General features: G+C 45.5%; 2 protein-coding genes and 1 pseudogene across 3 annotated transcripts; 2 read left to right on the top strand and 1 right to left on the bottom strand.

Annotated features, from left to right (window-relative positions):
• Positions 1-17,427: 17,427 nt before the first annotated feature.
• Positions 17,428-21,162, top strand: LOC123189397 (sugar transport protein MST1). Its single transcript, XM_044601809.1, has 3 exons — positions 17,428-17,735; positions 19,456-20,408; positions 20,504-21,162. Exons 1-3 carry the CDS (start codon positions 17,600-17,602, stop codon positions 20,936-20,938), a joined length of 1,524 nt encoding a protein of 507 aa, XP_044457744.1. The 5' UTR covers positions 17,428-17,599; the 3' UTR covers positions 20,939-21,162.
• A 17,351-nt stretch (positions 21,163-38,513) lies between these two features.
• LOC123185552 (sugar transport protein MST1) lies at positions 38,514-42,998 on the bottom strand. Of its 2 annotated transcripts, XM_044597416.1 has the most exons (4): positions 42,797-42,998; positions 40,078-40,397; positions 39,331-39,963; positions 38,514-39,205 (listed from the first exon to the last, which is right to left on the bottom strand). In XM_044597416.1, the coding sequence occupies exons 1-4, from the start codon at positions 42,930-42,932 to the stop codon at positions 38,747-38,749; spliced, it is 1,548 nt and encodes a 515-aa protein (XP_044453351.1). In that variant the 5' UTR covers positions 42,933-42,998; the 3' UTR covers positions 38,514-38,746. The 2 variants fall into 2 exon arrangements, with proteins under 2 accessions (XP_044453351.1, XP_044453350.1); XM_044597415.1 differs by having other exon boundaries at positions 39,331-40,397.
• Positions 42,999-44,910: 1,912 nt separating this feature from the next.
• Positions 44,911-47,521, top strand: LOC123191745 (uncharacterized; annotated as a pseudogene).
• Positions 47,522-72,089: the final 24,568 nt, after the last annotated feature.

Here is a 72,089-nt window from a genome sequence, read left to right as displayed (position 1 = left end):
GCATCTCATATCATGTCATCATGTGCATTGCATTTGCATACGCGTTCATCTCATGCATCCGAGCATTTTCCCCGTTGTCCGTTTTGCATTCTGGCGCTCCTATGTCACCCGGTGGTCCTATCTACCTCTTTTCGTGTGTGGGGGTTAAACATTTCCGGATTGGACCGAGACTTGCCAAGCGGCCTTGATTTACTACCGGTAGACCGCCTGTCAAGTTTCGTGCCATTTGGACTTCATTTGATACTCCAACGGTTAACCGAGGGACCGAGAAGGCCTCATTTCTGTTGCAGCCCAACACCCTTCCACTTTGGCCCAAAACCCACCTAAATCCTCTCCATCATCTAGAGCATTCGATCACGATCGCGTGGCCGCAAACCGCACCTCATTTGGAGCTTCCTAGCTCCCTCTACCTCTATAAATAGATCCCGTCCCGAAATTCCCGGATCTCCTCTCCTCTAACCCTAGAAATTCAGCTCCGCCGCCATCGGACACGTCCGGTCGCAACCAGACGCGTCCACCCGTCGTGCCCAGCCAGCCACAGCGTGCCACATGGCACCCCGGTGCCGGCCGCCGCCGCGGCCCGTGGAAGCCCGCAACCGGCCCTTCCCGTCGCCCTACCGGGCCCCGCGCCCCGCCGCCTACCGCCGCCCGTCTTCCTCCTGTCCGGCCGTCCAAGACGCCCGGCGCTGCTGCCCGCCATTCCCGGCCGCCGAGCTCCACCAAGCTCCGGCGAGCTTCGCCAGCGCCGCGCCCGGCGAGAAGCTGCACCACCTCGCCGCGCCCTCCTCCGCCTCGCCGCCCCGGCCTCTCCGCCGTGCTGCTCCGCCATCGTCCACCTCCTCCGGCCGGCGTGCCCGCCAAGTTCGGCGACGAACTCCGGCGATCCCGAGCTGCTACAGTGTTGAGTCCAGATCCAGATACAAAAAACCCTAGGGTTGACTTTCCCCTCTCCCCTTATTTTTTTGCAAACTTTGGCAGGCTATAACTCCGCATCTGTAGCTCCGATTTGTGTGTGTAGCATATCAAATTGTTCGCCTCGATGAGTACATCATTTCATCTCATTGCATCATTTTCATTTGAGCTCATCTTGATGCCCGAAATGCTGTTGGAAGAGGGCTATGTGGTTAATTTGGCAGATCTGTTTCAGCAAATAGATATTTGTCATTTTTGCCATGTTTAATGTGTGCACGATATGATCCTGAGCTCTACACGTGTTTTGTTATATGACATGCCATCTTTACGGAGGTGCTTACCATGTATTTTTGTGATATTTGTGGTGACTAGTACAAGCTTGCAAAGTAGTGTAATCGGTAATGCTGATTTCAGGGACTTAGATTTTCACTAAGTCCTTGTTCTGATTTTGTTGTTATGCCATATGTTCATGTTGTTTCCTAGTGATCCGTGCCTCTTTTGAGGATAATCAGTAAGGATGTTTTGTTAACATTGTGGTGCTCTATCCATGCATGTCTTTGTTTGCATTTATGGAGCAACCTAGCTTGAGTCAATCGAGCTCTACTTTTGCTATATCGTGAATCCTGACAGATTGTTGACATGATTAGTGATTTTGCCGAGGATGTTGCTATTGATCCGTGCATGCTATGTTGTTGTTCTTGCCATTTCTAGCTCCTATGCCATGTCGTCTTGATGGGTGTATGCTTAGTTTGTCATGCCATGCTCTGTAGTGAGTGCATCGAGCTCGTAAACATGCCTACTCGTTAACTGTTTTGCATGCTCCAGTTTTTCACTAAGTCTGAGATCTGTTTATATTTTTGCCATGTTCACATGCTTGCAATTGTATTTTCTGATCCCTTTTGGCTCAAGGTCACTAAGGGACTTTTGTTAAGTGCTTTGAGTAGCTTCATGCCATGCCTTGCTTTGCCATGTTAAGTTCCTGTAGCATGTAGTTTTCATGCTCTAAAGTGTGCTTCCTGATGATAAATTCCAGACTTGTGTTAATTTCACTAAGTCTGAAACCTGTTATCATTTGCACTTTTGCCATGCTTGTTTGAACCTGTTAATGGATGAATTAGCCGTAGCTCAGTGTTCATCTTTTGTCAAGCATCATGAGTGGATCCCTGCCATGTATTTTGTTGTCATGTTTGAGTGCTGTAGCATATTTATCTTGATGCATTTAGTTGGCTACTTGCTGATTATCGCAGACCGGTGCCATATTTGTTTTGCTTGCCATTTCCAAACCGTGCATCCGATTCCGGTGATCTTTATATCGATTTCAACCGAAATCACCTCACCTTTCCAGTGGCACTCTTGGATTTCCAAGTTGAGGCCAGGTTCAATCATTCCTTGTCAAATCTTGCATATGCATCACATACCGCATCCCGCATATCATACCATGTTTGCATCATGTTGTTTGAGCATTGCACGTGGTTGATTGTGTTCCGTTTGCTTGTTGTTCTTGTTTGGGTAGAGCCGGGAGACGAGTTCGTGAACGAGGAGCCCGTTGAGTTCGCTTACGAGGATCAAGTCAACTCTGACAACTTTGCAGGCAAGATGATCATACCCTCGAAATCACTTCTATCTTTGCTTGCTAGATGCTCGCTCTTTTGCTATGCCTATGCTACGATACCTACCACTTGCTTATCATGCCTCCCAAATTGCCATGTCAAACCTCTAACCCACCATGTCCTAGCAAACCGTTGATTGGCTATGTTACCGCTTTGCTCAGCCCCTCTTATAGCGTTGCTAGTTGCAGGTGAAGATTGGAGATCGTTCCTTGTTGGAACATTGTTTATTGTTGGGATATCACCATATTATCTTGTTATCTTAATGCACCTATATACTTGGTAAAGGGTGGAAGGCTCGGCCTTTTGCCTAGTGTTTTGTTCCACTCTTGCCGCCCTAGTTTCCGTCATATCGGTGTTATGTTCCCGGATTTTGCGTTCCTTACGCGGTTGGGTTATAATGGGAACCCCTTGACAGTTCGCCTTGAATAAAACTCCTCCAGCAATGCCCAACCTTGGTTTTACCATTTGCCACCTAGCCTCTTTTTCCCTTGGGTTTCCGGAGCCCGAGGGTCATCTTTATTTAAACCCCCCTGGGCCAGTGCTCCTCTGAGTGTTGGTCCGACTGAGCTGCCTGCGGGGCCACCTCGGGGAAACTTGAGGGTTGGTTTTACTCGTAGCTAGTCTCATCTGAGTGTGCCCTGAGAACGAGATATGTGCAGCTCCTATCGGGATTTGTCGGCACATTCGGGCGGTGTTGCTGGACTTGTTTTACCATTGTCGAGGATGTCTTGTAAAACCGAGATGCCGAGTCTGATCGGAATGTCTCGGGAGAAGGAATATCCTTCGTTGACCGTGAGAGCTTGTGATGGGCTAAGTTGGGACTCCCCTGCAGGGATTTGAACTTTCGAAAGCCGTGCCCGCGGTTATGGGCAGATGGGAATTTGTTAATGTCCGGTTGTAGATAACATGAAACTTAACTTAATTAAAATGAATCAACCGCGTGTGTAACCGTGATGGTCTCTTCTCGGCGGAGTCCGGGAAGTGAACACGGTGTTGGAGTAATGCTTGACGTAGGTTGTTCTAGGATCACTTCTTGATCATAGTTGTTCGACCGTGCTTTTGCCTTCTCTTCTCGCTCTCTTTTGCGAATAGGTTAGCCACCATATATGCTAGTCGCTTGCTGCAGCTCCACATCATACCTTGCCTTACCTATAAGCTTAAATAGTCTTGATCGCGAGGGTGCAAGATTGCTGAGTCCCCGTGACTCACAGTTTACTTCCAAACCAGATGCAGGGACCGATGATACCGTTCCAGACGATGCGCTTGAGCTCAAGTGGGAGTTCGATGAAGACTCTCGCTGTTACTATGTGTCTTTCCCAGATGATCAGTAGTGGTGCCCAGTTGGGGCGATCGGGGACCGTGTCGCATGTGGGGTTGATCTTTATTTTGGTACCGTAGTCGGACCATGATTGTATTGGATGATTGTAATGTTATTCATGTATTTGTGTGATGTGGCGAGTGTAAGCCAACTATGTATCCTTTCCCCTTTTATCTATTTACATGGGTTGTTGTGAAGATTACCTTACTTGCAACATTGCTTTCAATGCGGTTATGCCTCTAAGTCGTGCTTCGACACGTAGGAGATATAGCCGCATCAAGGGCGTTACAAGTTGGTAATCAGAGCCTTCCCCGACCTTAGGAGCCCCCTGCTTGATCGAATCGTTGGTGTTGTTGTGTCTAAAAAAATGTTTTGAGTCATTTAGGATTATATATATCGGAGAGTTAGGAATTCTTTTTACTCCCCAGTCCCTTCATCGCTCTGGTAAGGCATCCTGACGTAGAGTTTTGACTTTTCTCTTCTCAAATTTCACTAAAAAATTTAGGATCACGCGGGTATCTTGGAATCGTTCCGATCGATTTGTGATGAGAACATTGTTCTTGGTGCCTCCTGTCATTTAGGGGTTGTGGCAGTGTCCCGGGGAGTTGAGCTCCGAGGTGTTGTCGTCACAATTTTATCGTTGAGATTATGGAATACCTGAGTTTCGCCGACATCGAAAATCTCTTTTATGCAGTTGTTGGTGAGATAACCTCGACGCCACCCAGTACTGGGGCGGGAGTTCGGGAGTATTGCCATAACTTGTATAACGGATGCTTTTCGAAGGTTGAGGTAGATGATTTCCGAAGTTTTCTCGGTTATGTGTTGAAGGATGGATACAGCTGGATGTAGGATTTGCTAGATTTGGGTGAGATATTATGCTTCCCCTGTATCCCCAACACCTGATTGCATAACCGGAAAGGTTCGGGAGTTTCATAGGTGGGAATTCTTGTAGCTCTAGTTCTTCTTCCGCGGATATTTGGTTTGGGATTGGGTAATCCTCACCAAGTATTCGTTCTTGTTCCGTACCTTGTTGTTTTTCTTCTACCTCAATTCTAAGTGGCTTCTCAATTTATGGATATGTGACCATTTCAATTGGAATGCATTCGTTCATTTTGTTCGGATGTGAAGACTATATGTTGCAATTTCAACCCGTTTGATTCAGCTTCAATATTTGTCTGTCAATGTGCTAACGGATGTCAACCTCTTCAGGATGGCTCCTCCAACGCGCACGACTCCGAATCCTGATCCGCCACCACCACCTCCACCTCCGGAGGCATGGCAAGCTGTGATGGCCGCTACCAATGCAAACACGCAGCTGATCATGCAACTTCTTCAAGAGCGCAACCAAGGGAACCAGGGTCATGGCAACAATCAGAATCAGTTTGCTACACTCAACCAGTTCCTTGCTAACCAGCCAAAGACCTTCAGCAATTGTGTTGAGGCAACAGACGCTGATGATTGGCTCGTGGACATATGCAAGCATTTCGAGTGCAGTAACGTCAGGCCTGAGGACTTTGTCAAGTTCGCTTCCTTCCAACTCAAAGACCAAGCTGCAGAATGGTTTCAGCAGTACAAAGATTCCAGAGGAGGCCGTGTGATTACCTGGGATGAATTCCGTCAAGACTTCAAAGCTCATCATATTCCTCAGAGCGTGGTTGAAAGCAAGCGTGAGGAATTCCGCAACCTGAAGCAAGGCACTATGTCTGTTTACGAGTACAACAAGATGTTTCAGAAGCTCGCCCGTTTTGCTAAGCAAGACGTCCCTGACGAGAAGAGCATGATATACCAGTTCAGGGGTGGTCTCAGAGAAGAAATCCAGCTAGCTCTCATCCTCTTTGAGCCCAAGAGGTACGATGAGTTTTACAACATGGCAATGAAGCAAGAGACTGCTCAACTGAAGTGCGATGCTTCCAAGAAGCGAGTCAGAGATGCTACTCCTTCTTCCTCAACTCAAGTGGCTAAGCAGCAGAAGTATTGGCTTCCTCCTCCTCCGTTCCGTCAGCCTTATCAGCAGAAGAGCAAAGGTGGCAGTGGATCTTCCCACCCACCCAACCCTGGCTTTCAGAACAAGACTTCGTCTCAAGCTCCAAGATCAAGTGCTCCGTATCACCGTCCGCTCTCGGAGGTCACGTGCAACAAGTGCCAACAGAAGGGTCACTATGCCAACAAATGCTTCAATCAGAGGCGTCTCCCTCCTCCTCCTCCTGTGAGATCGGCAAGTACAGCTGTGGTCAAGCATAACCCCAAGCACGCCAAGGTCAACTTGATGAATGCAGCTCAGGCAGAGGACTCGTCAGATGTCATCATGGGTAACCTTCCTGTTAACGATATTCCAGCTAAAGTACTTTTTGACTCCGGTGCATCGCATTCCTTCATGTCATTCCCATTTGCATCGGAGAACAATTTTGGTACTAAGGCATTACCTAGAGCATTGCAAGTTATCTCTTCGGCTAAGCGTCTGAGTTCTAGCATGATGGTTCCGGATATTTCTATCATGATGGGTGATTTCAAGTTTCTGGCTTCTCCAATGGTTCTTGGTAACTCGGATATTGATCTTATTCTTGGAATGGACTGGCTTTCTAAGCACAAGGCTCAGCTTGATTGTGCTGCCAGGCAGATTCAATTGACTCATTCGTCTGAGGATGTAATTGTCTTTGCCGCTCGGGATAATACCATCCGTCTGTTTTCTCTCAATGAGAAGGGTGAACTGGATGCCATGTCTCAAATTCCAGTCGTTTGCGAATATCAAGACGTCTTTCCAGAAGAGCTTCCAGGAATGCCTCCGCACCGGCCAGTTGAATTCGTCATCGATCTTGAGCCTGGCACGGAACCTGTTTGCAAACGTCCTTACAAGCTTGGACCTGAAGAGTTGAAGGAGCTGAAGAAGCAACTCGATATTCAAGAGCGAATGGGTCTCATCCGACCTAGTTCTTCTTCGTGGGGTTGTGGAGTTCTTTTTGCGAAGATGAAGGATGGAACGGACCGACTTTGTGTTGACTACCGTCCATTGAACAAGAAGACTATAAAGAACAAGTACCCACTTCCCAACATCAACGAGCTGTTTGAACAACTCAAAGGTGCTCAAGTATTCTCCAAGCTTGATCTCCGTATGGGCTATCACTAGATTCGAATTCGTGAGCAAGACATCCCCAAGACGGCTTTCAGAACAAGCTATGGTTCATATGAATACACTGTCATGTCTTTTGGCCTCGTCAACGCTCCTCCGACTTTCTCTCGCATGATGAACTTCATCTTCAACGCCTACACAAATGACTTCGTCTTGGTCTACCTCGATGACATTTTGGTCTTTTCCAAGAACAAGGAAGATCATGCCAAGCACTTGCGTTTGGTGCTGGATAAGCTCAGAGAACATCAGTTCTACGCCAAGTTCTCAAAGTGCGAGTTTTGGCTCGATGAGGTTCTCTATCTTGGGCATATCATCTCTGCCAAGGGCATAGCGGTGAATCCTGAGAAGGTGTCTGCAATTGTGAATTGGGAACCACCTCAGAACGTGAAGCAACTCCGCAGCTTCCTTGGGCTCGCAAGATATTGTCGAAGGTTCGTTGAGAACTTTTCAAAGATTGCGGAGCCGCTTTCCAACCTTCTCCAGAAGCACGTCAAGTACGTTTGGTCTCCCGAGTGTGACATCGCTTTCAACACCCTGAAAGAGAAATTAGTCATTGCTCCAGTTCTGACTCCTCCTGATGAATCCAAACCGTTCGAGGTCTTCTGTGATGCCTCTCTTCAAGGTCTTGGTGCAGTGTTGATGCAAGAGAAGAAAGTTGTGGCTTATACCTCTCGCCAGTTGAAGCCCAACAAGAAGAACTACCCCACTCATGACCTCGAGTTGGCGGCAGTTGTGCATGCTCTTTTGACTTGGAGACATCTCTTATTGGGAAGAAAAGTGGACATCTTCACTGACCACAAGAGTCTCAAGTACATCTTCACTCAGCCTAATCTCAACCTCAGGCAGACTCGTTGGGTCGAAATGATTCAAGAGTATAATCCGAGTATCGAATATACTCCAGGCAAGGCCAATGTAATTGCTGACGCATTGAGCAGGAAGGCTTACTGCAACAGTCTGATTCTCAAGCCTTACCAACCCGAGCTTTGTGAAGCTTTCTACAAACTCAACCTGCAAGTTGTTCCTCAAGGTTTCCTCGCCAACCTTCAAGTCTCTCCTACTTTGGAAGATCAGATTCGCGAGGCTCAACTTCTTGATGCTATGGTGAAGAAGGTGAAGATTGGGATTGCCAAGAGTCAACCCAAGTACAAGTGCTATCGCCTTGATGACAAGGATACTCTCTTCTTTGAGGATCACATTGTTGTGCCTAAAGGTGACCTTCGCAAAGTCATTATGAACGAGGCTCACAATTCACTCCTCTCTATCCACCCTGGGAGTACGAAGATGTACCAGGACCTCAAACAGGCGTATTGGTGGGCTCGAATGAAGCGCGAGATTGCTCAGCTCGTGAATGAATGTGATGTCTGCAGAAGAGTGAAGGCAGAACACCAACGACCAGATGGTCTCCTCCAACCTCTTGCCATTCCAGAATGGAAGTTTGACCACATTGAGATGGACTTCGTGATGGGATTTCTAAAGTCAAAGCGTGGCAATGATGCTATATTCGTTGTCATCGACAAACTCACTAAAGTGGCTCACGTTCTGCCTATTAAAGAGTCTATCACAGCAGCTCAATTGGCAGAGCTTTATACCTCTCGGATTGTCTCTCTGCACGGCATTCCACAGTTGATTTCTTCAGACCGTGGCAGCATCTTTACCTCCAAGTTTTGGGATTCTTTTCAGAAGGCCATGGGCACCAACATCCGTTTCAGCACAGCTTTTCATCCTCAAACTAGCGGCCAAGTCGAGCGTGTCAATCAGATTTTGGAAGATATGCTCAGGGCTTGCATTATCTCTTTCGGTATGAAGTGGGAAGATTGTCTTCCATATGCCGAGTTCTTCTACAACAACAGCTTTCAAGTGAGTTCGGGCAAGGCCCCATTTGAAATTCTCTATGGCAGGAAGTGCCGTACTCCTCTTAACTGGTCAGAGACCGGTGAACGTCAACTTCTTGGAAATGACTTGATCACAGAGGCAGAAGAGATGTGCAAAGTCATTCATGATAACCTCAAAGCATCACAATCGCGCCAGAAGAGCTACTATGATAGTAAGCATCATGATTTGGCTTTCAAGATCGGAGACCATGTTTACCTCCGCGTCTCTCCAATGAAAGGTACTCGTTGCTTCGGTATCAAAGGGAAGCTTGCCCCTAGATACGTGGGTCCTTTCAAGATCGTCAGCAAGAGAGGCGATCTCGCCTATCAACTTGAGCTTCCCTCCAACTTTGCAAATGTGCATGACGTGTTCCATGTCTCTCAGCTCCGCATTCAAGACCCCTGACCGCACCATCAACTTCGAAGACATTGATCTCCAAGAAGACCTTTCTTATCGTGAGCACCCAGTTGCTATTCTTGAAGAAACTGAGCGCAAGACTCGCAATAAGTCAATCAAATTCCTCAAAGTCAAGTGGTCACACCATTCCGACCGTGAAGCCACCTGGGAACGCGAGGATCACCTCCGTTCTGAGTACCCGGCGTTTTTCCAGTCCTAGATCTCGGGACGAGATCCTTTCGTAGTGGTGGAGTGTTGTAACACCCCGGATGTAATTTACCTTATATGTATCCCAACTCTTGCCGTTTCCGGCCTAAGTTATTTTATTTTCCTCGGGTTCGGGTTTTTGTCTCCGTGTGTTGTTGCCTTTGTCATGCATCTCATATCATGTCATCATGTGCATTGCATTTGCATACGTGTTCGTCTCATGCATCCGAGCATTTTCCCCGTTGTCCGTTTTGCATTCCGGCGCTCCTATCTCCTCCGGTGGTCCCTTTCTACCTCTTTTCGTGTGTGGGGGTTAAACATTTCCGGATTGGACCAATACTTGCCAAGCGGCCTTGGTTTACTACCGGTAGACCGCCTGTCAAGTTTCGTGCCATTTGGACTTCGTTTGACACTCCAACGGTTAACCGAGGGACCGAGAAGGCCTCGTTTGTGTTGCAGCCCAACACCCTTCCATTTTGGCCCAAAACTCACCTAAACCCTCTCCATCATCTAGAGCGTTCGATCACGATCGCGTGGCCGCAAACCGCACCTCATTTGGAGCTCCCTAGCTCCCTCTACCTCTATAAATAGATCCCTTCCCGAAATTCTCGGATCTCCTCTCCTCTAACCCTAAAAATTCAGCTCCGCCGCCATCGGACACGTCCGGTCGCAACCGGACGCGTCCGCCCATCGCGCCCAGCCAGCCACAGCGTGCCACGTGGCACCCCGGCACCGGCCGCCGCCGCGACACACGAAAGCCCGCGGCCGACCCTCCCCGCTGCCCGACCGGGCCCCTCGCCTCGCCGCCTACCAACGCCCGTCTTCCTCCCGTCCGGCCGTCCGAGACGCCCTGCACCGCTGCCCGCCACTCCCGGCCACCAAGCTCCGCCAAGCTCCGGCGAGCTTCGCCAGCGCCGCGCCCGGCGAGAAGCCGCACCACCTCGCCGCGCCCTCCTCCGCCTCGCCGCTCCGCCGTCGTCCACGTCCTCCGGCTGGCGTGCCCGCCAAGTTCGGCGACGAACTCCGGCGACCCCGAGCTGCTACAGTGTTGAGTCCAGATCCAGATCCAAAAAACCCTAGGGTTGACTTTCCCCTCTCCCCTTATTTGTTTGCAAACTTTGGCAGGCTATAACTCCGCATCCGTAGCTCCGATTTGTGTGTGTAGCATATCAAATTGTTCGCCTCGATGAGTACATCATTTCATCTCATTGCATCATTTTCATTTGAGCTCATCTTGATGCCCGAAATGCTGTTGGAAGAGGGCTATGTGGTTAATTTGGCAGATCTGTTTCAGCAAATAGATATTTGTCATTTTTGCCATGTTTAATGTGTGCACGATATGATCCTGAGCTCTACATGTGTTTTGTTATATGCCATGCCATCTTTACAGAGGTGCTTACCATGTATTTTTGTGATATTTGTGATGACTAGCACAAGCTTGCAAAGTAGTGTAATCGGTAATGCTGATTTCAGGAACTTAGATTTTCACCAAGTCCATGTCCTGATTTTGTCGTTATGCCATATGTTCATGTTGTTTCCTAGTGATCCGTGCCTCTTTTGAGGATGATCAGTAAGGATGTTTTGTTAACATTATGGTGCTCTATCCATCCATGTCTTTGTTTGCATTTATGGAGCAACCTAGCTTGAGTCAATCGAGCTCTACTTTTGCTATATCGTGAATCCTGGCAGATTGTTGACATGATTAGCGATTTTGCCGAGGATGTTGCTATTGATCCGTGCATGCTATGTTGTTGTGCTTGCCATTTCTAGCTCCTATGCCATGTCATCTTGATGGGTGTATGCTTAGTTTGTCATGCCATGCTCTGTAGTGAGTGCATCGAGCTCGTAAACATGCCTACTCATTAACTATTTTGCATGCTCCAGTTTTTCACTAAGTCTGAGATCTGTTTATGTTTTTGCCATGTTCACATGCTTGCAATTGTATTTTCTGATCCCTTTTGGCTCAAGGTCACTAAGGGACTTTTGTTAAGTGCTTTGAGTAGCTTCATGCCATGCCTTGATTTGCCTTGTTAAGTTCCTGTAGCATGTAGTGTTCATGCTCTAAAGTGTGCTTCCTGATGATAAATTCCACACGTGTTAATTTCACTAAGTCTGAAACCTGTTATCATTTGCATTTTTGCCATGCTTGTTTGAACCTATTATTGGATGAAATAGCCCTAGCTCAGTGTTCATCTTTTGTCAAGCATCATGAGTGAATCCCTGCCATGTATTTTGTTGTCATGTTTGAGTACCGTAGCAAATTTATCTTGATGCATTTAGTTGGCTACTTGCTGATTATCGCAGACCGGTGCCATATTTGATTTGCTTGCCATTTCCAAACCGTGCATCCGATTCCGGTGATCTTTATATCGATTTCAACCGAAATCACCTAACCTTTCCAGTGGCACTCTTGGATTTCCAAGTTGAGGCCAGGTTCAATCATTCCTTGTCAAATCTTGCATATGCATCACATACCGCATCCCGCATAGCATACCATGTTTGCATCATGTTGTTTGAGCATTGCACGTGGTTGATTGTGTTCTGTTTTCTTGTTGTTCTTGTTTTGGTAGAGCCGGGAGACGAGTTCACGAACGAGGAGACCGTTGAGTTCGCTTACGATGATCAAGGCAACTCTGACAACTTTGCAGGCAAGATGATCATACCCTCGAAATCACTTCTATCTTTGCTTGCTAGATGCTCGCTCTTTAGCTATGCCTATGCTACGATACCTACCACTTGCTTATCATGCCTCCCAAATTGCCATGTCAAACCTCTAACCCACCATGTCCTAACAAACCGTTGATTGGCTATGTTACCGCTTTGCTCAGCCCCTCTTTGGAAGATTGGAGATCGTTCCTTGTTGGAACATTGTTTATTGTTGGGATATCACCATATTATCTTGTTTATCTTAATGCACCTATATACTTGGTAAAGGGTGGAAGGCTCAGCCTTTTTCCTAGTGTTTTGTTCCACTCTTGCCGCCCTAGTTTTCGTCATATCGGTGTTATGTTCCCGGATTTTGCGTTCCTTACGCGGTTGGGTTATAATGGGAACCCCTTGACAGTTCGCCTTGAATAAAACTCCTCCAGCAATGCCCAACCTTGGTTTTACCATTTGCCACCTAGCCTCTTTTTCCCTTGGGTTTCTGGAGCCCGAGGGTCATCTTTATTTAAACCCCCCTGGGCCAGTGCTCCTCTGAGTGTTGGTCCGACTGAGCTGCCTGCGGGGCCACCTCGGGGAAACTTGAGCGTTGGTTTTACTCGTAGCTAGTCTCATCTGAGTGTGCCCTGAGAACGAGATATGTGCAGCTCCTATCGGGATTTGTCGGCACATTCGGGCGGTGTTGCTGGACTTGTTTTACCATTGTCGAGGATGTCTTGTAAACCGGGATGCCGAGTCTGATCGGAATATCTCGGGAGAAGGAATATCCTTCGTTGACCATGAGAGCTTGTGATGGGCTAAGTTGGGACTCCCCTGCAGGGATTTGAACTTTCGAAAGCCGTGCCTGTGGTTATGGGCAGATGGGAATTTGTTAATGCCCGGTTGTAGATAACATGAAACGAAACTTAATTAAAATGAATCAACCGCGTGTGTAACCGTGATGGTCTCTTCTCGGCGGAGTCCGGGAAGTGAACACGGTGTTGGAGTAATGCTTGACGTAGGTTGTTCTAGGATCACTTCTTGATCATAGTTGTTCGACCGTGCTTTTGCCTTCTCTTCTCGCTCTCTTTTGCGAATAGGTTAGCCACCATATATGCTAGTAGCTTGCTGCAGCTCCACATCATACCTTTGCCTTATCTATAAGCTTAAATAGTCTTGATCGCGAGGGTGCGAGATTGCTGAGTCCCCGTGACTCACAGTTTACTTCCAAACCAGATGCAGGGACCGATGATACCGTTCCAGACGATGCGCTTGAGCTCAAGTGGGAGTTCGATGAAGACTCTCGCCGTTACTATGTGTCTTTCCAGATGATCAGTAGTGGTGCCTAGTTGGGGCGATCATGGACCGTGTCGCATGTTGGGGTTGATCTTTATTTTGGTACCGTAGTCGGACCATGATTGTATTGGATGATTGTAATGTTATTCATGTACTTGTGTGACATGGCGAGTGTAAGCCAACTATGTATCCTTTTCCCCTTTTATCTATTTACATGGGTTGTTGTGAAGATTACCTTACTTGCGACATTGCTTTCAATGCGGTTATGCCTCTAAGTCGTGCTTCGACACGTAGGAGATATAGCCGCATCGAGGGTATTACACCAGCTACCAATGGAGTTTTCTGGGAGGTTGTGTAACTAGTGCCATGCTAGTCCTTTCAGCTTTAAAGGGGGTATTTGATTGCGCGGAGATCATCGCCGCGAGCCATATGAATATGGAGAAGAAAGTCCTCAATCCATACCGCGGGATCTGTCGTTCCATCGTACGATTCAATGTTTATGAGTTTAAACCCTTCTGGAAACTGGTGCTGCATTACCTCGTCAGTAAAGCATAAGGGGTGTGCGGCACCTCTGTATCGGGCAACGTCACGACAGAGTTCAGATGACATCCGTGTTCCGTTTTCGGCCCAGGTCAGGTTATGCCTATCGCGCCAGGCTTGATGGCCATCTTCTCGCGTCAGGGCACGCCCCCTTGATCCATAGATTGATCTAGCTTGACCGGCTCTATTGTCTAGGTACAGGTGTAAGTCGTAGGTGTATCCGGGAGCCGCCGCCTCTTCGCCTCTACGGTGAGGTGATGCGGGTTGGTATTCGGCGTAAGCAGCCGCTTTGTCTCACCCACGTGGTGGTCGGTCTGGTTCATCAGCGCGGTCATATCTTGAAGGTATTGGCTCAAGGGCCTCGTCATCGAATTGTGGCAGTAGCCGACGCTTCGGATAACTCTTTGTTGGGCACTCAAGGCCATTTTCTTTGGCGGCTAGGACTTGGGTCCATCTGTCATTGAGCGTATCCTGTTCGGCCTGAAGCTGTTGTTGTTTATTTTTTAGGCTCCGCGCAGTTGCGATGAGCTGTCGTTTGAAGCGTTCTTGCTCGAGGGGTTCCTCTGGCATGATGAAATCTTTGTTGCCGAGGCTGACATCCTTCTCGGAGATTGGTAGATAGTTACTATCTTCCGAATCCTCATTTCCCGACTGGCTCGTTGGGATTAACTTGTCCCTCCTCCCATTCATCCTGCTCGTATGCAGGCTCGACCGGGTCTTCTAGATCTTCGGCATCGTCCGTAGTGTTATTATCTCCAGTAACGGTATTGGTTTCCTTTTCGCAATGCGATTTTGAGCGGCGCCGCTGATGTCGACGTTTTGGTGGTGCCTCGGCGGGCTTGTCTTCGCTTGGATCCTTCCTGCCATCGTCGTCATCCTTTTTGGGTGTATCCACCATATACACATCATATGTGGAGGTGGTCGTCCAACGCCCGATAAAGGGTGGGTCTTGGCCTGGTTTGTCTCCGGCGTCGTCGTCCATGCCGTCGATGTCTTCGGAGGCGTAGTCGAGCATGTCGGTTAAGTCTTCGATAGTGGCTACAAAATGGGTGGTTGGTGGGATGCAAAATTCCCTGTGCCCAGCCCCTAGTTCGGACTGGGTGTGGTTCGAAAGTGATACTTCCGTAATGGCAAGGGATCGCATTAAGTCCAAGGCCTCGCTTAAGAGCGAATGCCGGACGGGGAACCGAGGACCTGCGGGGCTAGGCATGGCAGATTCTACCAGGCTGTGTTTACCAGACGCAGACCTTGAGAATTCGGAGTTGGCATCCAGAGGCGAGTTCGGCTCTCCGATGACAGAGAGAGTTCTGCTTGATTCCAGGCTCGTCGAAGACATAGTTGCCTTTGGGTCTTCGGAGAAGAGCTCCGTAGTAGGAGAGAGTTCGGTGGGTTTCAGACACCCATCGGATGAGGTGGTCTGCTCTGGATCTGAAGCCAGAGCTGGGATGATAGTTGGTCCTTGAGCGGTGCCCGATGATGGATCCGAGGCCGTGAACCCTTCGAAGATGAAGTCTCCTCGGATATCGGCGATGTAATTCGGGCTCTCGAATCTAATCTGATGACCAGGGGCATAGTTGTTGATCTGTTCGAGGTGACCAACCGAATTGGCATGCAGAGCAAGCCGCCGAACACAAAAAGTTGACTGGGGAGGGAGATTTCCCCGGAAACAACATCATTGTTGATGATCGAACGAGCCATCGAACCTTCTGTCGATGACACAGTGGAACTCTCAATGAAAGCACCAATGTCGGTATCAAAACCGGCCGATCTCGGGTAGGGGGTCCCAAACTGTGCGTCCGAGGATCGAAGGTAACAGGAGACAAAGGGGACAATATGTTTACCCAGGTTCGGGCCCTCTTAATGGAGGTAAAACCCTACTTCCTGCTTGATTGACTTTGATGAGTATAGGGGTTACAAGAGTTTACCTACCTCAAGATCGTAATGGCTAAACCCTAGATGTCTAGCCTATATGAAATCTGATAGCTTCTACGGACTAGCCCCTCCGGTTTATATAGACACCAGAGATGCCTAGGGTTGTACATAGTCAGTTTACAGAAGAATGAAACTATACATCCAGACGCCAATCTTGCAATCCACGCAAAGGAGAGTCTATCCGGACACGGGGGAAGGCCTTCTACCTTGTATCTTCACGGCCCATCAGTCCGGCCCATATCATACAGCCCGGACACCTGAGGACCCCTTAATCCAGGACTCCCTCACTTACCCCTCCACATTTTCCTCTGCCTGTCCACCGTCGCCGCCATTTTCCACTCCCCGTCTGCCTCTGCCACCACCAGTAGCCATGCACTCCCACGCCGCCGGATAAGGGGCTACCCATTTCTAATGCTGGAGCACCATATGCAACTCCTTGAGTAGATCCGGGCAAGGCGCGAAGCTCGGATCGCCGCAGGACTACCTCAGGATGTAGGGGCTGTTTGGTTCTATGCCTAACCATGCCACACTTTACCATACAATGTTCCCACACTTGCCTAAGGTTAGTTCTTCAAAATGAGAGCCGCAAGTTGGCAAGCCTAAGGGAATCTTGCCACATTTTTTGAGTGTGTGTGATGTGGGGCCCTAGTGTGGCTTGCCTAAGGTGTGGCTTGAACCAAACACCCGTCCAAGTTGGTCAAACTTGCCTAACCTTAGGTGTGGCAACCTTAGGCAAACTTAGTCTCAAACCAAACAGCCCCGTAGTGGATCTGGAGGAAGAGGAGGAGGATCATTTTGGGGACGCTGGGGACGTAGATCTGCAGGCGGAGCAGGAGGCCATCCTCGATTCCCTCCAATCGGGGTTGGATGCAGAGGCGAGACACCGTCGCCGACATGAGATGAAGGCGCAACACGCTGCAGAGGAGGAGGAGATGCTCGCCTACATGGATGAGGTCGAGCCGGAGGAGGATGAGCCGGAGCCCTCCTACGTGCCCGTCCACCTGGCGCCCGGCATGGACGTCATGGACATCTCCGACAATGAAGATTAGCTAGGGTAGTACGTATGATTTTTTTTCTCTCTCTCCATATTTTGTATGGATCTAGGGGTTCAAATATGAGAGACTCGAATGTAGAGTACCTAATTTGAGGCTTGACCGGTCACTGACGCGTCCGGTCACGTCCGCGGACGTTTGAGGGATCGGATTTGCCAAATCCGGCTATAGATGCTCTCAAGAGGCAGTATATGTGGGACATCATGATCCATCCATGAAAAACTTATTAAATATCCGGTTAATCTCGTTGAATTTGAACTATTGTTGTACTAGACTTATTTGCATGCCATGTATGAATGATTTATGCTATTTTTTCTATTCAAAATTTAATAAATTTCATTTTTTTGTGAAATCCATCCGATCAGTCGAAACCCGGTTTAAAATGTATACGGATAGCTTTAAATAGATAGCTCCCGCATTATGCCGTGGGGTGTCCTGGTAAGCGTGAAATGCGCAAGTGGAGCTTATGTGGATGAGGTCAGCAACGTTTTGGAAGAGCCTAGACATTATATAAGGACTCTCCCTGAAACCCTGTACATAAACATTTGGCAGCACGCGAGCAGCTCCGAAGACATCAGCACTGCGCGCTCTCGCGCAAGCTATAGCCAGCCTCGCGCTATCTCGTGCTCCTACCAGCGACACCACACCTCCGATTCACGTCGTGCCTTTGACCCGCGTGGGAGAGCGAGGACCGGGGATGGCCGGCGGCGTTTTCCTCCTCAACGGCGCCGACGCGCCGGACTACGGCGGCGCGCTGACCGTCCCCGTCGTGGTGACCTGTCTCATGGCGGCCTCCGGCGGCCTTATCTTCGGCTACGACATTGGCATCTCAGGTGCGTCATGGTCCCCATCGCCGTCCGTACATCTCTCTTGGTGGAACTGTGGACGGAATACCTGCCTACGACGCTCCTCGCACGTTTCTCCCTTTGGTTGGAGTTTGGATGGACGGAGGGAGTGAGTTTTATCGATCAGTTCGTGGTTCGCCTCTCGATGCTGTTCTTGATTTGGGTATTAAAGTATTAGATTTCCAGTAGCTATGCTGTGAGTTGGCCACCATCTGCGGCCAATCGAAATCGTGATCTGAAGCCATGAAGAGCATCCTGCTAAATAAAATTTAATTATACTAGTAGTTTCAGCTTAGTTTGTCTCCATGTCCGATCCCCAAATATCTCCAAATCGCACCGCAACTTCTAATCTAACCGAGTCAGGCAGGCATGTGCTTCGTTCGTCGATCACACACACGCCAAACAGGCAGGCAGTAATATATTGAGTTGGTACGACGACTAGATCCAATTGAAAGCCCGGCAGGCCCTGTCACCCGTCCTCCTCCCGTCAGATCAGTCCTTGCGCTGCACAAATCACACTCCCGGGAACAGTGGTGCCCAGCACTGTACACGGCCGGGAGCATCGCAGAAAGATATTTATACTCCTCCCACCAGTAAGGCTTGTGCGCCAAGCCGTACTACGTGAATCAAGCCAAATGGTCCCTTCATCACACCCTTTCTTCTCCCATGATCTTCATTCACATCGACGACAGGGACCGGAGGAGAGGGCACACCCGATTCGTGTCGAGTTGGACGGGGCCAGCGGCGTGCTGTCCGGCGATCCCACGGCTCGTGGAGCGCCCATTAGACACGACAGCTATGGCACGGCTCGTTAGCTTTCACGCTCGCCGATTCGTTCGTGTCGTTGATGGCTCATTCTGACTTCGGACCAAGCTGAGCACAGCTTTTCTGCTCGGTGTTAGTACGGCCTTCTGCCCTTAATCGTCCGTGTCACCACGCGCATCACCAGTTTTGGACGGCATATACGCGATAAGGTGCCGTGCTGGCGACGGCGAGACGTCCCGCCGGGTGACCCGTCGCGATTTTTTATCCCGGGGGTATCGAAGCCAAAGCCAGCCGGGATTTGTGATACATTTCTGAGTTCCTAGTAGCGGAAAGGGGTACTGGCAAAGTTGCTTTTCCACTCGAATTTGGTGGATAGGCTTCCTGGTCCTAGGTGGGGTTTATTCGAGCAGTGGAGTACTATAGGCTACTCTCCTAGTACTACTCAGTTGTTAGTCGATTGTGCTCTCGCGAAAGGAAGCTAGGATCGACCGGGATTAGGAGCGTGTCATTTCCGAGCGAGTGATGGACGGATGAGGTTGACAAGATCGGACTTTTATCATGAGATATCATGCTACTAGTTTCATACGATGATTGGTAAAGAATACTTGCGTCTTTCTGAACAAAAACGAATATTTGCTTTCCGCAAAAATAAGAAGGGAATATTTGCGCCAGTGAGTGTCAAATAATGCCAACGAATCCGGTTGCCAGAAAGAATAGTGCTGTACTAAGATCTAAGAATCGGTTATCTGACTATTTTGGTTCGAGGAAGAATAGAGTATATATCAACACTTGGGTTTACGGTCATCCGCAGTTAATAATAATATACTAATAGAGAAGCTAAATCACGCTCGTTCCAATTTGCGTGTCATTTTATCGTAGTACGTACTAACTCTGCAAATGATTTAAGTGAATCGTGTTCATGGCACTAACGTCTTGGGATCAGGGGGCGTCTCGGAGATGGAGTCTTTCCTGAAGAAGTTCTTCCCGGGCTTACTCAAGACGACGAGGCACGCGAGCAAGGACGTCTACTGCATGTACAACGACCAGGCGCTCACGGCCTTCACCTCCTCGCTCTACGCCTTCGGCATGGTGGGCACGCTGGTGGCGAGCCGGGTCACCCGGCGGGTCGGCCGCAAGGCCATCATGGTCATCGGGGGGAGCATGTTCCTCGTCGGCTCGCTCGTCAACGCCGCCGCGGCCAACCTCGCCATGCTCATCGTCGGGCGGATGCTGCTCGGCCTGGGCCTCGGGTTCTCCGGCCAGGCCACGCCGGTCTACCTTGCCGAGATGTCGCCACCGCGGTGGCGCGGCGGGTTCATCTCCGCGTTCCCTCTGTTCATCAGCGTGGGGTACCTCGTCGCCAACCTGATCAACTACGGCACGTCGCGGATTCCCGAATGGGGCTGGCGCCTGTCCCTCGGCCTCGCGGCCGTCCCCGCCGCCGTCATGGTGCTGGGCGCCGTGCTCATCACGGACACACCGAGCAGCCTCGTCCTGCGCGGGAAGCACGACCATGCCCGCGCCGCGCTCCAGCGCGTCCGCGGCAAGGGCGTGGACGTTGACGCGGAGTTCGGCGACATACTGGCCGCCGTGGAGCACGACCGGCGGAACCAGGAGGGCGCGTTCCGGCGGATCCTGCGGCGGGAGTACCGGCCGTACCTGGTGATGGCCGTGGCGTTCCCCGTGTTCCTGAACCTCACCGGCGTGACCGTGTCGGCCTTCTTCTCGCCGATACTCTTCCGGACCATAGGGTTCGGTAGCGACGCGGCGCTGATGGGCGCCATCATCCTCGGCCTGATGAACATCGGCGGCATCATCGCCTCGGGCGTCGCCATGGACCGCTACGGCCGGAAGCTGCTCTTCGCGATCGGCGGCGCGCTCATGTTCACCTGCCAGGCATGCAATGCATACAACAAAGACCTACAGTACTACATTTTCCATCCCAGCGTACGTATGCTCTGGGACACTGATGGCTTTGCGTTTGATTGCAGGTGGCAATGGCAAGCATCGCGGGGACGCACCTGGGGCACGGCAGCAAGATGCCCAAGGGGTACGCGGTGGCGGTGCTGGTGCTGACGTGCGTCTTCTCGGCCAGCTTCAGCTGGTCGTGGGGTGCGCTGTACTGGACCATCCCCGGCGAGATATACCCGGTGGAGGTGCGGTCGGCGGGGCAGGGCACGGCGGTGGCGCTCAACCTGGGCCTCAACTTCGTGCAGGCGCAGTGCTTCCTGGCGATGCTGTGCAGCCTCAAGTACGGCGTCTTCGTCTTCTACGCGTGCTGGCTCGTCGTCATGACCGCCTTCGCCATGGCGTTGGTGCCGGAGACCAAGGGCGTGCCGCTTGACTCCATGGGCCACGTCTTCGCGCGCCACTGGTACTGGGGCAGGTTCGTCAAGGACCACAAGTTCGGAAATGAGTCCACCTGACCTGCGTCTGCGTGCGTCCTTGGCATATGGCTTGGTTTCGCATTGTGTCATGGATATATAATACTCCTATTAGCGCTAGATTGGTACTCGTAGTCCGGTAAAACTCGAAAGTGGGAGAATCAAAAGGGCGCGCCTTGCTGCACCCATAAACCAAGGGACAAAAATATAAACCTTTAGCTAAGATTTTTAGACTGAGCGATGCTCTCTTGTCGAAAAACTTTTAATCCGTCTATTTCCAGGTCATCGCTAATGCGCATCTGCGGAAATGCTCAATCCTTGCTTGTGGGATGGGGATGTCTTGCTTAAACAATCAAGTGAGATTAGCAAAAAAATGGCCGTGCCTTGCAACGGAAGAGAAAAATCACATGTGTATATTCTAAAAAGTATGGCTCAAGGCCTTCATAGGTCCACACCTCTTTTTTAACACGATGCCCACCTATGTCACCTTTTAACCTCCTTTTCTCTCTCATCGACAGTGGTCGCCGTGTCCAAGACAATGCACGTGAGCAACACAAATACTGATAAAACTAAGTAGAGTGTGTTTTTCCACATAACTTCATTTCAAAAATAATAAATAGCACACAGGTAATTCATAGTGCATACTATCAAATTTTACAACCTTTAATATTATCTAACTATTTTGTCTGGCTAACAAAATCACTTTGATATTATTTTAAAAACTACAACCTATTGGTCTACGGATGTATACAATTGAAAACCTTAAGAACTTATGGACATTTTCAAAATAAAGAATTAATGTTTGCACGATTTAAAAATTATATTTATATAATACATAATACATAATTAAATTAATGTTCTATTACTCATACCATTATTATTTACTCTGAAACATAAATTTAAGTCGTTAAATTTTGATCCACTGACAATTTTTAGATTTAGACAAATTTTTTTGAGAAGGAATACCATGTGCATACTCTAGCAATCCAACCACGTAATTTGAATACACTTGATGTGTTACCGGGCAGGAAGCCCACCTAACTCCTAAGGCCCAGCCACCACGATACGTACTAATTAGTGCTAATTAGTATACTAGTTTTTTTAGGAAAGACCATCATGACTAGCTTTATTAAACAATCAATATTACATCATTCACGATATGTGAAATTAAGAACCCAGGTGGTTCATTAGTCCAACTAGTCTCACACTTAGTACTAAAACTGAATTTAGCTACCTCGTGAGCTACTGAGTTTGCTTCACGAAAACAATGAGAAAAAAAACCTTTCCTATCAAAGTTGCTATATCAATGCATTCGGCAAAAACCGTCGCTGCTGCATCCCACCATTGGTTTTGTCCTTGACAGCAATTAACAACGCTTAGGGAATCCGACTCTGCTTCGACCCTGTTAAAGCCCAATGAGTTTGCCAAGCTTAGGCCGTCTCGCATCGCCGTAGCCTCAGTTGTAGTGATGTCCGCTGCAAACTGAATATACCTGCATTGAGCTACAATAAATCGCCCTTTGTCATCCCGTAGAACTGCCGCAGTAGCACCAGAGCCTTCATCTGCATGGAAGGAGGCATCTACATTTAGCTTTACGTGCCTTGCCTCCGGCCTCTTCCACTTGTGTACTCTTTGATCATTCTTTCGTGAGAAAGTTTCCTTGTAGTTCCCGACAATGCTCAGGATTGAGACAGGCCACCAAGATGCAGGGGGGACACGAATCATGATGGGTGTGGCGATGCCGCAGCCACCATATATACCAGCTTCCTGCTGCCACAACTTCTTTCAGGGTTACATTTGGCATAGTCACCAACGGCAAGTCTGGTTCTGTGAGAATAAATTCCAAAATTGCTGACCCAGATCAGTCCACTTGCATCGCATGATCTATACGGTCACTTAGACCTAAACCAGACCACAAGCTCCGTGCTAAATTGCATTGAAACAATAGGTGTCTCATATCTTCAGGCCCCTTGTGACAAACTGGGCACGCACCACTGATGGGTAAGTGTCGATCAGCGAGTATAGACTTTAGCGGGACAATACCTCGAAGTGCACGCCAGCAGAATATCTGAATTTTTTGGGGTATCTGCAGTTCCCAAATCTGCTTCCAAATAGCAGGCTGTAGGGTGCTACTTGACTTCAAACTCCCCGTGGATTGGCTCCTGTACTTGTGAGACCACTGTTCATGGTATGGGCTTCGGACCGTGAATCTACCATGGTTTGTAAGGTGCCACGTTATGAAATCATCAAAGGCCTGAAAGTTAAGTGGAATCTGCAAAATCCTAATAGCGTCCACTGGATAAAAGATATCCCGAATTAGTTCCTCATCCCACTGTGTAGTGACCGGATCAATGAGTTCTACCACTCTAGATATCACTGTATACTAGTTAAATTAGTTGCTACTCTAAGACATGTGTCCCCCGCCTCCTTTAGTTAGGATTGTTTAATTTATCTGTTTAGGTAAATATAGTCTATGCATGTGGGCCACATATCCTGTTGACCAGTCAAATTGACTGGGTCAACCCAACCCAAGGCCCCACCTGTAATACACACCGGCTAGCATAACCCCATGTGACAGAAGTATTTAGATATTTATTTTCGAATTAATATAGTTTTAAAAATTCTAGAAACTCTGGAAAATCATAGAAAAATATTCGTAACTCGAATGGAAAAACTTTATATACGAAAGTTGCTCAGAAAAATCCAACGAATCCAAATACGCAGTCTGTTCATCTGTCACATGCCCCTAGCATGCTGAGCATGGAACTTTTCCCCTTCTTTCCTGTGTTCGGAAAACGCCAAACACCGGAAAACCTCTTCGGATGTTTTTCCTCTTCGTCTGCAACGTGTAGTACCGCGTTAGGTCACCCTAGCATAGCTTACTGTCCTGCCATGCTTTTCGTTGCCTCTGTTTGCTCTGTATTTACTGTTTCTTCCCCCTCTTCTCTCCGGTAGACCCCGAGACTGATGATGCCGCTGTGATCAACTACGTCGACGACAACACTTCTTCCTTTTCAGCAGAGCTTCCAAGCAAGCAAACCCCCCTTGAGCATTCCGATATCGCCCATTTCTTTCCTTCTCATGCTTGCATTAGAACTACTACTGCTTTATGTATGATCCTACTCTGATGCATAGCCTGTTTTTGTTACCTGCTTTCATACCTTACCTGCTTATTCTAAACTGCTTAGTATAGGTTGGTTAGAGATCCATCAGTGACCCCCACCTTGTCCCAGTTGCCTCGCTTTATGTTCGATGACTCGATCAACGTGATCGACGTCCAGGCCCCGACACCGCACATCACCCCCCTAGTTGTACGACACTATAGAGTTACTATCGAGTGCCGAGGGTGAACCTCATACATCACTCCTGATGAGATCTCTGTAGTGTAGCTATTCGGTCGTGATCATCGAGGGTGATTTCCTCCTTAACCACTTCCGTTACGGCTCTATCGTGCAACCCCTCAAGTGTGGACCTCGAGGGTGGATCCTCTTACGTTCACCTTGATGACAACAACGAGTGGAATTCACCGGGGGTGATTCCTCGGGTTTTCCCCTTGGTGTTAGACACACAGTTACTATGGTTACTATGACTTTGCACTGAGCCATGTTACTAAAGACGGGTCGGCCCTGAGGGGTACCCACGCGAGCTTAATAGCGAGTGATGTGGAGTCGGGTTGACCTGGAAGGTGCCCGCGAGATACTTACGAGGCGTGGCCGGGCATTCTTAGCCTTTGCCACAAGTACTCGAGACGGGGCAACGGGGTCACATCGATCGCGAGTCTCTGCTCGTTACCGCGTGCTCCTAATCCACTACGGTTTGGATATTTGATCCGAGGGGCCTCTGTCCTGATAGCACTAACCATCACGTGGGCATAGTATGGGCGTTCTGCATCGTATACATCAGCCGAAGCTTAATAGACGTCAGCGACTGAGCGGCGCGCGCCGGGTTGGACTGCGTAAGCACCTGCTAGGTATGCTCACCGGCCGCCCACGCAACGTGCAGGAGTTCCCGAGGCGATGGCCCATGACCCCTGGGGGCATAGGTTTAGTCCGGCGTGCTGGCCTCTCTATTAAGACTAGGTCGGGTTGCGGTGTATTGTTTGGCCGAGGCCGGGCATGACCCAGGAAAGTGTGTCCGGCCGGAGTTAATCGAGCGTGGTGGGTAAGTTGGTGCACCCCTGCAGGGAAGAAAACATCTATCGATAGCCTGTCCTACGGTAACGGACACTTGGAGTTGTATCCCGATCGATACAACTAGAACTGGATACTTGTGATGAGAAATGAATTGTGAATGAGAAATGGATAGTATGGCTCTGGGATTGCTTTCTTGCAGGGAGTCAAGAAATGATCTCTGGCCGAGGTTGATAACACTACTACTTTACATTATGTTGATCTGTACTCTTCTATATGCTGCAAGATGCTTGAAGATGCTAGTCTTCGATAGGCTAGGCTTTCCCCTTCTTTCTAGCATTCTGCAGTTTAGTCCACAGATACAACCCATTTCCTTTGATACAGATGCATACTTAGTTTAGATCTGATGTAAGTCTTGCGAGTGCTTTGGATGAGTACTCACGGCTGCTTTGCTACCTCTTTTCCCCCATACCCGTTTGTTGCAACCAGATGACGGATCCCAGGAGCCAGACGACACCACTGATGACTACTGCTACCCCAAGGATGCCTACTACTACGTGACGGCCGTTGACGACTTGGAGTAGTTAGGAGGCTCCCAGGCAGGAGGCCTTGCCTTTTCGATTAATGTTGCTTTTGTGCTGGCCTTCTTAAGGCAAACTTGTCTAACTTATGTCTGTACTCAGATATTGTTGCTTCCGCTGACTCGTCTATGATCGAGCTCTTCTATTCGAGCCCTCGAGGCCCCTGGGTAGTAATATGATGCTTGTATGACTTATTTTATTTGTAGAGTTGTGTTGTGATATCTTCCCGCGAGTCCTTGATCTTGATCGTACACGTTTGCATGTATGATTAGTGTACGATTGAATCGGGGGCGTCACAGAGTTCCCCCTCTAGTCCATGGCCTCCATGGCGGTGGAGGGGCGGGAGCCGCTCCGAGATTGGATCTCCCTCTCTGTTCTCTTCTGTTTCGTGCTCCCCGGATCTAGCCCTTCATGGTTTCTTAAATTCCCGGAGATCCGTAACTCCGATTGCGCTGAAAGTTTTACACGATTTTTTCCATAAATTATCTTTCTTGCGCCAGAGAAGGTCCCCAACCGACCTTCGAGGAGGGCATAAGACACTTGGGCGCTCCTGGCACCCCCTGGCACACCCTGGTGTATCTTGGGGCATGTGGGCCCCCGTTTGCGTTGATTCCACCTCCCAAAAATCACATATATTCCAAAATAATTCTCCATCATTTTTTATCGCGTTTGGACTTTGTTTGATATGAATTTTCTGCGAAACAAAAAACATGCAACAAACATGAACTGACACTGGGCACTGGATCAATAGGTTAGTCCAATAAATCATACAAGTTGTTGCAAAAAATATGTAAAAGTTGTATACTATTGGCATGAAATAATTAAAAATATATATACGACAGAGACGTATCACGGGGTGAGCCACTACTTGCTTGTTCGCGTACGAGGGATCCCTATTTTGGAAGTCCATCTAGCAGATCAAGCGGGAGATCTATCCTAGGTTGTCCTTCTCCATCGGCAATGGAGAGGATACCCTGTTCTGGCTTGACCCGTGGGTAGATGGAGCCCCATTATCTATGGGATTTCCAAACTTGTTTGCCGTATGCTGGGATCCGATGATATTGGTACCCACCGCTGCCCATAATGGCCATTGGAACATCTTGTTGAGACGGTCATTTGGGCATGTGAACACTGTAGACTGGGCAAATTTGCGGGCTGCCGTATCGTCGGTGCTCGTGGACTATATAGACACCATGTCCTGGTGTCTCCCCCCAATGGAAAAGTGGTCATATATGATAATTGAACATCGCCAATTATCATGCAAAATTCGTCTGAATTGAAAGGCTGCATTGATGCGCTTTCAAAGCATTTGTGTGGAGTTTAATAGTCAGATGCATAAAATGCAGTCAATACATTTTTTTAGAAAAAGGCAAAAGTTTCTTCATTTTCATTAATTAAAATAGAAGAGTATATATAAAGGAAAAAAATGGCATTGGCCATGACACGTCCCAAACGTATCTACTTTTCAAACACTTTTGCTCTTGTTTTGGATTTCCATTTGCATGATTTGAATGGAACTAATCCGGACTGATGTTGTTTTCAACAGAATTGCCATGGTGTTGTTTTTATGCAGAAATAAAAGTTCTTGAATTGAGCTGAAAATCTAGGGAGAATATATCCAGAAAATATAAAAAATATTGGCGATGAGAACTACTGGAGGGGGTTGAAGGAAATATGCCCTAGAGACAATAATAATGTTATTATTTTATTTCCTTATATCATGATAAATGTTTATTATTCATGCTAGAATTGTATTATCCGGAAACATAATACTTGTGTGAATACATAGACAAAATCAAACGTCACTAGTATGCCTCTACTTGACTAGCTCATTAATCGAAGATGGTTATGTTTCCTAACCATAGACATGTGTTGTCGTTTGATTAATGGGATCACATCATTAGGAGAATGATGTGATTGACATGACCCATTCCATTAGCTTAGCACCCGATCGTTTAGTATGTTGCTATTGCTTTCTTCATGACTTATACATGTTCCTATGACTATGAGATTATGCAACTCCCGTTTGCCGGAGGAACACTTTGTGTGCTACCAAACGTCATAACGTAACTGGGTGATTATAAAGGAGCTCTACAGGTGTCTCCAAAGGTGAATGTTGGGTTGGCGTATTTCGAGATTAGGATTTGTCACTCTAATTGTCGGAGAGGTATCTCTGGGCCCTCTCGGTAATGCACATCACATAAGCCTTGCAAGCATTACAACTAATGAGTTAGTTGGAAGATGATGTATTACAAAACGAGTAAAGAGACTTGCCGGTAACGAGATTGAACTAGGTATTAAGATACCGACGATCGAATCTCGGGCAAGTAACATACCGATGACAAAGGGAACAATGTATGTTGTTATGCGGTCTGACCAATAAAGATCTTCGTAGAATATGTAGGAGCCAATATGAGTATCCAGGTTCCGCTATTGGTTATTGACCGGAGACGTGTCTCGGTCATGTCTACATTGTTCTCGAACCCGTAGGGTCCGCACGCTTAAGGTTTCGATGACAGTTATATTATGAGTTTATGATTTTTGATGTACCGAAGTTAGTTCGGAGTCTCGGATGTGATCATGGACATGACGAGGAGTCTCGAAATGGTCGAGACATAAAGATTGATATATTGGACGGCTATATTCGGACACCGGAAGTGTTCCGGGTGATTTCGGAGAAAACCGGAGAGCCGGAGGGTTACCGGAACCCCCCCCCCCCCCGGGAGAAGTAATGGGCCATATGGGCCTTAGTGGAGAGAGAGGGGGCAGCCAGGGTGGGCCGCGCGCCTCCTCCCCCCTGGTCCGAATTGGACTAGGAGAGGGGGGGGGGCGGCGCCCCCCTTTCCTTCTCCCTCCCCACTTCTTTCCCCCTCCTAGTAGGAGTCCTACTCCTACTAGGAGGAGGACTCCTCCTTGGCGCGCCATAGGGGCCGTCCGGCCTCCTCCCCTTGCTCCTTTATATATGGGGGCAGGGGGCACCCCTAGAGACACAAGTTGATTCACGTGATCATATTCTTAGCCGTGTGCGGTGCCCCCTTCCACCATAATCCTTGATAATATTGTAGCGGTGCTTAGGCGAAGCCCTGCGACGAGTCCGGGGATCGTCATCGAGCTGAACGTGTGCTAAAACTCGGAGGTGTTGTAGTTTCGGTGCTTGATCGGTCGGGCCATGAAGACGTACGACTACATCAACCGCGTTGTGCTAACGCTTCCGCTGTCGGTCTACAAGGGTACGTAGATCACACTCTCCCCTCTCGTTGCTATGCATCACCATGATCTTGCGTGCGCGTAGGAATTTTTTGAAATTACTACGTTCCCCAATAGTGGCATCCGAGCCTAGGTTTCATGTGTTGATGTTATATGCACGAGTAGAACACAAGTGAGTTGTGGGCGATATAAGTCATACTGCTTACCAGCATGTCATACTTTGGTTCGGCGGTATTGTTGGACGAAGCGGCCCGGACCGACATTACGCGTACGCTTACGCGAGACCAGTTCTCCCGACGTGCTTTGCACAAAGGTGGCTAGCGGGTGACAGTTTCTCCAACTTTAGTTGAATCGAGTGTGGCTACGCCCGGTCCTTGCGAAGGTTAAAACATCACCAACTTGACAAACTATCGTTGTGGTTTTGATGCGTAGGTAAGATTGGTTCTTACTTAAGCCCGTAGCAGCCACGTAAAACTTGCAACAACAAAGTAGAGGACGTCTAACTTGTTTTTGCAGGGCATGTTGTGATGTGATATGGTCAAGACATGATGCTGAATTTTATTGTATGAGATGATCATGTTTTGTAACCAAGTTATCGGCAACTGGCAGGAGCCATATGGTTATCGCTTTATTGTATGCAATGCAATCGCGCTGTAATGCTTTATTTTATCACTAAGTGGTAGCGATAGTCATGGAAGCATAAGATTAGCGAGACGACAACGATGCTACGATGGTGATCAAGGTGTTGCGCCGGTGATGATGGTGATCACGACGATGCTTCGAAGATGGAGATCACAAGCACAAGATGATGATGGCCATATCATATCACTTATATTGATTGCATGTGATGTTTATCTTTTATGCATCTTATCTTGCTTTGATTGTCGGTAGCATTTTAAGATGATCTCTCACTAATTATCAAGAAGTGTTCTCCCTGAGTATGCACCGTTGCGAAAGTTCTTCGTGCTGAGACACCACGTGATGATCGGGTGTGATAGGCTCTATGTTCAAATACAGCGGGTGCAAAACAGTTGCACACGCAGAATACTCAGGTTATACTTGACGAGCCAAGCATATACAGATATGGCCTCAGAACACAGAGATCGAAAGGTCGAGCGTGAATCATATAGTAAATATGATCAACATAGTGATGTTCACCAAAGAAACTACTCCATCTCACGTGATGATCGGACATGGTTTAGTTGATTTGGATCACGTAATCACTTAGAGGATTAGAGGGATGTCTATCTAAGTGAGAGTTCTTTAGTAATATGATTAATTGAACCTAAATTTATCATGAACTTAGTACCTGATAGTATCTTGCTTGTTTATGTTTGATTGTAGATAGATGGTCCGTGTTGTTGTTCCGTTGAATTTTAATGCGTTCCTTGAGAAAGCAAAGTTGAAAGATGATGATAGCAATTACACGGACTGGGTCCGTAACTTGAGGATTATCCTCATTGCTGCATAGAAGAATTACGTCCTGGAAGCACCGCTGGGTGCCAGGCCTGCTGCTAGAGCAACACCAGATGTTATGAATGTCTGGCAGAGCAAAGTTGATGACTACTCAATAGTTCAGTGTGCCATGCTTTACGGCTTAGAATCGGGACTTCAACGACGTTTTGAACGTCATGGAGCATATGAGATGTTCCAGGAGTTGAAGTTAATATTTCAAGTAAATGCCCGGATTGAGAGATATGAAGTCTCCAATAAGTTCTATAGCTGCAAGATGGAGGAGAACAGTTCTGTCAGTGAGCATATACTCAAAATGTCTGGGTATAATAATCACTTGATTCAATTGTGAGTTAATCTTCCAGATGATTGCGTCATTGACACAATTCTCCAATCACTACCACCTAGCTACAAGAGCTTCGTGATGAACTATAATATGCAAGGGATGAATAAGACTATTCCCGAGCTCTTCGCAATGCTGAAAGCTGCGGAGGTAGAAATCAAGAAGGAGCATCAAGTGTTGATGGTCAACAAGACCACTAGTTTCAAGAAAAAGGGCAAAGGGAAGAAGAAGGGGAACTTCAAAAAGAACAGCAAGCAAGTTGCTACTCAAGAGAAGAAACCCAAACCTGGACCTAAGCCTGAAACTGAGTGCTTCTACTGCAAGCAGACTGGTCACTGGAAGCGGAACTGCCCCAAGTATTTGGCAGATAAGAAGGATGGCAAGGTGAACAAAGGTATATGTGATATACATGTTATTGATGTGTACCTTACTAATGCTCGCAGTAGCACCTGGGTATTTGATACTGGTTCTGTTGCTAATATTTGCAACTTGAAACAGGGACTACAGATTAAGCGAAGATTGGCTAAGGACGAGGTGACGATGCGCGTGTGAAATGGTTCCAAAGTCGATGTGATCGCAGTCGGCACGCTACCTCTACATCTACCTTCAGGATTAGTATTAGACCTAAATAATTGTTATTTGGTGCCCGCGTTAAGCATGAACATTATATCTGGATCTTGTTTGATGCGAGACGGTTATTCATTTAAATCAGAGAATAATGGTTGTTCTATTTATATGAGTAGTATCTTTTTATGGTCATGCACCCTTAAAGAGTGGTCTATTCTTATTAAATCTCGATAGTAGTGACACACATATTCATAATGTTGAAACCAAAAGATGCAGAGTTGATAATGATAGTGCAACTTATTTGTGGCACTGCCGTTTGGGTCATATCGGTGTAAATCGCATGAAGAAACTCCATACTGATGGGCTTTTGGAACCACTTGATTATGAATCACTTGGTACTTGCGAACCGTGCCTTATGGGTAAGATGACAAAAACACCGTTCTCCGGTACTATGGAGAGAGCAACAAATTTGTTGGAAATCATACATACAGATGTATGTGGTCCGATGAATGTTGAGGCTCGTGGCGGATATCGTTATTTTCTCACCTTCACAGATGACTTAAGCAGATATGGGTATATCTACTTAATGAAACATAAGTCTGAAACATTTGAAAAGTTCAAAGAATTTCAGAGTGAAGTTGAAAATCATCGTAACAAGAAAATAAAATTCCTACGATCTGATCGTGGAGGAGAATATTTGAGTTACGAGTTTGGTGTACATTTGAAACAATGTGGAATAGTTTAGCAACTCACGCCACCCGGAACACCACAGCGTAATGGTGTGTCCGAACGTCGTAATCGTACTTTACTAGATATGGTGCGATCTATGATGTCTCTTACTGATTTACCGCTATCGTTTTGGGAATATGCTCTAGAGACGGCCGCATTCACGTTAAATAGGGCACCATCAAAATCCGTTGAGACGACGCCTTATGAACTGTGGTTTGGCAAGAAACCAAAGTTATCGTTTCTGAAAGTTTGGGGCTGCGATGCTTATGTGAAAAAGCTTCAACCTGATAAGCTCGAACCCAAATCGGAGAAATGTGTCTTCATAGGATATCCAAAGGAAACTATTGGATACACCTTCTATCACAGATCCGAAGGCAAGACTTTTGTTGCTAAATTCGGAAACTTTCTAGAGAAGGAGTTTCTCTTGAAAGAAGTGAGTGGGAGGAAAGTAGAACTTGACGAGGTAACTGTACCTGCTCCCTTATTGGAAAGTAGTACATCATAGAAACCAGTTTCTGTGACACCTACACCAATTAGTGAGGAAGTTAATGATAATGATCATGAAACTTCAGAACAAGATACTACTGAACCTCGTAGATCAACCAGAGTAAGATCCGCGCCAGAGTGGTATGGTAATCCTGTTCTGGAAGTCATGCTACTAGATCATGATGAACCTACGAACTATGAAGAAGCGATGGTGAGCCCAGATTCCGCAAAATGGCTTGAAGCCATGAAATCTGAGATGGGATCCATGTATGAGAACAAAGTATGGACTTTGGTTGACTTGCCCAATGATCGGCAAGCAATTGAGAGTAAATGGATTTTCAAGAAGAAGACTGACGCTGACGGTAATGTTACTGTCTACAAAGCTCGACTTGTCGCAAAAGGTTTTCGGCAAGTTCAAGGGATTGACTACGATGAGACCTTCTCACCCGTAGTGATGCTTAAGTCTGTCCGAATCCTATTAGCAATTGCCGCATTTTATGATTATGAAATTTGGCAAATGGATGTCAAAACTGCATTCCTGAATGGATTTCTGCAAGAAGAGTTGTATATGATGCAGCCGGAAGGTTTTGTCGATCCAAAGGGAGCTAACAAAGTGTGCAAGCTCTAGCGATCCATTTATGGACTGGTGCAAGCCTCTCGGAGTTGGAATAAACGCTTTGATAGTGTGATCAAAGCATTTGGTTTTACACAGACTTTTGGAGAAGTCTGTATTTACAAGAAAGTGAGTGGGAGCTCTATAGCATTTCTGATATTATATGTAGATGACATATTACTAATCGGAAATGATATATAATTTCTGGATAGCATAAAGGATACTTGAATAAAAGTTTTTCAATGAAATACCTCGGTGAAGCTGCCTACATATTGGGTATCAAGATCTATAGAGACAGATCAAGACGCTTAATTGGACTTTCACAAAGCACATACCTTGACAAAGTTTTGAAATAGTTCAAAATGGATCAAGCAAAGAAAGGATTCTTGCCTGTGTTACAAGGTGTGAAATTGAGTAAGACTCAAAGTCCGACCAATGCAGAAGATAGAGAGAAAATGAAAGATGCTCCCTATACTTCAGCCATAGGCTCTATCATGTATGCAATGCTGTGTACCAGACCTGATGTGTGTCTTGCTATAAGTCTAGCAGGGAGGTACCAAAGTAATCCAGGAGTGGATCACTGGACAGCGGTCAAGAACATCGTGAAATGCCTGAAAAGGACTAAGGATATGTTTCTCATATATGGAGGTGACAAAGAGCTCATCGTAAATGGTTACGTTGATGCAAGCTTTGACACTAATCCGAACGATTCTAAATCGCAAACCGGATACGTGTTTACATTAAACGGTGGAGCTGTCAGTTGGTGCAGTTCTAAACAAAGCGTTGTGGCGGGATCTACATGCGAAGCGGAGTACATAGCTGCTTCGGAAGCAGCAAACGAAGGAGTCTGGATGAAGGAGTTCATATCCGATCTAGGTGTCATACCTAGTGCATCGGGTCCAATGAAAATCTTTTGTGACAATACTGGTGCAATTGCCTTGGCAAAGGAATCCAGATTTCACAAGAGAACCAAGCACATCAAGAGACGCTTCAATTCCATCCGGGATCTAGTCTAGATGGGAGACATAGAGATTTGCAAGATACATACGGATCTAAATGTAGCAGACCCATTGACTAAGCCTCTTACACGAGTAAAACATGATCAGCACCAAAGCTCCATGGGTGTTAGAATCATTACTGTGTAATCTAGATTATTGACTCTAGTGCAAGTGGGAGACTGAAGGAAATATGCCCTAGAGGCAATAATGATGTTATTATTTTATTTCCTTATACCATGATAAATGTTTATTATTCATGCTAGAATTGTATTATCCGGAAACATAATACTTGTGTGAATACATAGACAAAACCAAACGTCACTAGTATGCCTCTACTTGACTAGCTCGTTAATCGAAGATGGTTATGTTTCCTAACCATAGACATGTGTTGTCGTTTGATTAATGGGATCACATAATTAGGAGAATGATGTGATTGACATGACCCATTCCATTAGCTTAGCACCCGATCGTTTAGTATGTTGCTATTGCTTTCTTCATGACTTATACATGTTCCTATGACTATGAGATTATACAACTCCCGTTTGCCGGAGGAACACTTTGTGTGCTACCAAACGTCACAACGTAACTGGGTGATTATAAAGGAGCTCTACAGGTGTCTCCAAAGGTGAATGTTGGGTTGGCGTATTTCGAGATTAGGATTTGTCACTCCGATTGTCAGAGAGGTATCTCTGGGCCCTCTCGGTAATGCACATCACATAAGCCTTGCAGGCATTACAACTAATGAGTTAGTTGCAAGATGATGTATTACGAAACGAGTAAAGAGATTTGCCGGTAACGAGATTGAACTAGGTATTAAGATACCGACAATCGAATCTCGGGCAAGTAACATACCGATGACAAAGGGAACAACGTATGTTGTTATGCGGTCTGACCGATAAAGATCTTCATAGAATATGTAGGAGCCAATATGAGCATCCAGGTTCCGCTATTGGTTATTGACCGGAGACGTGTCTCGGTCATGTCTACATTGTTCTCGAACCCGTAGGGTCCGCACGCTTAAGGTTTCGATGATAGTTATATTATGAGTTTATGAGTTTTGATGTACTGAAGTTAGTTCGGAGTCCCGGATGTGATCACGGACATGACGAGGAGTCTCGAAATGGTTGAGACATAAAGATTGATATATTGGATGGCTATATTCAGACACCAGAAGTGTTCCAGGTGATTTCGGAGAAAACCGGAGAGCTGGAGGGTTACCGGAACCACCCCGGGAGAAGTAATGGTCCATATGGGCCTTAGTGGAGAGAGAGAGGGGCAGCCAGGGTGGGCCGCGCGCCTCCTCCCCCCTGGTCCGAATTGGACTAGGAGAGGGGGGACAGCGCCCCCCTTTCCTTCTCCCTCCCCACTTCTTTCCCCCTCCTAGTAGGAGTCCTACTCCTACTAGGAGGAGGACTCCTCCTTGGCGCGCCATAGGGGCCGGCCGGCCTCCTCCCCTTGCTCCTTTATATACGGGGGCAGGGGGCACCCCTAGAGACACAAGTTGATCCACGTGATCATATTCTTAGCCGTGTGCGGTGTCCCCTTCCACCATAATCCTCGATAATATTATAGCGGTGCTTAGGCGAAGCCCTGCGACGAGTCCGGGGATCGTCATCGAGCTGAATGTGTGCTAAAACTCGGAGGTGTCGTAGTTTCGGTGCTTGATCGGTCGGGCCGTGAAGACGTACGACTACATCAACCGCGTTGTGCTAACGCTTCCGCTGTCGGTCTACAAGGGTACGTAGATCACACTCTCCCCTCTCGTTGCTATGCATCACCATGATCTTGCGTGCGCGTAGGAATTTTTTGAAATTACTACGTTCCCCAACAGGGGTCACCCAGGAGTCACAAGCTCAGGGGGTGCGCCCACCCTCCCAAGGCAAGCCTATGAGCTTGTGGGTCCCACGAGCCTCCGGTTGCCCTAATTCCAACTCCATAAATACCTATTTGCAGAGAGAGAAAAACAGAGAGAAGGAGTTATCGCGTTTTACGATATGGAGCCGCCGCCACTTCTTGTTCTTCATCGAGAGGGCTGATCTAGAGTCCCTTCGAGGCTACGAAGAGGGGGATTCAACTTCGTCGTCATCATCAAACATCCTACATCAACAATTCCATGATGTTCATAGGCTTCGTAGACGATCATGAGTTGGATGAGATTTCGCATTTAATCTAGTCAATTTGTTAGGGCTTGATCCCTAGTATCCACTATGTTCTGATATTGATGTTGCTATGACTTTGCTATGCTTAATGTCTGTCATTAGGGCCCGAGTGCTATGATTTCAGATTTGAACCCTTTATGTTTTCATGAATATATTTGAGTTCTTGATCCTATCTTGTAAGTTGTATGCACCTATTACGTGTTATGATCCGCATACCCCAAGGTGACAATAATTGGGATTCTTTCTGGCGATTACCATAGTATGGGGAGTTCATGTATTCACTAAGTGCTAATGCTTTGTTCCGGTTCTCTATTAAAAGGAGGCCTTAATATCCCTTAGACATCCTTATGGACCTCGTTGTCATAGGAGGGTAGAACAAAAGATGCCATGCAAGTTCTTATTCAAGCACATATGACTATATAAGGAATACATGCGTACATTATATTGATGAATTGGAGCTATTATGTATCACTATAGATTATGACTGTTATATGATGAATGTCATCCAACCCAAATATCCATCACTGATCCAATGCCTACGCTTTTCTCATATTAGTTTTTGCTAGGTTACTTTCCTTGTTGCTGCTATTACGATCACTATAAAACTGCTACTGTTATTGTTACCGTTAGTGTTGCTACTGTTGCTACTACTATCAAATTATCATATTACTGTGCTACTAATTAAGCACTTTGCTGCAGATATTTAGTTCTCCAGGTGTAGTTGAATTGACAACTCAACTACTAATACTTACAAATACTCTTAGGCTCCCCCTTGTGTCGAATCAATAAATTTGGGTGAAATACTACTCTCGAAGACTGTCATGATTCCCTATACTTGTGGGTTATCAAGCCACACTACAACAAATAACTCTCCCGACATCATGTACCTTAGGTGTTTAGCCTTTGCAATACGCCACAGTTTGGCCTCAGATTTGATTCCAACAAAGATAGTCATTGGCAAGGTAGAAATCTTCCTGAAGACTCTAGCATTTCTTTCATTCAAACCTCCCATGAGGTGAGTATCAAGAATGAGGTCATGGCCTTCATAGGACCACCAGGGGATTAGCCCTCTCAAACCACCAGTTTTCACGAAGTTGAAAGCTTGCCAATTTCGAGGGTCCCATTCTCATGAACCATGTCGCACACAAGTTCTTAAAAGCAAGTGCTTTAGGAAGGTGAACGCCATTCTCATGCTCCTTGTACATATGGCCCAAATGGCCGCAAACCGCACACCAATCCGGAAGATGCTCGAATTTAACACAATCTGGAAGGCTCCGCAAACACAAACTCACCCACCTAGGCAGCAAGCGATTTCACCATATCTACAAAGTCATTTGGTAGATCATGGACTCGGATCCATATAGCAAGCATGTCTAAATAGATAGTGCATGGTTTTGAGAACCCATTATATGGAGCAAGAATTACCGCATCCCCTTTGAAGATCCATGGTCCTCCTTCCATCACTTGCTTGCAGTCACGGAGACAAGAAAAATGCAGAGTATAAAGTTTGTCTTCCAGTGGATGAGTCTCAACGGGTTGAGTGAGATCCCATGACACACACATGTTTTTTTATAAAACTAACTATATGTCTTCTCCTTGTGGACATAGGCTATGGCCATCCATCTAACATCAGTCTCCGTCGGCGCCTCTTCCTCCTCAAACATAACATCATCCAAGTCATCCTCCTTCAAACCAAGCTTCTCAATCATCTCCTGGATGCCATCCATGGTCGTGCTCGACCCTGATGCCTCCATACTCATCACCCGCCCAAAATGAACGATCTATCGAGGCATATGAACCCTAGAACCGGCCCAAGCTATGGCGACGACGCTGGCCAAGACCGGGAAGGCACATGAGGATTGCCCCTCTCCTTGATCAGTATGAACCAGTGATCACTATGTAAGGTTGGGTGGTAGGGCAAAATTACTCAATGTCGGCCGCCGCCGCCACCAAGAGGATACATAACCCTAGCGAGAGTGGAGGCCTCTACGTCCGCATAGGAGTTTCGGCCGGGTGACGTTTTCTTGTTCGAGCCTTGTCCAGGCTGTTCGCCCTGACTGTAGAAGTGCATGCTCTAGCCAATGCAACCCAAAAACTGATCTGATGGAAGAGACTATACAACATATTTATACGTCAACACCCCTCTCATGTGTGGCCACCTTAGGCCTAAACGTGGATCGAAAGTGGCTGCAATTTAATTGCACCAGCTGGGACCGAAAGTGGGTTGCATATAGAAGTGTATGCTCTAGCCAATGCAACCAAAAGACCGATCTGAAAGAAGAGAGTAGGTAATAAATTTATACGTCAACACTGACATAAGGAGGGAGACAGGGGGTCCGGTTGGAGATGCTTTTACTTACAATGTTTTTCGTGGTCACCAAAGGGGAAATAAGTCATGTTTTAGTCCAACTCTCCCAATACAGAAATTTTGCTGGGAACCGGGAGATGGTCTTAAGCCTAACCCAACACCCTCTTATATTGCATTTGCATCTTCATTTTTAGTAATAATACAATAAATTTTACTACTAAGACGATTTGATGAAATAGATTACACATCACGTCCAAACCAGTTTTATCTGGACTTACTAATTAGCTGACACACTGGTGATTTGGCTTTCATGGTTGGCATCCTGCTTGACAAACCTCCTCCAGTACCAATGTCCCGTCCACACTGACTGCATTGCTTCCAACGGCACGCCCTTGGTTTCCGGCAGGAATGCTGCCACGAAGATGGTCATTGTTAGAAGCCAGCCGGCGTAGAAGAGGAACACGCCGTACTTCATGCCGCAGAGCAACGCGATGAACACCTGCAACTCCACGAAGGAGAGACACAGTGCGACAGAGATGCTCATGGCCTGCCCGGCCGACCTGATCTCCACCGGGTAGATCTCGCTCGGCACCACCCATCTGAGCGGTGCCCACGACACACCGAAGCTGAACGTGCAGAGGCAGATGAGGACCAGCACAGCGGTCGCGTAGCCATGCGGCATCGTCACCCCTTGGTGCTTCCCGAGATGGCCCGCCATCACCCATGAGATGGCCACCTTCATTAGTTCACCAACCAAAATTCAATTATATCGAGCCATCTAATGATATCGATTTCATATTGTGAATGTTGACTTTTGACTTTTGACAAATTTTATGCAAACTGAAAAAACGGAGGGAATACCTCGCAGAACATCATGCCGATGCCCCCAACGATGAGCAGGAACCTACGGCCGGTGCGGTCCATAACGAAGGTGGACAGAACTGTGGCTACCAAGTTTGTCATGCTGTTTATCACAGAACCAAGTATGGCCTTCTGGCTGTTGAACCCCACCGTGCGGAACAGCACAGGCGAGAATACGGCGATGACGATCATGCCGGTGAACTCGAAGAAGATGGGTATGGCCAGCCCCACGGCCAGGTAGTGCCGGTACTGCTTGCTGAATAGCCTCCGGAAAGAGCCGACGTTGTTCCGGCGTGCCTCGTCCACGGCGCGGACGATGTCCTTGAACTCGGCATCGATGTTGGTGCCATCTCCGCGGATACGCTGCAGCGCCGCGCGGGCTCGGTCGGGCTGGCCTCGCAGGACGAGGCTGCTGGGGGTGTCCGGGATGAAGAAGGCTCCCACGACGATGATGACGCCCGGAACGGCTGCTAGGCCGAGGGAGAGGCGCCATCCCCAGCCAGGGATGCGGTTGGTGAAGTAGTTGGTGATGGTAGCGGACAGTATGCCGATGACGACGAACGTGTTGTACGACGACGTGAATGCGCCTCGCCACCGCGCCGGCGCTGTCTCAGAGAGGTACACAGGAGCTGCCTGCGGTAAAAAGAAAGAGATGGTCAGTATGCATAAAAAAGGAGATGGTCGGTATTGGGCCTCAAAATACCCCAGGGCCGCAATTATATTGTATTTTTGGGCCTCCATATATACCTGTAATGTGAACCCAAGACCAAAACCGAGTAGAATCCGGCCGATGATGAGCATGGCGATGTTGACGGCCGCGGCGTTGATGATCGAGCCGGCAAGGAACATGACACCGCCAATCAGCATGATTGCCTGGCGGCCCACACTCCTCGTGACTCGGCTCGCCACCAACGATGATAGAGTGCCGGCGATGAACAAGGACGATGTAAAGGCGGTGAGCCACTGGTTGTCGTACTTGCAGTATGCGTCACGCTTCGGGCTCTTCATTCTGCTCTGCACTTCCGGGAAGAACTTGCTCAGGAACGATTCCATTTGTGTCACGCCACCTGAGTCAACCAAAAGTACATTATATGTATAAGGATAAAAGTTCTTGCCATACACTCTGCTTTGCAGTATGATTGTTTTTCGAAATTATGTTAAAACACAATAAAACTATAAACACTTCAATAATATAATAAAGTATGTAAAAATATGAAAAAAATGTTCCATTTGTAAATATCAAGTATTTGAAATAATCATCAATTAAGAAGAGTTCACATTTTTAAAAATGTTCAAGTAAGCCAGAAAAGTGTTTATGTATTTTTAAAAATGTTCATGTAATTAAGAGAAGTGTTCATGTCATTCAATAAGTATTCACAACTTATAAAATATATTTATATAATATTAAAAGCTTACGCACATTTTTTAAAATGTTCATATACTAGAACATAATTATTCTATCATAACATGATATTTTGAAATTCTGAAAAGAATTTACATATTTTAGAAACTGCATAAGTAGTTTAGAAAAATGTCCATATATAGGCTAAAAATGTTGGTGTATTTATCAAAATATTTGTTAACAATAATAAAACAAGAATATTAAAAAGGAAAAAATAATTATACATAAAAATAAAAAAATTCCAAAAGATAAAAGGAAACTAAAAGAGAAAAGGGAAAAATAAATTAAACCAAAACTGAAAAGTGAAAAACAAAAAACAAAAAACTAGGAAAACCGGCTATCTGCTATGACATTGGGCCTCAGGCCCATGTATTGCTTACGTGGGCAATCACCCACTATATACCAGTACAGGCGGTATATAGCATTTGTAGGGTGCGGTCGGGAACCCCCGTTCAGCGCGTGCGCCGTAGAAACAAACATGTCGTTGCTTTTGGCCGGCCTATCAATGCGACTCGATATCTAACTCACTCCTGCTCACATGACTGCTCACCTTGCTCGCTCGCTCGGGGAACTCTGGTTAATTGGTTGACCGGCTGACCGTTGACTTTTGAATAAAAAATGTAAAATTGGAAATGTTTATGGCTTTGAAGAAAAAGTTCACGATTGTGAAAAGAATTCGCGGTTTTGAAAAAAAAACCACAAACTATAAAAAAGTTGTCAGGTTTGAAAAGAAGTTCGCAAGTTTGAGAAAAGTTCATAATTTTTGAAAAAATAGTGCGAATTATAAAAATGTGACTTTGAACATAGTTTGCAGATTAACAAATGAATTTGGTAATTTTCATGCATTTGAAAAAGAAAATAAAAAGAAAAACAGAATAAGACCGGTCCAAAAAATGGAAAAAGACAACCCGGTAGGAAGCTTCTAGAAGCTTCATAGAACCTGTTGAAAGTTTCAAGGAGCTTCCCAAAACTGGTTGTTGTAAAAAGCTTTTCGTGAAAAGAAAGATGAACAAACGTTGCATGGGTCGGCCTATTCCCTACAATGCACACAGGGAGGGGTGTGCGTCATTTGCAATTAAGCCTGTAAGTGACGCAGAGGGCGCCAAATAGGGATTGGGAGTGTGGTCAGAGGGAGATTGGAGAACTCCTTTTCTACGTGTTGTGCAACAAATTAGTCCAATAACCTGCAATGCTAGTCACGCGGGCCAGCCCAATAGTTTCTTATTTTTATTTAATATATCTATCAATTTGTGTTGCTAAAAAATATATCATTTTCCTCATTTTAATAGTTTTCTAAAAGTATCATAAAAAGAGTAAAAATATATGCAGTTTGAAAGAACAATTGCGGCGGCATTGCCTATATGATGGTCATTCAGTCACAAATAACACACACGATGGCGTCTCTGCTCGGGCTTGACTACAATGGAACAAGATCCAATGGTGCATAAAACAAGAAAAAATTAACGCGGACCGTTAGATATTTTATATGGATGTTCCAAAGTCGCACGGGAGCTGATAGAAAGCTCTGTTCATTTTGCGAAAACCTGTGAAGCTTCTTCTATCTTAGTCAAGCCTCATCCGCTCGTTCCTTCTTCTCCATCGGACCGTGTGAGTGCGTATTCTAAATAATCTCCCATTCAATAATGGACAAAAAAAATGCTATATGCTCCCAGGTCATGCGGAAGCATCTGCCCATTCTAACCACACATAAAGTATACTCCATAATTTAATGCATATGGCGTCAACGCAATGCCTGGATCACATGCTTACGGTGGAGATGTCATGCTTTAGATGGAGCACATATTAAAATTTCTTGCCGTCTCTTGGATCTCATCCTGTATTACTATTACTACTAGATAGATTCAACTTTGACTCTAATGACTTCTTATTTTCGCTTCACTAAAACTCTACTAAACCAACTAACAAGGGAGACAGGTTTGTGTAAAGCTAATTTAGGAACATCAAATCAGCTTAGCTAATACTCGCTAGTTATATTAAAGGGTGAACCAGAGTGTGTGCCTTGGAACTAAGCTTACTGGAGTAGAACACACAGAACGCACGGACCTGTGACGCCAGAGTCATAGCCGAAGATGAGGCCGCAAGAGGCGGCCATGAGGGAGGTCACCACGACGGAGAAAGTCATGCGGCCGCCGTACTCCTGCACACGGCTGTCGCCTGCTACGAAGCCACCGGCCGCCATTTCTCAAGCGCTCGCGCTTGATCGCAAGTCCTTCTGGTTTGGATGGAATGATGGGCTGGACTACAGAATATACTGAATGGTAGAAGACCACCGGCGATGTGTGTGTATTTATAGCTTAACCAGGCGGTGGTTTGTATTCTAACTTTCTAAGTCTACACACAAGTGGTCTTTCAAAAACATTTGATTAATGCAAATCTTACCTGGACGTCTGAATAGCCTAGCCATCCACATACCACACCAAGTGGGCATGTTCAGCAACTATTATTTTTATCAGAAAGGGAAGAGCAAAATGACAGAAAGAGAAAGAATTGGACTTAGATACACCTACTGCTCCAGATACTTAATTATCTGACGTTCATAAATTCCTCAAAGCTATGTAATAAACACGATCCACATTTTTGTGCGGAATTATTTACAGTCCACTCTTTGCTTATAAGCATGTGCAAATGTTCACAACAAATACAACATTACGAAAGTCCATGAGAATAAAAGCACATGCCACATTCTGAAGCAAAGATGCAACGTATACGCCCAACTACCATTTTATGTCGAACCATCTGACCTTAGGTTTAAATAATGTGGCGGAGCCTTAGGTTTATAATTCGAGTATGTTGGCTCATTATTTCCCTCCCTTTGTCTCTCCTCCAAGGAAATGCGGCTAGGGTTCCTGCCTCTCGTTGGCGGCGGCGCCGATCTCCCACATCTTTTGTGGCCTTAGGGCTATGGGTGTGCGGTGTATCCCGGTCTTTGCCGGCGGGAGGGCTCCGTTTTCAGGTGCTTCTTCATGTTCTGTTAGGATTTATGTCCTGCTTAAGAAGACGAGACAACGGCGGCTTCTTGAAGATGGAATAAGGCTCTCCCCGCGAAGCCCCTGTCCCAATGGTGCGTCTATCATTGTCGGAGGACGTGTAGTGGTGTGTCTCCGACGGATCTCGCGGAATTGGTCGGTGATTGTCTTTGGTGGATCCGTTCGGATTCGGTCTTTATTTGTCTTTCTTCACTTGTCTTCAGGTTGGATCCTTCTGATCTAACCTTCTCTGGCCTCCTGGGGCGCGCTACGAGCTCAGCGGGCGCGCCCTGTGAGCTTGTGGCTCACCCGTAGCTCTTCTGGCCTCCTCCCAAGCTTTCTAGGGTCCCTTCTGGTCCATAAAAAGTCACTGTAAAGTTTCATCGCATTTGGATTTCGTTTGGTACTAATTTTCTGAAAAGTCAAAAACAAGCAAAAAAACAAAAAATATCACTGGGCACTAGGTTAATAGGGTAGTCCCAAAATGATATAAAATAACATATAAATGTATATAAAGCATCCAAGATTGATAATATAATAGCATGAAATATAAAAAATATAGATACGTTGGAGACGTATCAGAACTCTGCCTCCTGGTTCTCCGAGAGGTCTCCCCCAATGGTCACTGTTTTGTCGTTGTCTTCGGGGTGGACCTGGAACTTCTTGGTTTGCTTTGCTGGCTGGAAGACGGGATAGGTCGCGCTTCTGGGGGAGCTCGACCTCGGATGGCCCTATCTGTTTTCTTATCTTGGCGAGCTCGGCGGAGGCCAACGCGGCCTCAGCGAGTTCCACGTTTGCCACTTCGGCCTGGTAGGCTTTCTTCGTGCTCCTCCGAACATTGATCGTGCCGTTAGGGCCAGACATCTTGAGCTATAGGTAAGTGTAGGAAGGGGTCGCCATGAACTTCACATATGTGGGCCTACCCAAGATCGCATGGTAGCCGCTCTAGAAAGGGGCGACTTCGAAATGGATGGTTTCGCTCCGGTAATTCGACTCATTTCCGAAGATGACCTCGAGTTCGACCTGGCCTAAGGGACGCACTGGGTGGCCTGACACTACCCCGTGGAAGCCCACGTTCGACCTCCAAGTCCTGACAGGGAGATCTTCATCTTCTCCAGGGTATCAATGAAGATGATGTTGAGGTCGCTTCCTCCGTCCATCAGGACGCGTGAGAGGCGGCAACCCCCGCCGATGGGATCTAGTACCAGGGCATGTTTGCCTGGCTGCGCGACGTCTTCGGGGGTGATCCCCGACGTCGTCGGTAATCATCTCTTGGGACAATGCCAATCGTCTGCTGGATGCACCCTCTACCGCGTAGAGCGTGTGTCTGGCAAGCTTTATGGTTTCCGCGTGTGTCAGCTGTCGTGAATGTCATATTCACGGAGGTCTCGCAGGAGACCCCGTAGCGCCGGGGAGATCATGTGATACGTCTCCAGGCGGGGTGATCGGGTCGAACATAGACCTCTTGGACCTTCCTTGCCTATTGTACACGCATTTGATGTAGCGTGAAGGCGAGATGTCGAGGAATTGTCTTGATCCGTTATGTTGTCAAATGAAAAGGAAATTTACTTTATATTATCAAATAATAAATTTCTTAAAAAGTGTTGGTACGGAAGGCACCCGTGGATACGGCTAGCCATGGACTGTGAAAGAATGGTGGAAAAAGAAATACACTTTATTTTCTGTTTGGTAACCACCTATGATATATCTAGTATGGAAAGTGTTGGGAATTAATCGGTCGTTTTCATTGACGACAAAAGTATGCATCTCAAAAAAATTATCTCTCAATTTAAGCTTTGAGCTCTGGCACCTCTACAAATCTCCACTTCCCTCTGCGAAGGGTCTTTCTATTTACTTTATGCAAATTTTATTTTTATTCGAGTCTCCATCTTCTCTTATAAAGCACCAACTAGGGGCACTATGATCATACTTGAGCATTGGATGTAGCTAATATCCGAGTGTGTCTCATGAATGGATCTATGATTGAGCATGATGGGCTAGGGATAGCTTATTTTAGGGTTGATATTTTGAAAGACATGGTTGCTTGTTGATATGCTTGAGTATTTAAGTTATCATGTCAAAACTAGACTATTGCTTTGAACAATATAAAAGTCCAAATGTCCATGCTACAAAAGAAAAAAATACGTGATGAACATGTTAGCCAGCATTCCACATCAAAACTTCTGTTTTTATCATTTACCTACTCGAGGATGAGCAGGAATTAAGCTTGGGGATGCTGATACGTCTCCAATGCATCTATAATTTTTGATTGTTCCATGCTGTTATATTATCATTCTTGGATGTTTTACAATCATTTATAGCAACTTTATATCATTTTTTGGGACTAACCTACGAACATAGTGCCTAGTGCCAGTTGTTGTTTTTTTGCTTGTTTTTACTTCGTAGAATATCAGTCACAAACGGAGTCCAAACACAGCAAAACTTGTTTTGAAGCTAATTTAGCAACATCAAATCAACTTAGCTAATAGCTAGTTATATTAAACGGTGAACCAGAGTGTGTGCCTTGGAACTAAGCTTACCGGAGTAGAAAACACAGAACACACGGACCTGTGACTATAAAATTCAAAAGGCCGCCGGGCAGGAGAGGCGAGAAAGATAAGCGAAAGAATGGAGGAGATGCTCTTGTGTTCAATATGGCGGCAGAAGAGATGATAGCAAACAAAAAAGAGTTGGAGTTCGAGAAAAAGCAAGAGAAGGAATGAAGGTGGTTTGACGTCAAGGCATTAAGGGCACTCAACTTGGCAAGGCAGGGTCCTGTTTACCCCAGCTCTCTCGGGCCGCTCCCGCGGGTGGCTCAGGAGAGCAAAATCGAGCCCGCCGCCGGGAGGCCACCCACCAAAGTTGCTCCCCTCACCGCCACCAGTGTACGCAGCAGGGCAAAGCCCATGAAATGTAGGCGGCAGCGGGGCTGTCGGTCACTTCCGCACAAGATCGAGCAGCGCACGGGCGTCCTGATCTGGCAGGGACTGGAGCTCGGCGAGGCAAGGTGCACGGAGGAGTGCGAGTGGGGCACGTTCGCGAGGTGCTTGTGCCATGGCGCTACAGGAGTGGGGCCACGCGGATCTAGCTTGGGCGCATGGGGATGACTCAGGGCTGTGCGGATCTGGCACTGTCACTGGTGCGCGAGGCAGAGTGGAGGTGCGGGGCTGCGCGCGTGGCCTGCTGCTGCAGCAAGCGTCCTTCGCGACGGTGTGGCGAATCCGGCTAGCTGATAGCCTAGAGTGCAGCGGATGGCTGCAAATCCGGCAAGCATGCTGGGTCTCATTTTGGGGAGGTGATGGCGCGCGGTTGCAGACGGGCCGACCATATCTGGGCCTATCCAAGGCGGAGGCTAATTGCGGCGCGTAGTGGGAGAGGTCCGAGGCTGCGGCTGTGGTAGTTGCGGGCGGGCCGACCATGACCTGTACTTGTCGGCCTTGGCCGGCACCCGGGAGGGGCACTGCCAGCTGGTGGTGGTGCTCGGTTGTTACTTGATGGAGCAGGGAGGTTCTGTCTGCGGTTGGATGCGGGGTGTAGGACCTGATCTGGTCTCTACAGGCCCGTCGTCAAGGAGGCTAGCTGGTGGCCTTGCACAGCGATGGCATGCTCGCTGGGTGAGGGATGTGCGCGGTCCAGTGAAGGTATGGGTTGACCTCGGCCTACTGCGTGGGAGTGGCTGCACCGAGTGAAAGCCTGGCCGGTGCTGGCCGGCCGGCGGCGACGGTGCCCATGGGCGTCGCTATCCTCCTTGGAGGCGTCGTCGGGATTCTTCACAACCTATACTCCCGGATCAAGTTCTTGAAGGAAATATGCCCTAGAGGCTATAATAAAGTTATTATTTATATTTCCTTATATTATGATAAATGTTTATTATTCATGCTAGAATTGTATTAACTGGAAACTTAGTACATGTGTGAATACATAGACAAACAGTATGTCCCTAGTGTGCCTCTACTAGACTAGCTCGTTAATCAAAGATGGTTAAGTTTCCTCACCATAGACATGTGTTGTCATTTGATGAACGGGATCACACCATTAGAGAATGATGTGATGGACAAGACCCATCCATTAGCTTAGCATAATGATCGTTTAGTTTTATTGCTATTGCTTTCTTCATGACTTATACATGTTCCTCTGACTATGAGATTATGCAACTCCCGAATACCGGAGGAACACCTTGTTTGATATCAAACGTCACAACGTAACTGGGTGATTATAAAGATACTCTACAGGTGTCTCTGACGATGTTTGTTGAGTTGGCATAGATCGAGATTAGGATTTGTCACTCCGTGTATCGGAGAGGTATCTCTAGGCCCTCTCGGTAATGCACATCATTATAATCCTTGCAAGCAATGTGACTAATGAGTTAGTTATGGGATGATGCATTACGGAACAAGTAAAGAGACTTGCCGGCAACTAGGTATGTGGATACCGACGATCGAATCTCGGGCAAGTAACATACCAATGACAAAGGGAATGATGTATATTGTTATGCGGTTTGACCAATAAAGATCTTCATAGAATATGTAGGAGCCAATATGAGCATCCAGGTTCCGCTATTGGTTATTGACCAAAGATGTGTCTCGGTCATGTCTACATAGTTATCGAACCCGTAGGGTCTGCACGCTTAACATTCGATGACGATTTGTATTGTGAGTTATGTGATTTGATGACCAAAGTTTGTTCGGAGTCCCGGATGAGATCACGGACATGACGAGGAGTCTCTAAATGGTTGATAGGTAAAGATTCATATATTAGAAGGTTGCATTCGGACACCGGAATGGTTTCGGGAAGTTTTGGATAAGTTTCAGAGTACCGGGGGTTACCGGAACCCCCCGGGTAGTGAATGGGCCATCATGGGCCTTAATGGAGGAGAGAGGGCCAGCCAAGGAGGTGGTGCCCTCCTTTCCAATCCGAATTGGACAAGGGGTGGGGTGATAACCCACAAGTATAGGGGATCAATTGTAGCTCTTTTCGATAAGTAAGAGTGTTGAACCCAACGAGGAGCAGAAGGAAATGACAAGTGGTTTTCAGTAAGGTATTGTTTGCAACTGTTGAAATTGTAAGTAGCGAGTAGTTTGATAGCAAGATAATTTGTAACGAGCAAGTAACGATAATAGTAACAAGTATGCAGCAAGGTAGCCCAATCCTTTTGAGGCAAAGGACATGCCAAAATGGTCTCTTATAATAAGCAAAGCGTTCTTGAGGGTACACGGGAATTTCATTTAGTCACTTCCATCATGTTGGTTCGATTTGTGTTCGCTACTTTGATAATTTGATATGTGGGTGGATCGGTGCTTAGCTGCTGTTTTTACTTGAACAGACCTCCTACTTATGATTAACCCTCCCGCAAGCATCCGCAACTACGAGAAAAGTATTAAGAATAAATTCTAACTACAACATTAAACTTTTGGATCCAATCAGTCCCTTACGAAATAGCGCATAAACTAGGGTTTAAGCTTCTGTCACTCTCGTAACACACCATCTAATTGCTACTCCACAATGCATTCCCTTAGGCCCAAATATGGTGAAGTGTCATGTAGTCGACGTTGACACAACACCACTAAGGGAATCACAACATACATACTATCAAAATATCAAACACACATCAAGTTCACATGATTACTTGCAACACGATTTCTCCCGTGACCTCAAGAACAAAAGTAACTACTCACAAATGATAAACATGTTCATGATCAGAGGAGTATTAAATAGCATAATGGATCTGAACATATAATCTCCCACCAAATAAACCATATAGTAATCAACTACAAGATGTAATCAACACTACTAGTCGCCCACAAGTACCAATCTATAGTTCCGGTAACAACATTGAACACAAGAGATGAACTAGGGTTTGGGAGAGTTGTTAGTGAGGATGATGACGATGATTTCCCCCTCCGGGAGGGAAGTTCCCCCGGCGGAATCGCTCCGACGGAGGGCAAAAGTGCTCCTGCCCAAGTTCCGCCTTGAGGCGGCGATGCTCCGTCCGAAAAGTCTTCTCTTTATTTTTTCTAGGTCAAAATGACCCATATACCAAAAGATGGGCACCGGAGATGGGCCGAGGAGGCCACAACCCACTAGGGCACGCCTGGGGGGCCTGGCGCGCCCAGGTGGGTTGTGCCCACCTGGTGGCTCCCCTCTGGTGTTTATTGGCTCCAATATTTCTTAAAAAATCCATAAAAAATCTCCGTGAAGTTTCAGATTATTTGGAGTTGTGCAGAATAGGTGGCCTGGCATAGCTTTTCCAGGTCCAGATTTCCAGCTGCCGGAATTCTCCCTCTTGGCGTGTTCCTTGCAAATTTTGAGAGAAAAGGCATTAGAATTACTCAAAAAGCATTATTATGGATAAAAACATTATAAATAACAGTAATAAAACATGATGCAAAATGGACGTATCATGGGGGCGGCGCCCCCTTTCCCTCTCCAACTCCTTCTCTCTTTCCCCCTTTGCCACTCCAGAAAAGGAAAAAAAATGAGAGGGGAATCCTACTAGGACTAGGGAGTCCTAGTAGGACTCCCCATATTTGGCACGCCCCTAGGGGGCCGGCCTCCTCTTCTCCCCCTTTATATATGGAGGCGGGGGGCACCCCAAAGTCACAACAGACATCTCTTAGCTGTGTGTGGTGCCCCCCTCCATAGTTTACCACCTCGGTCATATCGTCGTAGTGCTTAGGCAATGCCCTGCGTCGGTAACTTCATCATCACTATCGCCACACCGTCGTGCTGACGGAACTCTCCCTCGTCCTCAACTGGATCAAGAGCTCGAGGGACGTCATCGTGTTGAACGTGTGCTGAACACGGACGTGCCGTACGTTCAGTGCTAGGATCAGTTGAATCGTGAAGACGTTTGACTACATCAACCGCGTTACTAAACGCTTCTGCTTTCGGTCAACGAGGGTACGTGGATAGATCTTGCGTGATTGTAGGATTTTTTTGAAATACCGCTTTCCCCAATAGTGGCATCCGAGCCCGGTCTATGCGTAGAAGTTATATGCACGAGTAGAATACAAAGAGTTGTGGGTGATAATAGTCATAATGCTTACCACCAAAGTCTTACTTTGATTCAGCGGTATTGTTGGATGAAGCGGCCCAGACCGACATTACATGACCGTGTGCATGAGACTGGTTCTACCGACGAGCTTCGCACTTTAGGTGGCTGGCGGGTGTCTGTTTCTCCAACTTTAGTTGAATCGAGTTTGACTATGGCCGGTCCTTGTTGAAGGTTAAAACAACACACTTGACGAAAAATCGTTGTGGTTTTGATGCGTAGGTAAGAATGGTTCTTGCTAGAAGCCTGTAGCAGCCATGTAAAACTTGCAACAACAAAGTAGAGGACATCTAACTTGTTTTTGCAGGGCATGTTGTGATGTGATATGGTTAAGACGTGATGAGATATAAATTGTTGTATGAGATGATCATGTTTGTAAAAGTTATCGGCAACTAGCAGGAGCCATAGGGTTGCTGCTTTATTGTATGACATGCAATCACCATGTAATTGCTTTACTTTATCACTGAGCGGTAGCGATAGTCATGGAAGCAATAGTTGGCGAGACGACAACGATGCTACGGTGGAGATCAAGGTGTCAAGACGGTGACGATGGAGATCATGACGGTGCATTGGAGATGGAGATCAAAGGCACAAGATGATGATGGCCATATCATGTCACTTATATTGATTGCATGTGATGTTTATCCTTTATGCATCTTATTTTGCTTAGTACGTCGGTAGCGTTATAAGATGATCTCTCACAAAATTTCAAGGTATAAGTGCTCCCTGAGTATGCACTGTTGCCACAGTTCGTCGTGCCGAGACACCACATGATGATCGGGTGTGATAAGCTCTACGTTCACATACAACGGGTGCAAGCCAGTTTTGCACGTGCAGAATACTTGGGTTAAACTTGACGAGCCTAGCATATGTAGATATGGCCTCGGAACACTGAGACTGAAAGGTTGAGCGTGAATCATATAGTAGATATGATCAACATAGTGATGTTCACCATTGAAAAATACTCCATCTCACGTGATGATCGGACATGGTTTAGTTGATATGGATCGCGTGGTAATTTAGATGACTAGAGGGATGTCTATCTAAGTGGGAGTTCTTAAGTAATATGATTAATTGAACTTTAATTCATCATGAACTTAGTACCTGATAGTATTTGCATGTCGATGTTATTGTAGATCAATTGCCCGTGCTACCGTTCCCTTGAATTTTAATGGATTTCTAGAGAAAGCTAAGTTGAAAGATGATGGTAGCAACTACACGGGATGGGTCCGTATCTTGAGGATTATCCTCATTGTTGCATAGAAGAATTACATCCTGGAAGCACCGCTAGGTGCAAGACTCGCTGCAGGAGCAACGTCGGACGTTGTGAACGTCTGGCAGAGCAAAGCTGATGACTACTCGATAGTTCAGTGTGCCATGCTTTACGGCTTAGAATCGGGACTTCAAAGACGTTTTGAACGTCATGGATCATATGAGATGTTCCAGGAGTTGAAGTTAATATTTCAAGCAAATGTTCAAATTGAGAGATATGAAGTCTCCAATAAGTTTTATAGCTGCAAGATGGAGGAGAATAGTTCTGTCAGTGAACATATACTCAAAATGTCTGGGTACCACAACCACTTGACTCAACTGGGAGTTAATCTTCTTAATGATAGTGTCATTGACAGAGTTCTTCATGTTGGGGAACGCAATATTTCAAAAATTTCATCTATGATCACACAAGATCTATCTAGGAGACGCATAACAATGAGAGGGGAGAGTGTGTCTACGTACCCTCGTAAACTGAAAGCGGAAGCGTTTAGTAACATGGTTGATCTAGTCGAGCGTCTTCGCGATCCAACCAATCAAGTACCGAATGCACGACACCTTCATGATCTGCACACGTTCAGCTCGGTGACATCCATCGAACTCTTGATCCAGTTGATGCTGAGGGAGAGTTTCATCAGCATAACGGCGTGGTGATGGTGATGATGATGTTACCGACGCAGGGCTTCGCCTAAGCACTACAACGATATGACCAAGGTGCGTAACTGTGGAGGGGGGCACCACACACGGCTAAAAGATCAATTTGTGTGTCTATGGGGTGCCCCCTCCCACATATATAAAGGGGGAGGGAGGAGGAGGCTGGCCAAGGGTGGCGCGCCCAAGGGGAGGAGTCCTACTCCAAGTAGGATTCACCCCCCTTTCCTACTTCCACAAGGAGAAGGGGGAAGGAGTAGAAGAAGAGAAGGAAAGGAGGGCCGCCCCTAGACCTAGTCCAATTCCGTTTGGGCTAGGGGGGGGGGCGCACCACTCCTTGGCCTGCCTCCTCTCTTCCACCATTAGGCCCATGAGGCCCAATAACTTCCCGGGGGGGGGGGGGGGTTCGGTAACCCCCGGTACTCCAAAACTCATCCGAAACGTCCCAAACCATTCCGTTGTCCGAATGTAACGTTCCAATATATGAATCTTCATGTCTCAACCATTTTGAGACTTCTTGTCACGTCCGTGATCTCATCCGAGACTGCAAACAACCTTCGGTCATCAAATCACATACACTCATAATACAAATCATCATCGAACGTTAAGCGTGCGGACCCTACGGGTTCGAGAACTATGTAGACTTGACGGAGACACATCTCTGGTCAATAACCAATAGCATAACCTAGATGCTCATATTGGTTCCTACATATTCTACGAAGATCTTTATCGGTCAAATCGCATAACAACATACGTTGTTCCCTTTGTCATCGGTATGTTACTTGCCCAAGATTCGATCGTAGGTATCATCTTACCTAGTTCAATCTCGTCACCGGCAATTCTCTTTACTCGTTCTGTAATGCAACATCCTAGGACTAACTCATTAGTCACATTGCTTGCAAGGCTCATAGTGATGTGCATTATCGAGAGGGCCCAGAGATACCTCTCCGATACATGGAGTGACAAATCCTAATCTTGATCTATGGAAACTCAACAAACACCATCGGAGACACCTGTAGAGCATCTTTATAATCACCTAGTTATGTTGTGACGTTTGATAGCACACAAGGTGTTTCTCCAGTATTTGGGAGTTGCACAATCTCATAGTCATAGGAACATGTATAAGTCATCAAGAAAGCAATAGCAGAAAAACTAAACGATCATTATGCTAAGCTAATGGATGGGTCTTGTCCATCACATCATTCTCTAATGATGTGATCCCGTTCATCACATGACAACACATGTCTATGGCTAGGAAACTTAACCATCTTTGATTAACGAGCTAGTCAAGTAGAGGCATACTAGGGATACTCTGTTTGTCTATGTATTCACACCTGTACTAAGTTCCCGGTTAATACAATTCTAGCATGAATAATAAACACTTATGATCATATAAGGAAATATAAATAACAACTTTACTATTGCATCTAGGGAACATTTCCGTCAGTCCCCCACTTGCACTAGAGTCATTAATCTAGATTACATAGTAATGATTCTAACACCCATGGAGCCTTGGTGCTGGTCATGTTTTGCTCGTGAGAGAGGCTTAGTCAACGAGTCTGCAACATTCAGATCCGTATGTATCTTGCAAATCTCTATGTCTCCCTCCTTGACTTGATCGCAGATGGAATTGAAGCGTCTCTAGATGTGCTTGGTTCTCTTGTGAAATCTGGATTCCTTTGCCAAGGGAATTGCACCAGTATTGTCACAAAAGATTTTCATTGGACCCGATGCACTACGTATTACATCTAGATCGGATATGAACTCCTTCATCCAGACTCCTTCATTTTCTGATTCCGAAGCAGCTATGTATTCCGCTTCACACGTAGATCCCGCCACGACACTCTGCTTAGAACTGCACCAACTGACAGCTCCACCATTCAATAAAAATACATATCCGGTTTGTGACTTAGAGTCATCCAGATCAGTGTCAAAGCTTGCATCGACATAACTGTCTACGACGAGCTCTTTGTCACCTCCATAAACGAGAAATATACCCTTAGTCCTTTTCAAGTATTTCAGGATGTTCTTGACCGCTGTCCAGTGATCCACTCCAGGATTACTTTGGTACCTTCCTTCTAAACTAATAGCAAGGCACACATCAGGTCTGGTACACAGCATTGCATACATGATAGAACCTATGGCTGAGGCATAGGGAATGACTTCCATTTTCTCTCTATCTTCTGCAGTGATCGGGCATTGAGTCTGACTCAACTTCACACCTTGTAACATAGGCAAGAACCCTTTCTTTGACTGATCCATTTTGAACTTCTTCAAAACTTTATCAAGGTATGTGCTTTGTGAAAGTCCAATTAAGCGTCTTGATCTATCTCTATAGATCTTGATGCCCAATATATAAGCAGCTTCACCGAGGTCTTTCATTGAAAAATTCTTATTCAAGTATCCTTTTATGCTATTCAGAAATTCAGTATCATTTCCGATCAATAATATGTCATCCACATATAATACCAGAAATGCTACGGATCTCCCACTCACTTTCTTGTAAATACATGCTTCTCCAAAAGTCTGTATAAAACCATATGCTTTGATCACACTATCAAAGCGTATATTCCAACTCCGAGAGGCTTGCACCAGTCCATAAATGGATCGCTGGAGCTTGCATAGTTTGTTAGCACCTTTTGAATCGACAAAACCTTCTGGTTGCATCATATACAACCCTTCTTTAAGATATCCATTAAGGAATGCAATTTTGACATCCATTTGCCAAATTTCATAATCATAAAATGCAGCAATTGCTAACATGATTCAGATAGACTTAAGCATCACTACGGGTGAGAAATCTCATTGTAGTCAACTCCTTGAACTTGTCGAAAACCTTTCACAACAAGTCGAGCTTTGTAGACAATAATATTACCGTCAGTGTCAGTCTTCTTCTTGAAGATCCATTTATTCTCTATGGCTTGCCGATCATTGGGCAAGTCAACCAAAGTCCATACTTTGTTCTTATACATGGATCCCATCTCAGATTTCATGGCCTCTAGCCATTTTGCGGAATCTGGCCTCATCTTCGCTTCCTCATAGTTCGTAGGTTCATCATGGTCAAGTAACATGACTTCCAGAACAGGATTACCGTACCACCCTAGTGTGGATCTTGCTCTGGTTGACCTATGAGGTTCGGTAGTAACTTGATCAGAAGTTTCATGATTATCATCATTAGCTTCCTCACTAATTGGTGTATGAATCACTAGAACTAATTTCTGTGATGGACTACTTTCCACTAAGGTAGAAGGTACAATTACCTCATCAAGTTCCACTTTCCTCCTACTCACTTCTTTCGAGAGAAACTCCTTCTCTAGAAAGGATCCATTCTTAGCAATGAATATCTTGCCTTCGGATCTGTGATAGAAGGTGTACCCAACAGTCTCTTTGGGTATCCTATGAAGACACATTTCTTCGATTTGAGTTCAAGCTTATTAGGTTGAAGCTTTTTCACATAAGCATCGCAGCCCCAAACTTTAAGAAACGACAACTTGGATTTCTTGCCAAACCACAGTTCATATGGTGTCGTCTCAAAGGATTTAGATGGTGCCCTATTTAACATGAATGTAGTCGTCTCTAAAGCATAACCCCAAACGATAGCGGTAAATTAGTAAGAGACATCATAGATCGCACCATATCTAATAAAGTGCGGTTATGACGTTCAGACACACCATTATGCTGTGGTGTTCCAGGTGGCGTGAGTTGCGATACTATTCCACATTGTTTCAAATGAAGACCAAACTCATAACTTAAATATTCACCTCCACCATCAGATTGTAGAAACTTAATCTTCTTGTTACGATGATTTTCCACTTCACTCTGGAATTCTTTGAACTTTTCAAATGTTTCAGACTTATGTTTCATCAAGTGGATATACCCATATCTAATAACGATACCCGCCACGAGCATCAACACTCATCGGACTGCATACATCAGTATGTATTATTTCCAATAAGTCAGTTGCTCGCTCCATTGTTCTAGAGAACGGAGTCTTAGTCATCTTGGCGATGAGGCATGGTTCGCAAGCATCAAGTGATTCATAATCAAGTGATTCCAAAAGCCCATCAGCATGGAGTTTTTTCACGCGCTTTACACCAATATGACCTAAATGGCAGTGCCACAAATAAGTTGCAATCATTATTAAACTTGTATCTTTTGGCTTCAATACTATGAATAGGTGTATCACTACTATCGAGATTCAATAAAAATAGACCATTCAACAAGGGTGCATGGCCATAAAATATTTACTCATATAAATAGAATAACCATTATTCTCTGATTTAAATGAATAACCGTCGCGCATCAAACAAGATCCAGATATAATGTTCATGCTTAACGCTGGCACCAAATAACAATTATTCAGGTCTAAAACTAATCCCGAAGGTAGATGTAGAGGTAGCATGCCTACCGCGATCACATCGACTTTGGAACCATTTCCCACGCGCATCGTCACCTCATCCTTAGCCAATCTTTGCTTAATGTGTTGCCCCTGTTTCGAGTTGCAAATATGAGAAACAGAACCAGTATCAAATACCCAGGCGCTACTGCGAGCATTAGTAATGTACACATCAATAACATGTATATCAAATATACCTTTCACTTTGCCATCCTTCTTATCCGCCAAATACTTGGGGCAGTTCCGCTTCGAGTGACCAGTCCCTTTGCAGTAGAAGCACTCAGTCTCAGGCTTAGGTCTAGACTTGGGCTTCTTCACTTGAGCAACAACTTGCTTGACGTTCTTCTTGAAGTTCCCCTTCTTCCCTTTGCCCTTCTTCTTGAAACTAGTGGTCTTGTTGACCATCAACACTTGATGATCCTTCTCGATTTCTACCTCTGCAACCTTTAGCATTGCGAAAAGCTCAGGAATTGTCTTATCCATCCCTTGCATATTAGAGTTCATCATGAAGCTTTTGTATCTTGGTGGCAGTGATTGAAGAACTCTGTCAATGACACTATCATTAGGAAGATTAACTCCCAATTGAGTCAAGTGGTTGTGGTACCTAGACATTCTGAGTATATGTTCACTGACAGAACTATTCTCCTTCATCTTGCAGCTATAGAACTTATTGGAGACTTCATATCTCTCAATCCGGGCATTTGCTTGAAATATTAACTTCAACTCCTGGGACATCTCATATGCTCCATGATGTTCAAAACATCGTTGAAGTCCCGATTCTAAGCCATAAAGTATGGCACACTAAACTATCGAGTAGTCATCAGCTTTGCTCTGCCAGACGTTCATAACATCTGGAGTTGCTCCTGCAGCGGGCTTTGCACCTAGCAGTGCTTCCAAGACGTAATTCTTCTGTGCAGCAATGAGGATAATCCTCAAGTTATGGACCCATTCCGTGTAGTGCTTTCAACTAAGCTTTCTCTAGGAATGCATTAAAATTCAAAGGAACTGTAGCGCGGGCCATTTATAGACATGCAAAATACTGTCAGGTACTAAGTTCATGATAAATTAAAGTTCAATTAATCATATTACTTAAGAACTCCCACTTAGATAGACATCCCTCTAGTCATCTAAATGATCATGTGATCCATATCAACTAAACCATGTCCGATCATCACGTGAGATGGAGTAGTTTTCAATGGTGAACATCACTATGTTGATCGTATCTACTATATGATTCACGCTCGACCTTTTGGTCTTAGTGGTCCGAGGCCATATTTGCATATGCTAGGCTCGTCAAGTTTAAACTGAGTATTCTGCTTGTGCAAAACTGGCTTGCACCCGTTGTATGTGAACGTAGAGATTATCACACCCGATCATCATGTGGTGTCTCGGCACGACGAACTGTGGCAACGGTGCATACTCGTGGAGAACACTTATACCTTGAAAGTTTGTGAGAGATCATCTTATAATGCTACCGACGTACTAAGCAAAATAAGATGCATAAAAGATAAACATCACATGCAATCAATATAAGTAATATGATATTGCCATCATCATCTTGTGCCTTTGATCTCCATCTCCAAAGCATCATCATGATCACCATTGTGATCGGCTTCACACCATGATCTCCATCGTAGCATCATTGTCGTCTCGCCAACTATTGCTTCTACGACTATCGCTGCCGCTTAGTGATAAAGTAAAGCAATTACATGGCGATTGCATTTCATACAATAAAGCGACAACCATATGGCTCCTGTCAGTTGCCGATAACTTCTACAAACATGATCATCTCACACAACAATTTATATATCATCACGTCTTGACCATATCACATCACAACATGCCCTGCAAAAACAAGTTAGACGTCCTCTACTTTGTTATTGCAAGTTTTACGTGGCTGCTACGGGCTACTAGTAAGAACCGTTCTTACCTACGCATCAAAAACCACAATGATTTTTCATCAAGTTTGATGTTTCAACCTTCAGCAAGGATCGGGCGTAGTTAATCTCGATTCAACTAAAGCTGGAGAAACAGACACCCACTAGCCACCTATGTGCGAAGCACGGCGGTAGAACTAGTCTCATGAACAAGGTCATGTAATGTCGGTCTGGGCCGCTTCATCCAACAATACCACCGAATCAAAGTATGACATGCTGGTAAGTAGTATGACTATTATCGCCCATAACTCTTTCTGTTCTACTCATGCATATAACATCTACGCATAGACCTGGCTCTGATACCACTGTTGGGGACGCGGTATTTCAAAATTTTCACCTACGATCATGCAAGATCTATCTAGGAGATGCATAGCAACGAGAGGGGATACTGTGTCTACGTACCCTCGTAGACCGAAAGCAGAAGTGTTTAGTAATGCGGTTGATGTACACTGGTGCGCGTCGGTCCTAAATGAACGGTTTAAAAGCCCTTTCCGCGACGGCATTTGGAACCATTGCCAAGTGAGTGTGGGCGATAGGGGGGTCCTTCCCACACGACCCAGAAACCGTCGGGGATAGGGCCCCTATAGTACACCTACTCGTTTATGCTCGCATTGCCATCGCGGTCGGTATTCTATGGTGCTACATTTACAATGCGCGACCCATCACAAACGGCTCACTATTATAGAATGTGTATGATGCGCGGCCCATCACAAATGGTTCATCGTTAAGAAGATTAGCTAATCATCGTACGAGTGTCAGACAGGATTACAAAATGTCAGACCGTCGTAACATCGTCGTACACGACAACTATCGCACACACTATTCTATGGTGCAACGTTTACGATGCATACTTCATAAGAAACAGTTCATGGTTGCGAATCATGTACGATAAGGCAACTAACACAAATTTTTAGTTTGCCCGCACCGTTTGTGATATTGTCTGACATCGCACACGCTTTGCAAACGGCAATTGTGTGCATGCTTGCACATGTTTCCTCTCTGTGAACTGTCTCGGATTATGGTGCATATCGCAAACGTTTGTGCTTTACCAACCGTGTGTGCCATAACAACCTGGAGAGTGTAATTTCACCATAATTTAATTGCTGCTTTTCCAAATTGTACCGGATTTAGATTTGAATTTGAATGTATGCTACAACTTTATTCATATCCATCAGGTTCAAACAACCAATGCATCATTCGATTCATAGGTACATATGTTCAAGAATTACATAAGAACCAAATAAAGAATGATGAATCACAGTTGTATACTTGTACTATTAAATACGGTAAAGAAAGAGGCAAAATATATTTTGTTTGCTGAACAAGGTGAAGCGGAATGCCCATATTGTGCCCTCCTCCATGCAGAAGGCACACACGACTCTAGTCCCACCCCTTGTGATGGTCGACTGCCCATCCTTCACGGTCTTCATGAAAACATCTAGATAATCATCATGTACTGGTAGAAAAACTTCAACCTTTGCATGCTCACCAATCATGTAGTTTGAGAGGTAATCTTGTGTAAACTGCATATTAGATGAATTATCTGCATATTAGATAATCATCCGTATGTGGTAATCCATTTGAAATCTCTAAAAAGAACAAATATTTAGGAACGGAGGGAGTATCTTATAACATCCAATATACTCACATATTAGATGAATTAACATCCTATATTATGGGCCGCAAGGAGTTTAGTTCGTTCTTAAAAATTATCTGCTGTTGTATCCACAGGTTACAGTTAGTTTGAGCTAGTTCGGGCTCAAATAGCCCTAAAGTATATCTAAACACGAGGGCTAGTTTTAGCTAGTTGCACCTATAACCCACCAAAAAAACTAGTATCCAACCCAAGAGGTGCTAATTGGAGCTAGTTCTCCTAGTGCATTTATTGTCAATCTAACCCTGCCATCCAAACAACTCTTTGGATGGAGTTAGTTCAGGGTTAGTAATGAGCTAGAAACTAACTCTAACCTCTAGCTAAGTTGAGTATCCAAACAGGGCTGTGTTGTTGCTATTGCTGCTGCTGCTCTTCTACGTATATCTAGACATCATTAGAACATTAATGTAACACTCTTCCTTGTTGCTATGTAGCCTAGGATTGCATATTTAGACATTAAGTACAGTGCATGTTGCTATGTAGCCTCAAATATATTACATATGGACCTAGTTAACCTAAGGAAAAATGGGTTGCAGATATATTCAGTTAAAAGTCCGATTCACCGATTAGTCCCTTATCAGCCGCCGGCTTATATGGTACCAGCTACGGATATCCTGAACAGTGAGCAGATATAAGCAATGGGATGAAACTAACCTCGATGGAAAACAACAGTTGTTCCCAAAATTGCCCTGTGTAGGTACATCAAGAAGCATGTTAAGCACAACAAGCTAAACATCATCCAAAATTACACATGACAGACAAAATAATCTCCAAAAGATAGCTTCAGTGTGCAGGTTTAAGAACGCTAGTAAAGCAAAACAAGTGGAAAGGTGTGCTAACTGCAACAGGCCTAACATTTAGCAACAAGCAAACATGGTCATTCAAACTGGTATTGTGCCGGTCTAAGTACACTGGTTATGGTTAAATAAAAATGGAAAGGCGTGTTAACTACAAGATGCAACAACCAAATGTAGTCATTCATAGTGGTATTGTTGAAACTGGTACTGATGAAATTGAACTGCACAGTTCATACTTGCACATATAGAACATCACGTTGTGAATAACTGGAATAAACAAGGCATACTACGAACAACCAAAGATAGCATTTGAAACTGAACATATGCTAACTACAAACAACCGAACAATCAAAAAACTTTAATAGAGGCATATGCTAGCTATAACAGGCTTAACAACAAGCAAATATATGCATTCCTATCGGTATGTTTAAAACTAGATTGATGAAATGTACTGCACAGTAAATAATTGCACATATAAAGCATCACATTGTGAAAAACTGAAATAAACAAACCATGGTTTCCTCACTTGTGACAGATGGGCTCGTTCCCATGGGAAGAGAATGGACCCTAGATGCGTTCCATGTTGTCGCAAATTGGCTCCTTCCCCTTGGAAGAGCACGGCTATAGGGTGCCCTCCTTGATGTCACAGACGGACGCTTTCCCCTTGGAAGAGCAGATGGGATCTTTCCCCTTGGAAGAGCCAGAGAGGGTGCCCTCCTCATGGTCGCCATCGATGAGGTCTGACCTGGAAGCTGTGGATCCCAAGCCAGCATTGCAGAACGTGTCCTTCAGAAATGAAAAAAGGGGATTGATGGTGATGTAGAATGGCAAATCATTGACAGCGAGCCAGAGGAGATCAGTGGCGGGGCCATGGATGAGATCGACGGTGGTTGAACTTGAGGGGTTGGGGGTGGGCCACTTAACCTGTGACACAGCCCGCCTTAGGGTGTCACTGTCGTTGACCTCGATGTCGTAGCCGGTGGACAAGACATGCCCGCATACTCTAGCCCGCTGCTTGACTCTCTGCCGCTAGTAATGGTCGTCAGCTTCCTCGGCGACGTCGGGCGAAGAGACCGCTATACACCTCTTTTGGGCCAGTCGCTCCTCGAGCTCCACGGGAAGCGTAGCTGGGCTTAGCCTGCGACGCTCTAGAGTGGGGGATGGGGATCTATGGCAAATGGGGTGTTTGGCAGGCGTCATCTAAGAAACTCAGGGCGGCCTGGGTATGGAGATCGGTGGGTAAGTTGCATGGGCAAACCGGCAGATGTTGACAATGGAGGCCTTGCAGCGGCGATGGCAGGGACTTTGCTAGGGTTTCGAGCGAGGGAGTGTGTGTGTGTTTGTGTTTGTGTGTGCGCACGCCCGAGGAGGTTTTGGTGTGTGTGTGTGTGTGTGGAGGAGGGCGCGGGGTGTTTGAGGAAATGACGCAAGTACTGAAAATTTTACTACACGGGAGTGAAATGTCGTGCTATTGGAAATTTTGATGATAGTGCATCACACACGGTCTGGAGATAATAACCGTGTGTTATGAAAAAGAAAAACCCTCGAGGCGGGCAGATATTTTCGATGCAGGCGGGATTGGGAACAAGAAACATCGCACACGGTCCGGAGATAACAACCATGTGTCATGAAACAGAAAAAACCCTTGAAGCGCACAGATATTTTTGAGAGGGGGAGCCTCATGGAGCCCAATGTACTACGCGTCTATGCGGATGTGTGCGTCACAGGTGCACCGGCGTGGCACACGGTTAGTTTGAGTGAATCGTGTCTGTTGCGTCATCCGACTTGTCTAATGTTCATAAATTTGGTGAAAAATGACGCAGGAGAGTGTCCGAACATGAACACACTTGCATGTGGACCAAATTTATGTATCAATAGGGTGGTTTGATTTTCAAATACCAAATGCAACTTCGATGTGGCACCTCTCTCGCAAAGCACACGGTATTGCTTGTTCCCACTGTCTCGTGTCGGCACGAAGGGAATCCTAAGCTATGAATGCATGTCCCTCCCCCTCAACCAAGGTTCACCTAGCAAAGTGCAAAGTAGCTAGCAGCCCCCCTCCTCCCTCGTGTCGGCACGAAGGGAATCCTAAGCTATATATGAATGCATGCCCCCTCCCCCTCAACCGAGGTTCACCTAGCAAAGTGCGAAGTAGCTAGCAGCCCCCTCCTCCCTCGTGTCAGCACGAAGGGAATCCTAAGCTGTATATGAATGCATGCCCCCCAACCAAGGTTCACCATAGCAAAGTGAGAAGTATCTAGCAGCTCCCTCCCTCATGTCGGCACGAAGGGAATCCTAAGCTATGAATGCATGCCCCCCAACCGAGGTTCACCTAGCGAAGTGTGAAGTAGAGCTAGCAGCTCCCCTCCCTCGTGTCGGCACAAAGGGATTCCTAAGCTATGAATGCATGCCCCCCAACCGAGGTTCACCTAGAAAAGTGCGAAGTAGCTGGCAGCCCCCTCCCTCATGTCGGCATGAAGGGAATCCTAGCTATACTATGAATGCATGCCCTCCCCCCCAACCGAGGTTCACCCTAGCAAAGTGCGAAGTAGCTAGCAGCCACCCCTCCCTCGTGTCGGCACGAAGGGAATCCTAAGCTATGAATGCACATGGCCCCCTCCCTCAACCGAGGTTCACCTAGCAAAGTGCGAAGTAGCTAGCAGCCCCCCTCGTGTCGGCACGAAGGGAATCCTAAGCTATGAGCATGCCCCCCCAATCGAGGTTCACCAAGCAAAGTGCGAAGTAGCTAGCAGTCCTCCATCCCCCTCGTGTCGCCACAAAGGGAATCCTAATTAAGCTATAAATGCATGACCCCCAACCGAGGTTCACCTAACAAAGTGCGATGTAGCCCCCCCCCCCACACACTTTCAGTCGGCGGGCTAGAGAGGCATATATCTCACCAAGATGGATCGTAAAACAAACAAAGAATAATCCACCTTGGTCGTACAACCTCTCTCTTGTTGTTGGTCAAAGTGATGGCCACCCATGCGACCCCGGAGATGGTCTAGCTCACCAATAATCATGCAAGTAGCTAGTCCCCAAAGAGAACCACTACATGCGTGTGGCCCAAACATATGTATGGAGAGGTGTGTTTTTGAGTAACAATGAACACCTTTGATGTGGCACCGTGATTTCGAACTAGAAATCCCCACACTGAGTGAGGGTTAGGTTGACGATGCATATGTATGTTACACCACACTTCAAGCCAACGACGGGGATTCATATATGCATGCATGCGTGCATAGTATATGCGCTCAAACTTAATTAGGTCTGAATCTCACCATGACCTATACTATGATAACACTAACCAAATGAAGAATCTGCCATGGTAACCTATCTTGTTGTTGGTCAAGGTGATCATGGATGTCCACGCGGGCCCACGAATATATAGGCTTGTCGCCGAAAACCACGCGAGGGAGTGTATCGTTCGAAGGCAACCACTGCATGCATATGTATGGAGGTGATGCGTGCATGCATGTTTGAATACACAACATTGGTCCGGCACGTGTGTCAAAAATCGTACACTAGCTCCCCACACAGAGCGAGATCGGTTCATGGTGGTGTCGTTGTACTAGCCACTTCGACTCGATGGAAGGGATTCATGCGTTGATAACCCACAAGTATAGGGGATCACAACAGTTTTCGAGGGTAGAGTATTCAACCCAAATTTATTGATTCGACACAAGGGGAGCCAAAGAATATTCTCAAGTATTAGCAGCTGAGTTGTCAATTTAACCACACCTGGAAACTTAGTATCTGTAGCAAAGTGTTTAGTAGCAAAGTAATATGATAGTAGTGATAACGGTAGCAAAAAGTAACAGTAGCAAAAGTAGTGTTTTTGGTATTTTGTAGTGATGATAGCAATAGCAACAGAAAAGTAAATAAGCGAAGAACAATATATGGAAAGCTCGTAGGCAATGGATCAGTGATGGAGAATTATGCCGGATGCGGTTCATCATGTAACAATCATAACCTAGGGTGACACAGAACTAGCTCCAGTTCATTGATGTAATGTAGGCATGTATTCCGAATATAGTCATACATGCTTTTGGAAAAGAACTTGCATGACATCTTTTGTCCTACCCTCCCGTGGCAGCTGGGTCCTTACGGAAACTAAGGGATATTAAGGCCTCCTTTTAATAGAGTACAGGAACAAAGCGTTAACACATAGTGAATACATGAACTCCTCAAACTACGGTCATCACCAGTAAGTATCCCGATTATTGTCACTTCGGGGTTAACGAATCATAACACATAATAGGTGACTATAGACTTGCAAGATAGGATCAAGAACTCTCATATATTGATGAAAACATAATAGGTTCAGATCTAAAATCATGGCACTCGGGCCCTAGTGACAAGCATTAAGCATAGCAAAGTCATATCAACATCAATCTCAGAACATAGTGGATACTAGGGATCAAACCCTAACAAAACTAACTCGATTACATGATAGATCCAATCCAACCCATCACCGTCCAGCAAGCCTACGATGGAATTACTCACGCATGGCGGTGAGAATCATGAAATTGGTGATGGAGGATGGTTGATGATGACGATGGTGAAGGATTCCCCTCTCCGGAGCCCCGAACGGACTCCCGACCAGCCCTCCCGAGAGGTTTTAGGGCTTGGCGGCGGCTCCATATCGTAAAACGTGATGAATCCTTCTCTTTGATTTTTTATCCCCGAAACCAAATATATAGAGTTGGAGTTGGAGTCAGAGGAGCTGCATGGGGCCCACGAGGTAGGGGGGCGCGCCCTAGGGGGGCAGGCGCGCCCCCACCCTCGTGGACAGGTGGTGGGCCCCCTGGCCTTCATCTTTTGCAAGGATTTTTTATATTTTCTGAAAAGTTGTTCCGTGAAGATTCAGGTCATTCCGAGAACTTTTGATTCTGCACATAAATAACACCATGGTAATTCTGCTGAAAACGACGTCAGTCCGGGTTAGTTCCATTCAAATCATGCAAGTTAGAGTCCAAAACAAGGGCAAACGTGTTTGGAAAAGTAGATACGACGGAGACGTATCAACTCCCCCAAGCTTAAACCTTTGCTTGTCCTCAAGCAATTGAGTTGACAAACTGAAAGTGATAAAGAAAAACTTTTACAAACTCTGTTTGCTCTTGTTGTTGTAAATATGTAAAGCCAGCATTCAAGTTTTCAGCAAAGATTATAACTAACCACATTCCCAATAACGCTTAGGTCTCAAGTTTACTCATATCAATGGCAAAATCAACTAGCGAGCAATAATAATAAATCTCGGATGACAGTACTTTCTCAAAACAATCATAATATGATATAACAAGATGGTATCTCGCTAGCCCTTTATGAGGTCGCAAAACATAAATGCAGAGCACCTTTAAAGATCAAGGGCTGACTAGACATTGTAATTCATGGTAAAAGAGATCCAGTCAAGTCATACCCAATGTAAACTAAAAGTAATGAATGCAAATGACAGCGGTGCTCTCCAACTGGTGCTTTTTAATAAGAAAATGATGACTCAGCATAAAAGTAAATAGAAAGGCCCTTCGCAGAGGGAAGCAGGGATTTGTAGAGGTGCCAGAGCTCGGTTTTGAAATAGAGGTGAATAATATTTTGAGCGGTATACTTTCATTGTCAACATAACAACCAAGATATGGCAATATCTTCCATGCTACACACATTATAGGCGGTTCCCAAACAAAATGGTAAAGTTTATACTCCCCCTTCCACCAACAACTATCAATCCATGGCTTGCTCGAACCAATGAGTGCCTCCAACTAACAAGAGTCCCAGGGGGAGTTTTGTTTGCAATTGTTTTGATTTAGTTTACATAGAGCATGGGACTAGGCATCCCGGTGACCAGCCACTTTCTCGTGAGTGAGGAGCGGAGTCCACTCCTCTTGAGAATAACCCACCTAACATGGAAGATACGGACAGCCCTAGTTGATACATGAGCTATTCGAGCATACAAAAAAAGATATTTATTTGAAAGTTTAGAGTTTGGCACATGCAAATTTGCTTGGAACGGTAGGTAGATACCGTATATAGGTAGGTATGGTGGACTCATATGGAATAACTTTGGGGTTTAAGGAATTGGATGCACAAGCAGTATTCCCGCTTAGTACATGTGAAGGCTAGCAAAAGACTGGGAAGCGACCAGCTAGAGAGCGACAACAATCATGAACATGCATTAAAATTAATCAACACCGAATGCAAGCATGAGTAGGATATAATCCACAATGAACATAAATATCGTGAAGGCTATGTTGATTTTGTTTCAACTACATGCGTGAACATGCGCCAAGTCAAGTCACTTAAATCATTCATAGGAGGATACCACCCTATCATACCACATCATGACCATTTCAATAGCATGTTGGCACTCAAGGTAAACCATTATCACTCATAGCTACTCAAGCATGGCACAAGAACTATGATCTCTAGTTGTCATTGCAAACATGTTTATTCATAATAGGCCGAATCAGGAACAATGAACTAATCATAGTTACAAAAACAAAAGAGGTCGATTTCATACTAGCCTTTCTCATCTCAGTCAGTCCATCATATATCGTCATAATTGCCTTTCACTTGCATGACCGAACGATGTGAATAATAATAATAGTGCGTGTGCATTGGACTAAGCTGGAATCTGCAAGCATTCAATAAACAGGAGAAGACAAGGCAATATGGGCTCTTTTGTCAAATGAACAATAATGCATATAAGAGCCACTTCAACAATTTAATCATGGTCTTCTCCTATCGACCCCCAAAGAAAGGAAAAGAAATAAAACTATTTACACGGGAAAGCTCCCAACAAGCAAAAAAAGAAAAGGAAATCTTTTTGGGTTTTCTTTTTAATTACTGCTACAAGCATGGAAAGTAAACTTATTAAAAGCTACAACTAATTTTTTTTGTTTTTTCTTAAGGTTTATTAAACATACAAAGAGAAAGCATAAAAAGGAAATAAACTAGTATGGATGATACAATGAAAAAGTATGAGCATCGACAGCTAGCAATGAGTGTGTGAACATGAATATAATGTCGGTGAGAAATACGTACTCCCCCAAGCTTAGGCTTTTGGCCTAAGTTGGTCTATGGCCACGGCTAGCCTGGCGGATATCCATAATAGTAGTTGGGGTCGTACTGCGATGCAGCGACGAGCGGCCTTAGCCCTCCTCTCGTACTCATCTACCTCCTCTCTGGTAATAATATATCTTCCTTTTGCCTGATAATCAAAGAAGGCAGGAGCAGGGAGAGTAATACGGACAACACACCGTCTGTCAAAGATTAGTCAATACTGGAGAGGTGATTCATTCCTCTCAACAAATTGGTGGTGAACCATAGCACTAAATTCTAGGTAAGCAGGAGGTAATTCAATATCATCTTCGCGTATGGCTACACCAAGAAAATTAGCTATGCGGGTTACATAAATTCCACCAAAGAAATCTCCATTATATCTATTAAGATGCAACCTACGTGCAACAATGGCTCCCAAATTATAAGATTTGTCTCCTAACACAGCACTCCTAAGAATACTGAGGTCAGGGACACACATGTGACATGTCTCATCTTTACCATTAATGCATCTACCTATGAAGAGAGCAAAATAATGTATAGCAGGAAAGTGAATGCTCCATATGGTAGCTTGTGTTATATCTCTAGATTCCCCCACAATTATACTAGCAAGAAAATCTCTAAATTCATATTTGTGAGGATCCCTGATACTACCCCATTGTGGAAGTTTGCAAGCAGTGGTAAAATCCTCTAAGTCCATAGTGTAAGAATTTTCATAAAGATCAAACAGGACAGTTGGAGAATTACGTGAAGATGAAAATTCAAACCTCCTCACAAAGGTACTAGTGAGATTGTGATACTGGTTGCACTTCTCTTCCTCGAAGCTCACAAGATCAGCGTTACGTAAATATGCGTTGAATTCTTCATTAATTCCCGCTCGATCCATAAAGTTTTCAGAAGGCCATTCACAAGGACGCACTGGAGCGTCTCTTGGTGGCTCATCATCAGCATCACGCATTGCAAGCCTGGGTCCTTGCTTCCTTGAGGAACCACCTTGGAACATTTTCCTAAGCATTTTTCTTCCTCTGAAAAATTCTGAAATTTTTTAGTAACTTCAAAATAAAAGTAAACCAAACTCAATAATATTGATAGCAACTACTCCTACAAGTGCCTAGGGCCTATATCATGCATCAAAACTACTTGGAACCATATAAATTTGACATGCAAGCTCAAGAACATGGTCACCTAGGTAGCACAAATTTGCAATGAATAAAGCACTAGAACAAAAACTAATTGGACCAATGGAGGAGTCAAATACCAAGGAACAATCTCCCCAAGCAGTTTTGTGAGAGGTGCTTTGAGCAAGGAGATCGAAAATGGCAGCAAAACGAGCTTGGACTCGGGTTTGAGCTGGTTGTTCGTGTTTGGGGGAGGAAGAAAGAGTGTGTGGGTGAAAGGATAAGTGGAGGAGGGCCACCATGGGCCCACGAGGTAGGGGGGGCACGCCCTCCACCCTCGTGGGCAGGTGGTTGACCCCCCTGATGTGTTCTCAATGCCAAATATTGTCGAATATTCCAGAAAAAATCATATTTAAATTTCAGGGCATTTGGAGAACTTTTATTTTCGGGGTATTTTTATATTGCACGGGTAATCAGATAACAGACATAAAATACTTATTTTTATTTTATTTAATATAAATAACATAAAGTAAAAGGAGGGTACAGAAGGTTGTGCCTTCTAGTTTCATCCATCTCATGCTCATCAAAAGGAATCCACTAACAAGGTTGATCAAGTCTTGTTAACGAACTCATTCCGAATAACATGGAACCGGAGAAATTTCGAATAACACTATGCTACCTCCACGGGGATATGCACATCCCCAATAATAAGAATATCGTATTTCTTCTTGACCTCCAAATATAATCGATGGAATTTTTCCAATAGAATTGATACTGTGGACTTGATGTTGTTTCCTCGGAAAGTGTACTGTATGCTCATTACCATTAACATGAAAAGTGACATTGCCTTTAGTGCAATCAATAACAGCCCCTGCAGTATTCAAAAAGGGTCTTCCAAGAATAATAGACATACTATCGTCCTTGGGAATATCAAGAATAACAAAGTCCGTTAAAATAGTAACATTTCCAACTACAACAGGCACATCCTCACAAATACCGACAGGTATAGCAGTTGATTTATCGGCCATTTGCAAAGATATTTCAGTAGGTGTCGACTTATTCAAATCAAGTCTATGATATAAAGAGAGAGGCATAACACTAACACCAGCTCCAAGATCACATAAAGCAATTTTAACATAGTTTCTTTTAATGGAGCATGGTATAGTTGGTACACCGGGATCTCCTAGTTTCTTAGGTATTCCACCTTTAAAAGTATAATTAGCATGCATGATGGAAATTTTAGCTTCCGGTATCTTTCTTTTATTTGTAACAATATCTTTCATATACTTACCATAAGGATTCATTTTGAGCATATCAGTTAATCGCATACGCAAAAGGATAGGTCTAATCATTTCAGCAAAGCGCTCAAAATCCTCATCATCCTTTTTCTTGGATGGTTTGGGAGGAAAATGCATGGGTTTCTGAACCCATGGTTCTCTTTCTTTACCGTGTTTCCTAGCAACAAAAGACTTTCTTATCATAACATTGATTCTTTGATTGTGGGTTATCAAGATCAACAGCGAGTTCAATTTCTATATCATTATCATTACTAGGTTGAGCATCATCATGAACATTATTATTAACATTATCACTAGTTTCAGGTGCATTACCAAATTGTGTTTCAGTATCAGAACTAGAGATATCATTTGGATTCTCAGGTGTTTCAGCAATAGGTTCACAAGAAGCATGCAAAGTCCTATCATTTTTCTTTTTCTTCCTTTTAGAAGGATTAGGTGCATCTACATTATTTCTCTGACAATCTTCCTCAATTCTCTTAGGATGGCCTTCAGGATACAAAGGTTCCTGGGTCATTTTACCACCTCTAGTCATAACTCTAACAACATTATCATTATTCTTACTATTCAATTCATTGAGCAAATCATTTTGATCTTTAAGTACTTGTTCTACTTGAGTGGTAACCATAGAGGCATGTTTACTAATAAGTTTCAGTTCACCTTTGACATTAGCCATATAATCACCCAAGTGTCCAAGCATATTTCAATAGTATTTCAATTGTCTACCAAAATAAGCATTAAAATCTTCTTGCTTAACGATAAATTTACCAAACTCATCTAAGCATGGGCTAGGAAACTTAGTAAATGGGATTTCAGCTTCATCATATCTATAGAGAGAATTTACCTTTACTACCTGTGTCGGGTTATCAAGACCATGAGTTTCCTCAATAGGTAATGGATTAAGATCACATGTTTCTTCAACAGGCGGTAAATTAAGACCATGTATTTCTTCAATAGGAGGTAAATTCTTAACATCTTCAGCTTTAATACCTTTTTCTTTCATTGATTTCTTTGCCTCTTGCATATCTTCAGGACTGAGAAATAGAATACCTCTCTTTTTAGGAGTTGGTTTAGGAATAGGCTCAGGAATTGGCTCCGGAGGTGTCCAATTATTTTCATTTGTCAACATATTATTCAATAGAATTTCAG

The sequence above is a fragment of the Triticum aestivum genome, chromosome 2A, assembly GCF_018294505.1.
Source record: "Triticum aestivum cultivar Chinese Spring chromosome 2A, IWGSC CS RefSeq v2.1, whole genome shotgun sequence".
Taxonomy (NCBI): Eukaryota; Viridiplantae; Streptophyta; class Magnoliopsida; order Poales; family Poaceae; genus Triticum; species Triticum aestivum.
Note: the sequence above shows the minus strand (reverse complement) of the source record. Positions and strands in the feature narration are given on the sequence as shown.

Excerpts from the sequence above, each read along its gene's own strand:
- LOC123185552 (XM_044597415.1), bottom strand. The coding sequence starts at position 42,932 with ATGGCGGCCGGTGGCTTCGTAGCAGGCGACAGCCGTGTGCAGGAGTAC. Across the intron at positions 40,398-42,796 it reads CTATGACTCTGGCGTCACAG|GTGGCGTGACACAAATGGAA; the intron begins GTCCGTGCGTTC and ends TGGTTGACTCAG. Across the intron at positions 39,206-39,330 it reads TCGGCATGATGTTCTGCGAG|GTGGCCATCTCATGGGTGAT; the intron begins GTATTCCCTCCG and ends GAACTAATGAAG.
- LOC123189397 (XM_044601809.1), top strand. The coding sequence starts at position 17,600 with ATGGCCGGCGGCGTTTTCCTCCTCAACGGCGCCGACGCGCCGGACTAC. Across the intron at positions 17,736-19,455 it reads CTACGACATTGGCATCTCAG|GGGGCGTCTCGGAGATGGAG; the intron begins GTGCGTCATGGT and ends TCTTGGGATCAG. Across the intron at positions 20,409-20,503 it reads CGCTCATGTTCACCTGCCAG|GTGGCAATGGCAAGCATCGC; the intron begins GCATGCAATGCA and ends GTTTGATTGCAG.